The 72089-nt window shown below is 40.0% G+C and overlaps 1 protein-coding gene across 1 annotated transcript; it reads left to right on the top strand.

Annotated features, from left to right (window-relative positions):
- Positions 1-22279: 22279 nt before the first annotated feature.
- Positions 22280-61342, top strand: slc30a5 (solute carrier family 30 member 5). Its single transcript, XM_063049342.1, has 16 exons — positions 22280-22719; positions 31102-31224; positions 32531-32597; positions 39690-39775; positions 40866-40953; positions 44521-44608; positions 44736-44812; positions 45836-46006; positions 49513-49801; positions 52009-52217; positions 53470-53627; positions 54827-54956; positions 55227-55458; positions 56915-57141; positions 57926-58054; positions 59813-61342. The coding sequence occupies exons 1-16, from the start codon at positions 22649-22651 to the stop codon at positions 59981-59983; spliced, it is 2316 nt and encodes a 771-aa protein (XP_062905412.1). The 5' UTR covers positions 22280-22648; the 3' UTR covers positions 59984-61342.
- The last annotated feature ends 10747 nt before the right edge of the window (positions 61343-72089 follow it).

The following is a 72089-nucleotide window of genomic DNA, read 5'->3' as shown; positions in this document are numbered from 1 at the left end:
ACTTCCACTCACTGGGTCCCAAATTCCCATTCTCTCCTCTGACTCACTGGTACTACAGTTCCCACACTCCGTTCCCACACTCCGTTCCCACTTCCAAAGACCCTAGTTCCTGCAAACCCTTCCATCACTGGGGCGCCAGCTCCCATATTCCCTTCAACCCACTGAGGCCCTGTTTCCCACACTCCCTTTAATTTTGCCACTATCAAATCATAATCAGAGCCAGGTTTACTATCAGTAACACGTGGTGAAATTTGTTGTTTTATGGCAGCAGTACAGTGCAATACCTGAAATGTACTATAAGTTATATTATGAATGTATTCAGAATAAAAGATGAATAAGTAGTGCGAAAAGAGAGTAAAAATAGTGAGATAGTGTTCATGAGTTCATTGTCCATTCAGAAATCTGGTAGCAGAGGGGAAGAGTGCAGGTCCTCAGGTTCCTGTACCTCCTCCCTGATGGTAGTAATGAGAAGAGGACATATCCTAGGTGGTTAGGGTTCCTTATGCTGTTGGGTCTACAATAAACAATTCATGATTCCACTGCAAACAACAGGAATTCTGCAGATGCTGGAAATTCAAGCAACACACATCAAAGTTGCTGGTGAACGCAGCAGGCCAGGCAGCATCTATAGGAAGAGGCGCAGTCGACGTTTCAGGCCGAGACCCTTCGTCAGGAGGAAACGTCGACTGCGCCTCTTCCTATAGATGCTGCCTGGCCTGCTGCGTTCACCAGCAACTTTGATGTGTGTTTCATGATTCCACTGCCTGGATCGCTAAATAAAATTGTATGAAAGCATCAATACAACAACCTCCAGTAATCCCATAAATCTGCTCGCCCAGTACCACAAACTTTTGCCGGCTGAATTCATTTTTACTTTACTAAACACAAGATACAGCTGTTTACATGGATTGACTTCAGTCACTGAAATCTGACTAATGAAGTTGATACACTTCAGAATGATTTTGGGAATAAATTGATGAACTGATTGTACTTCCTAGATGTCTTTGACTCTGCGACTCCAAACATGTAACTTCAAAGAAGCTGGCAAAGCCATATCACTGCAAAATATGCATTCTTATCTGAATAAAACTGTCTAATAATAAAATAATTATAAGAGGCTCTTTCAATATACCAAGGAAACTGTAGAGAGATATGCACATTTGTCAGGAGATGATGTAATGGAAAAATGTCACGACATACTCATTGCAGCTTAGTAACCTTAAAGTATTTGATTCTATTTTACTGATTATGCTGCAAGCACATATGTATCATTGTCCATTAATGAACTCAGTGTGTACTTCTTCTGTCACTTTAACATTGCACCAAAACTAAGGTTATTATTTCAAGATAATATTAAGAACTTGATATAATTTTGTCAGTATAATAAACCTTAGCTTTGCAGATGCAGTTACAAGTTTGTGATATTTTAAAACTTACTGTCATTATAGATTAATGGGGTGTAATGACTTGCCCTACTTTACATAGTACTTATAAATTTGAAATTTGCTTTGCATTTTCACATTTTGTACATTAAAGAGCAGATTTCTAATGTAGTTCAGAAGGTGATAAACCCCTAGAAAGAACTGGATATGTGACATCAAAATAGTGGAATTAAAACAAAAAAAAAATCTGGAAGAACTCAGCTGGGCAGACAGCATCTGTGGAAGGAGGAACAGAGGTAACATGGAGCAGATGGAATTTAATGCAGACAAGCCTATGATGTTGCACTTAAAGAGGGCAAACCAGGGTAGGGTGAACAGTGAATGGTAGGCCACTGAGGAGTGCAATAGAACAAAGAGATCTGAGAGTACAGATCCATAATTCCTTGAAAATGGTGTAGAAAGCTTTTAGTGCATTGCCCTTCATAAGCATTGAGTACAGGTGTTGGGATGTTCTGTTGAAGTTGTATAAGATGTTGGTGAGGTCAAATTTGGAGTATTGTGTGCAGTTCTGGTCACCTTCCTATGGGAAGGATGTAAATAAGATAGAAAGAGTACAGAGAAAATTTAAAGGATGTTGCTCGGATTGGAGTTATGAGGAAAGGTTGAATAAATTGGGGACCTTATTCTCTGGAACATAGGAGAACGAAGGGAGATTTGACAGAGACATACAAAACTTTGAGTGGTAATAGACAGGGTAAATGCATGCAGGCAGGTTCTACTGAGGCTGGGTGAGACTAGAACTAAAGGTCATAGGATGAGGGTGAAAGGTGCTAGATTGCAGGGTAACCTGAGGGCGAACTTCTCAGGTTCCCTTTAAGTACTGAAGGGGATACTGCAAGAATGGAGTGAACTGCCAGTGGCACGGTGGATGTGGATTCAATGGCAATGTTTTAGCGAGGCTTGGATGGGAGGGGTATGCATGGCTATGGGACAAAGCAGACTAGTAGCTCGGCACAGACTAGGTACGCCAAAGGGTCCGTTCCTGTGCTGTGGTCCTCTGTGATGCTGGTTGAAAATGTTTTATTAGAATGTGGATAAAAGATTGTCTGTCTAACAGGAAATGGAGAGTAGATACACATGTATCTTTTCTCTGGTTGGCAAGAGGGAGCAAATGGTGTGCTGTAGGGATCGGTGCTGGGGCCTCAGTGTTTTACAACTTACATAAATGACGGATGACGTCTTCAACGTTATGAATGCTAAATTCGCTGATGACAAAGAGATAGGTAGGAAAGTGAAGAAGACATAAATAGATAGCAAGCAAATTTAGATAGGTTGATGCATGAGCAAATACCTGGAAAATAGACTGTAATGTGGGAAAAATTGAAATTCTCCATAGATAAAGGAACACAAAAGAAAAACAAATTATTTAAATGATGAAAGAGTTCTGTGGTGTAGAGGGATCTATATAGAATTTGCAAAAGGGTTGCGTGTAAATGCATAAAGTAATTAAGAAAACTAACAGAATATTATTGTTTAATGGAACATAAGAGTAGGGAGTATATGCTTCAGTTATGGTGCATTGGTGAGATGACATCGGGAATTCTGTGCACACTATTGAAAGAAGAATGTGTGAGAGGCAGTTCGAAGAAGATTTACTAGATTATATGCAGGGATGGATTGGCTTATAAGGAAAGGTTAGACATGCTTGGCCTTTATTCCTGAAGTTTAGAACAATGAGAGGGACTTGATGAATTGAAAAAAAAGGGTAATCCACGAAAAAAAGATGAGTATCTTTTTTTCTTTGTGGGACTGTGGATCATTTAGACCATGTGACCAATTAATCTACTAATCTACTACAGGAATGTGGGAGGAAACCAGAGCACTTGGAGGAAACTACCTGCTCATGGGGAGAATGTACAAATTCCTTACAGACAGACCTTTGACCTCACAATCTACCTCATTATGACCTCACAGCTTATTGCTTGTCTGCATTGCACTTTCTCTGCAGCTATCACAGCACCCTGCGTTACTATTGATTTCCCTTGTGCTTCCTCACTGCACTGTGACATGAATTGATCCGTATAAACAGTGTGCAAGACAAGCTTTTCATCTATCTCAGTACGTGTGACAATAATAAAACAGTTCCAATTCTAGGGGAAATTAGTTTTGAACCCTGAGAGCTGTAGTGGGTACAGACAGATAAGGAGCTGCTCCTCAAGCTTACAGTGGACTTTTCTGGAAGAGTGTTGCCACAAATATCCAGCGGATCAGGCAGCCTCTGTGCAATAAAAAAGGCCAGCAATTCTGCAGGTTTATGCTGTGTTTATGATATTGATGTGCAGCGCCCTCTGCTGGTGAGCAGTGTAACTTCCAAGTACAAATAACAATTAGAAATGCAGTCTCATGTTAAATTTATAGTGGTATGATTCATTGACACTGTAAATATTACAAAGCTATAAACACATACTCTAAGTTAAAAATAAATATGAAATATATTTGAGGTCTTTTGGTACTGCTAATATTTACTTATAATTCTGGAATTTATAGCATGAGTTATTAAATTTGACTTACCAACTTTATCATAAGAACATAAGTACAATGTTCTTGAGTAGGGTCAATCAGCCCCAGAAGATTCTTCCATTCAATAAAATCACAGTTAGTCCGACTTTGGCCAGAACAGGGATTTCCCATTCTCAACCCATAATCTTCCGTTTCCTTGTCACTGAAATATCTGCCAAAGCCTTATTTTTATTAGAGTCAATGACTCTTCCTTCACAGCACTCTGGAATAGAGAACTGCAAAGGTTCACAACCCTGTGGGAGAAGAAATTCCTCCTCAGCTCCTTTGTTATGAAACTATGTTCCTAATTCCAGATGGCTTGTTGAGGGGAAACATTTTATCAGTAACTATCAGGTCATTCTCCTTCAGAGTCTTAGGTGTTTCAATAAGATCACATGATCATGTCTTATGATTCTATAATTCAATGAGATCAGATCCAATTTGTCCATCCTCTCTTCATTTACCCCTTTAGCTCAAGAATCCTAGTGAATCTTTTTTGAATGGCTGTGGTTGGCATCTGTCTTATGATCATCATCATAAGCCCGGGCAGAAGGTCTTCAAGATCCCCCTCTCGGCCTCGCCAGTATAGTCCAAAGGAAAGCTTAAGAAGCAAAATGTTTGACACCAGCTTGGCTGCAGAAGCTGCCAGAAGGATGTTCCATGATATCCAGCAGCCTTACGGGATCCACTCTGGATTTGCTGTCTGGGTTCACTCCCGTAGCCTTTGTCTCTCCTGAGGCTGCACACAAGGCAGTGGGGCTATTTGCCCATAGCTGGGGATCTGGTTCACAAGCACCAGGCCTGCCCACACGCCGGTGGCCTGCGTGCTACGTGTGCAGGGGCCAGACCTCCTCCCCGTCCTCTGTAGTTCAGCCTGAGTCTGTCACCGTGTGTCCCCAGTGAGGAGGCACTACATGTGGCTTGCTGTTGGAGGGGCTATGTACTGGCAGGGAGAGACTTACACATTCAGCTCTCCTTTTCGTGAGGCCACTAGCCAGCAGTGGAAGCTGAAAGTGAGAGTGACAAGCACTACCCACTTCACTACCACACCAGAGGCATCACGACAACCATTTTGACACCATTTTTTGAATTGCCTCTTCAATTTAAGCATATCCTTCTTTAAATAAGATTAAAACTCTACTTTGTCCACACTTGCAATTAGAAAGAATCAGGCAACATTCAGGCATGTGCTAAGTGGTAACTTGTGTGAAATGACTACCTCCAACAAGAAAGAGTTTAACCACCTACACTTGACATTTGTGAAGCTAATATTGCAGATGCTGAAAATCTGAAATAAGAACAGAAAGTTTTGACAAGTCACACAACATCTGCTGAAGAAATTGAGTTGATGGTTCAGACACTGACCTTTCATTGGACCTTGTGTTTATATTAGTATTTAACGAACTACTGTCATTTACTACCAATATTCACCAGAATGTCAACTGGACTTATGACATAAATGCTGTGGCAGAGCAATAGTTGGGTATCCTGCATCTCATTCTGATGCCCATAGCCCTTCCACCATCTACAAGGCACAAGTCAAAAGTATGGTGGAATCCTCTTTTTTGCCACGTAAATGAAGCTCCCACAACACTTAAGAACACCAGCAAGGGCAAGGAGAAGGTAGGCTGCTTGATTTTCACCCCCATCCACCACCCTAAACATTCAGTCCATTCACCAACATCAAGCCTTGCCTGGTGTGCCTATCTTCTCAGTAACACACTGCATTACTCATCTAGGCATCTCCCCAACAACTAACCTCTACCAACAAGAAGAGCCAAGGCAGGTGGCAGATGGGAGCACCATCACCAACAACGCCCTTATATCCAAGTTGCATACCTTCCCAACTTGGTTCCTTCATCGCTACTGGGTTGAAGCTCTGCATCTTCCTCCATAACATCCTTGAGAAAATCCCTTCGCCAGAAGTAATGCAATTTCTCGTGTGGATAGGCAATAAATGCCAGCCCTGCCTCCGTAATCCAACTCCTAAAAAGTAAATTATAAAAAGCAATAACGGTGCAGCTGACAGCAGGAAAATTTGGAGCCTTGATTTTAATTTCTAATTGCATGACTCATTGACATTGTAAATAGCACAGAGATATGAATAACTTATTCATAAATATTTAATGAATTTTGGGGCGGCAATTTTAACCCATCCTTTTTGACAGGAGGAGATCAAGTTTGGGTTTAATGCACATTTTACACTTGTCCAATTTTACTCTTCATTGAAATTAATGGAGAGCAATTGTGACAGGATGTAAAATGGATGCCTGGACTAAATTTTCTCTGATTCCCGCTGAGTCTAGCTAAAATTGCAGCTCGTGAAAGCTTTTTAATGCCAGGGAAGATGTAACAGCAGAGCTTTAAGGGAAAATTTGAAGGCATGAGCAAAATGATTAAATGTTCTGTCATTTACAGCGAGGCAAAGGATGGAGGAGGTTCAAACACAAACAAGAGAAAATCTGCGGATGCTGGAAATCCAAGCAACACACACAAAATGCTGGAGGAACTCAGCGGGCCAGGCAGCACCTATGGAAAAGAGTCAACAGTCCATGTTTCGGGCTGAGACCCTTCAGCAGGGCTGGAGAAAAGAGAGATTAGGAGTCAGAGTAAGAAGTGGGAGGAGGGGAGAAAGAAATACAAGGTAGTAGGTGATAGGTGAAACGAGGGGGTGAAGTAAAGAGCTGGGAAGTTGATTGATGAAAGAGATGCAGGGCTGGAGAAGGGGGAATCTGATAGGAGAGGACAGAAGGCCATGGAAGAAAGAAAAGGGGGGAGGAGCACCAGAGGGAGGCGCTGGGCAGGTAAGAGATAGATAGGATGGAGGAGGTAGTATCTAGGAATGAACAATGGGAGATTAGAACAGGGAGAGACAGAAAAAAAGTAGGAAGTGAGAGGAATGGAGGAAAATTAAGAAAGAGATGGAGATATGGAGAAAGAAGCCCAAGAAGGTGGAAAGGCAGCAAAGGTTTACATTTGTATGCCTCTTTTCTGATCTCAATGTCCGATTGTACATTAGAAACAGTTCAGTAATGTTTTAAAGACTGATTGGTGTTGTAGGGTGGTACAAGTAGCATTGTGGTTAGCGTGATCCTTTAGAGCACCAGTGACCTGGGTTCAATTCCCGCTGCTGTCACATGGGGGTTGTACATTCTCCCCGTTACCACAAACAAGAGAAAATCTGCAGATGCTGGAAATCAAGTAACACACAACAAAAGGCTGGAGCAACTCAGCTGGCCAAGCAGCATCTATAGAAAAAAGTACACAGTCGACATTTTGGACCGAGACACTTCGGGCTGAGACTTGCTGAAGGTTTCTCAGGCCAAAATGTCGACTGTTTGCTCTTTTGCATAGATGCTGCCTGGCCTGCTGAGTTGCCCCAGCATTGTGTGTGAATGACTCCCTGTGACCCTGTGGGTTTCCTCCAGGTGCTCCTGTTTCCTCCCACATTCCGAAGTGGTATGGATTATGCTGTGAATGTGCTATCTTCATGCCAGAGGTGTGGCAACACTTGCAGGCTGTCGCCAGCATGACTGTGTTGGTCGTTGATGCAAAACAATGCACTTCACTGTAGGTATGATTTGATGTTTCAATGTGCATGTGCCAAATAAAACTAACGTTAGCAATGCGAGAAAAATGTGCTAAATTATTGGGGAAACATTGCTGCTGTTAGTGGACATTTCTAGGTACTTGATCTTCCTTCTTTCCTTGAAATGAAACTGCTGAGCAGTGACCTGATGTTTATGACTGATATCAAGAAATCCTGACTCTCATAAGAACTGTTCAAGAGAGGAAATGTGCCTTTGGACAGACTTGAGATTTTTTTAAAATGTGATTTTTAAACCAAGCATTTTTAAATTCCCCGCAGAGGGGAATTTTACATTTGCTAGAAAAATAACAAAGATAAGGTCAATGCATTTCTTCATCCATTTCAGCAATGTTTGTGCAGGATTAGGTCCAATATTCACACATAGAAATTTGCATTGGATATCAATCAGGTTTTCCCTCACTTACTCAGAACACAGAACATAAAACAGCACAGTACAGGCCCTTTGGCCCATGATATTGTACTGAACTAATTAGCTAATGATGTCTAATTAAACTATTCCCTTCTTCCTGCACACAGTCCATATCCCTCCGTTCTCTCTACATTCGAGGGCCTATCCGAGAGACTCTTAAACAACTCTATCAAATTTGCCTCCACCCTTGGCAGTGCATTCCAGACACCCACCAATCTCTGTGTAAAATAATTGCCCATATATCTCCTTTGAACTTACTCCTCTCACCTTAAATGTTTGTCCTCAGTGGACTGGGCCGTAATCAAGGACTCATCAGAGGACCTGAATGAATACACCACGGTTGTCACAGACTTTATAAAGCTGAGTGTGTCCCACAAAACGATTCTGAGTCTTCCCCAACCAGATACTCTGGTTGAGACAAAAGACTGGAAACCTGCAGAGGGCTAGATCGGTGGCATTCCGGGCAGATGATTCAGGAAAGTACAAGAGGTCCAGACCTGACCTCCAGACAATTATAATGCATCTAAAGTGAATTTTTAGAATATTTAACACAATGGTTGATGTAGAAAAACTTTACCCACATTAGACTGCATTAGGGTAGAAGGAATGCAATTGCAAATGTTAGGTTAATAGTCAGCTTCCAATGATTTAGTATTAGTGGATGGTCTAGCATCAAAAATTAAAATAAATCTGTAGACCCAAAACAACACACACAAAATACTGAAGGAACTCAGCAGGTCAGGCAGCATCTATGGAAATGAATAAAAAGGTGACATTTCAAGTCAAGTTTATTGTCATTTAACTACTTACACGTATATAATGCATACAGGAACAAGGCAACGTTTCTTTAAACCAGGCTGCAAACACATATCACACAATAACATGAAGGTAAGGATAAAATCTGCAGATAAATCACACATAAATAACAAACTAAAGGGCATTAATATTAAATAGAACAGATTAACCAGGGACACATTAACTGTGATGCAATGGGGCCGACTATTAACTAATGGCATGCAGGAAGAAACTGCTTCTCATCCTGACTGTTTCTGGTTTTATGCATCGTAGTCTCCTGCCTGATGGTAGAAAGTCAAAGAGGATGCTGGATGGATGGGTGGGATCCTTGATAATACCAAGAGCCCTGCGAACACAGCGCTCCTGATAAATGTCCCCGCTGGATGGTAGGGAGACCCCTATGATCCTCCCGGCTGTTCTCACAGTCCTTTGTGGGGCTTCAGGTCCCACACTGGATTGCTCCCATTCCAGATGGAGATGCAACTTGTCAGGATGTTCTCAATGCTGCTCCTGTAAAACACAGTTAAGAGGGGGGTGGGAGCCTTGCTTGCCTCAAACTTTTTAGGAAGTGGAGGCGTTGCTGTGCCTTCTTGTTCAGGGAGATGTTATTATGGGACCAGGTGAGGTCACCTGTGACGTGAAGGCCAAGACCTTTCATCAGGACTGGAACGGAAGGGGGAGGATGCCAGAATAAAAAGGTGGAAGGAGGGGAAGGAGGACAAGCTAGAAGGTGATAGGTTAAGGCAGGTGGAGGGGAAAGGTCAAGGGCTGGAGAAGAAAGAATCTGATAGGAGGGGAGAATGGACCATAGGAGAAAGGGAAGGAAGAGGGCACCCAGGGAGAAGTGATAGGTAGGTGAGAAGAGATGAAAGTTCAGAGTGGGAAATAGAGGAAGGGGGGATTTTTTTTTAACAGGAAGGAGATATCAGATTGAAGGCTACCCAAATGGATTATAAGGACCAACATGTCAGAACGGGGGCACAAGAGGAGGCCAGACCCTTATGTGTCTATTTGGCTCAATTAACTGGCCCTACTTCTGACCTGCTACTAATTCAATTACAGTTTCACTAAGGGTAAAGATTTGAAAAGGAGAAGGGAGTACATGTGCTAAAACCACATATGAGTGAAACTCAATGGGCCTGACTAAAAGCATGACATTTAGCGTGAGCAAATTTCCTCTTACGTCATGAAAGTGTGGTACCATTTGTTCATGCCTCAATGCTATTTGACAAGAAGATAGATAATATTTCAGGGATGATCTGAGAAAGTCCAGCAGAATTTCTTTGGGAACTTGAGAGGATTGTTCTGACGATCCAGTATCTCTTCCACTGATGTTATGATGGACATAATGGAAAGTCCCTGGAGGAGCCCACACTGGAAAGCATGTCAGTCAGCCCACGGTGGTAAGCAGTGATCCAGAACTTGTTTGGAAATGAGCTAGCAGGATATCTTGGCGTAAGTGACGTTAGGTTCAGGATATCTATAGAAACATGGAAGACGCAGACTCAGCCAACTACCTACACCTACATTTCCCATCGAGAAGGACTGACAAACTTCCCTCTACACCCAAGAGACACCCACAACAACAGAGATCCCTTCCCAAACCTCCAGCTGACCTCTACTTTCAAAAGATTTATTAAACGGATTTCAAAGTTGTTGATAGTTCAAGCATATTGGTACAATTAAAAAGCTCTTGAAAGTATTTTAACAACTCATAAAATGTTAAAAAAAAAATGAAAACATTAAAATGAAGTAAATTAAAATAAGCAGTCATCCATCCACTTTTTTTTTTACTTTTCAACAAGTTTCTTGCCACATTCAAGATATTCTGTGGCTTTTAGAATTAACCCAGAACCTGAAATACAATCAAAATGCTGGAAATACCTGTTCATTTTGTCAGTAGGTAGAAATGCTGGTAGAGAGAGTTTTAATTAAATATGCTGTTCTACATGGACATTATGGCATATTCCCATGCCACATTCTATATGGTCTTATCAGTCTTCTGTGCTTTTGATGCAAATCGTTCCAATACCATGAGGTCTAGTTGGCAAATTTGTTCATTTTCTGACATAAAGAGAGAATTGAACTATGGACTTCTGTAAAAATGGAACCTGTTCATTATTCAAGGATTTAAAATACCAGCAACTGCTGTTTTGTGCATCTCACAGTCCCGACACCCTTTTCTTCGCCCCGATCCCCAACCCTCTCCCCGTCTACATCTCCTCCAATCGAACCAGCTGCAGATTACAAGCCTTCGCTCTCTTCTGCCTGCTGACATCACTGTCTCTTACAGCTTTCAGTCTCTCTTGGTCACCTGATCGCAGACATTCCCTATGTTCTCTCCATCTTCTGCCTTCCCTGCCACATTAACATGCTTGCTTCCTGGAACCTTGAGTCCCTTGGTTTCTCCTGAGATCACCTGACCTCAATATTGCCAACACTTCCTGTTTTTTATGCCCGGTTTCCAGCACCGGTAATTTCATTGTTAATTTTCCTGTTTGGAACCTGCAATAAAGATAAGGGCCTAAAGACTACAGTTGAGTTATTTATTTTCTTCATTTCCTATAAGGGTGATGCCAAGTACCAAGATGCTAACTCACCTGTCATGATTAAAACAAAACAAATGGAAATCCAATTCCATTTTTTGCATTTTTGCCAAATTTAGGAAACAGTGAATATGTGATGTATGAATTTTACCATGAATCATGTTATATTAAAATTTTCCTGTGCATTGAAATAACAAAATGGAATCTAACTTGACTCTCATGGTGATATATGAAACTCCATGAATATTTCTGCATACTTATCAGTGGAATAGTGCTCATCACTAATCCTCCTTCTGCCACAAGTTCAGGAGTGGGGATATTTGCCAATAATTTACCCACAACCCTGTGTACTCTTACCTTACCAAGACAGGTTTATATTTCTGAAGCTGCCTGGTGTACACCTTCAAAATTCAAAGTAAATTTAATATCCATGTACATCTATGTCACCCTGGGATTCAATTTCTTGCAGGCATTCACAAAGAAATACAACAGAATCAATGAAAACTTGCACATGAAGACTGACAAATAACCTATGTGCATAAGAAGACAATCTGTGCAGATACAAAAGAAATAAATAAGTAATACTGTAAACATGAGATGTAGAGTCCTTGAAAGTGAGTCCATAGGTTGTGGAATCTGTTCAGTGTTGAGGTGAGTGAAGTTATCCACGCTGGTTCAGAAGCCTGATGGCTAAAGGGTTATAACCCGCAAGTGATGCTATTCCTTTGAGCTTGTTGCCCTTATTCTCCTTTATGTTGGCATTGCAGGTGCAGGAAGCTGTCTGAGTAGTTACAGAGGGCAGTACATTTTGTAGATAGTACATACCGACCCCACCGTGCGCTATTTGAATGGTTGGGGTGGTGGATAGATAAGTCTACTAATGTGGCACATCCTGGGAACTCCCAAGGTAGACTCAGCGTATCCCCAGAACCAAGAAGGTTATTGTGGAGGCCAGAGGGCAGAAGTAGAAGTCGACTCTGCTCCTCCCCATACTCCCAGAGCCACAAGTCCAACTAGATGCCAGTCCAGAGGGAGGGGGAGTGGGGGTGAAGCCAAGGCAAAAATGAGGCTGGGACCAAAGAACAGACCTGAAATTGATTGCAATTTCATGGTGCTCTTTGATCATAAGTGAGGCAGGAAGCAGCCACTTGGCTCTTTATGCCTCCTCCCCCATTTTTCAAGATCATATACTGTTCATTATATTTATATAATGTACTGTAGCATATCTTTCCTTTATCCCTCAGTATCGAAAAATCAATTGAAGTCTGCCCTGAATATACTTGCAATTGAGAGTTCACAGCCCTCTTTGTTAGAGAATGCCAGGGGCTGACTACCCTCTAGCTGAAACAATTTATTCTCTTCTTTGTCCTGAATGGCTAATCCTTTAGATTGGGACTGTAATCCATGGCTGGGGGAAATATCAACCCAGCATTCACTCTGTCAAACCCCTTAGGAAAATTACATGTATCACCTCTCACTTTCCCAAACTCGGAAGAATATCAACCTCTCTCCTCAGAGGACAATGTTGTCATCCTAGCAAAGAGTTGGTAAAAGCATAAAGAGCAGTAACCTCTCTACAGTGGCCTCCCTCCCATGGAGACATATACAAACTTGATGTTGGATGGAGGGTGGGGGTTATTGACATGGGATTGAAGAAACATGTTTAACTTATTTATCTAGGGAAGTAGGAACAGAGAGCTTTTTAAAGAAAAGTCCCCTATTTTTTTCCATTTTCTGAATGGTTTGTAAAAATAAAATGTGTTTCCTATGAGTGGCCCTTAGATGTGGTTTGGATTATAGATCTGACTGTCCCTACAAAAATGTTGCACACCATTGTTCAAATCAAGACTATTTTCAAATGTACGCTCCAAGGTTGGCCTGTGGATGGCTACTCTTTTAAATCATCTGTGCTACGCTCACTATATTCCACAAATATTTACAGTTACATCCAAAAACATATGCTTGATTCAGAAGCAGATGGGAAGGTGAAGACCCGGTTCGAGCTCTTGGCAGACAGGTTGTAAATCTGTAACTGGTAATGGTTTTGTGTGATGGACTGCTGGTTTCAGGATAAAATCGCTGACCAGCCGAACTCCCTGAGCAAAGCTGCAGTATCGCATGCTCCCCGCAGATTAGTCCATAACGTCAATGGGAAAGAGAGTTGAGCTGATGTCCAATACTTTCTGACTGGCTACAGCTCATCTTGTTCTACAACCCATGGCAAAATCTAAATCCTCGTCAGCACAAATTCACCCAGGTAACCCAAAGGAGATCAATTGATAGCATCATACACAAAGTGCTGGAGGATCTGAGCAGGTCGGGCAGCATTTGTGGAAAAGGGTAGACAGTCGATGTTTCTGGCCAAGGCCCTTCTTTAGGCCTGACATTTCATTTCATTACTTTACTAAGTTCATTCTTCAAACAGCCTTGAAGAGGAGTGCGAAAATCTAACAATGACACATCCTTTTCAAATCTTCTGTGGTATTTATAAACCCTATTTTGCTTATTCTAATGTTGTATTAGAGTGTAGAATTGTTATTTTTCTTGTATTTTCCTTGTGGTTTGACTTTTCTGTGCTTGCTTGTATTTTTACATAATCACCTACAGTATATACACATTCAGTGAATTTTCCAGCAATTGTGGTACAGTTACTTCTGTATTTTTCTAGAAGCTTCTTAGTTTTCGCAGCAGGTGTCACACCACTTGAATCTAGCTACTTTGTCACTTGAATTTTGTTTCCTCTGAGTATGAGACGACCACAATTACTTTTTCCTTTGGTTCTTGTGCTTTATTCACTCAGCTCCTCTTTCTTGTTCATTTTCTGCTCTTTTAGCACTTAACAAAATGGCTGTAAGCAACAAGTTTTATGCCTCATTCTTGACTTCCAAAGCACCTTTGGATCACAAAAGTATCAGGGTCCAAACTCTTTGGAAGTAAGAGAGGTGATCTCTTTGAAATGTTTAAAATTCTTACAGGGCCTTGACAAGGTAGATTTAGGAATAATGTCTGAGCTGAACTGTATGTTTAGAAACAAAGGGTAACAAATTCTGTAGCAAGCAGTAGTAGTAATGTAATCACCTGCATTGAGTTTGATGTCCTCCCAAGGGCTTACTCCCTTAATGGAGAATGACTGTGCGTGACTTTGTTTAACGTAGGGAAACTGATGCAGACACCACATCATCCTTGACAGATTGGGGTCAGGTCCCAGTGGAATTGCACCCAAGATGACAGGGGATCCTTCACGGCTGCAGCCCTCACCGCCATTATGATGCATCATCATCCTCCACCCGCTCCACCACTGAGTCCCTGGTTGGATCTCTCTTGTCTGGAGACTCCCCCTTGACCTCACGGCCACCCTACCAGGAGCGAAGCTCCGGGCGGCCATTGCTCTTAGGTTCTCGGCAACTCGCGTGCCTCTCCACCGTGACAAAGTAACCAGCCTCGGAGAGGTCTGTAGCAAGTAGGACAGAGATGAGAGACCATCCCTTTTCCTCCAAAGATGCTGCCTGGCCCAATGAATTCCACCAGCTCCAGCTTTCCACCGTCGGTGGTCTTCTATATCTCTAGCTTGCGGAAATGGGAGGAAATTTTCTTCACCCACCGAGTTCAGAGTCTTTGGAATTCCCTACTCATGAGGACTGCGGAAGCGTGGATGTTGAGTATATCTAAGAGATAAGTTTATAGTTTTGAATATTAAGGGAATCAGGGGATATGGAGTTAGTGCAAGAACATGCTGCTGAGTTAAAGATCAACCAGCATACTATTGAACAGCAGTGCCAAATGATATGCTCTTGTTTCCCTTTCCTAGGTTATGTCTGTAAATGTACATTTTTATCTGCCATGACAACATAATGCCTTGGTTAAGATTTCTACTGCTATGCTGTGAGGTATTTTATTTTAGCAGTTTGCTGTAAAAGCAGTGTGACCTGCTGGAAAGAGTGTTTTGGCTTCGGCTAAAGATAAGGAGCCAAGTTGTCCGAGTTAGGAATGTTGCGTTAGCCAATCAGGATTGTGGGATGTGAGAGAAGGTTCTAGAGAGCTTCTAGGAGGGAAGAGTTTTCTGAAGGAAAGTAGTCTTGTTTGGGGTCTTTCTGGCAGGAGGTGCGGAGAGAAGAGCACCGGGTCCCATCCGAAAGGGGGACCCTATTGCAAGGAGTGCTTCGTGAAGCAGAGGGTTCCAAGAAGGGAAGTTCTGCCGGTGGTTGGTGATGAGAATTCAGTGCCCCGAGTAAAACAATACACCCAGCTAACACAGAAATGAGCTCCAACGTTTATGTGCACTGGTTTAACTGTAATGGGCCCTTTTATCTTTCTTCTTTTTTTCTTTCTCTTTTAATTGTTCGATAAAGTTGAAAATTGGTAAATATATTTTCTTTATAATTTTATGCTAGTGTACGATCTGTCATTTCTGGGCTACCGATAACTGTGTATGGACAGTGTTAATACAGCCTTTGTTCAAATCGGGATTCCTTTAATTGGAACATCCTGACATTCCTATTTGGGTGAACCCCAGATCATACCAACCCTGGATATATATTGCTTATCAAAGGCAACCTTCTCATCGTTGAGTCACATGGCTGTCAGCCGAATTAGCTCACGAGCAACGTTGGTGTACGAGCCCCAGTGAGAGGGCAGAAACAATTTAATTTCCCATTTGTCAGTATGGTTGACCTAAGTCCATTCCAAATGATTATGGCTTCGTTAAAATGACGGAATCATAACAGTGTTATGTCACACGAGAAGCCCATTTGGGCTGTCAGGTCAATGTCAGCCCCATTCCGTCACTCTTTTGCTATAGACTTAGAAATCATTTTCTTCCGGGTGAATTAAATTGAATAAAATTGAATTTGCTTTCAGAGATTAGAAAAGCACCATGTATTTCTCAAACACTCATTCCCTTTGACATTTACTTTAACTGACACTTCCTCACAAGTACTCTCTCCTCTTCAACGTTCTTAAACACTTGTCGTACATTCACGTCTTCAGCATAACATTCTCTTCCTTGTGATTATGTCTCTTCCTGGTTTCTCCTACTCTTTGTAGATAACACTCAATAGACATACGTTGTTTTTCTATTAACTCACCATTCCTCAACTCTAACACTTTGTATTTACCCTTCCATTGGGTTACTGTTTGCAACCATTCTTTCATCCAGCCAGGTCCCACTTAACAGACCTATCTCACTCAAACCCACACATCCCCTCTTTTAATTAGAATCCACCAGATTACCCCCTTCCCCCCAACCTACCGCACCATGCGTTGCCTCCCCCCACCCCATCTCACTCTTCCATTAAATCGTTCACAATCATTTTGTCCGATTAAAGATGTATAAAACATAAGTTGCCTTCTACATAAGTGCAAGTAGCCGTTATTGATATTTCACACCACAGCCTTTGGCCTTGCTGCAGCATTTTCCAAGCTGCACAAATCCTGCCAGGGATTCTGGGATGTAGGACAAAGGGGATAGAAAGCCACGTTGTTGAAATATGTCTCCTGGCAGACTCCTGGCCTGAATAACAACAAATTACCACAGAGCAGACAAAATGAGTTCATCATTAATCATACTGGCACCTTTATTTCCAACAACACTTGTCTATCAAATTCGAAGTAATAAATGCTCAGGTGTCACGGCTCCTGGACAACCCACTTTTATCTCCTCCAGCTTCCCTGCTCAACTTTTCTTTTGGCCAGATATTGTAAAAGCTCCTTAGAAATTCTTCCTTCAGAGATTTAATTGAATTTGTACTTAAAGCAGAAGTACAAGGTTGTCCTCAGGGCCGATAGGCATGTGCTTATTTTTCTAGCCCAACTGATCAAAATCCGACACAATCCAGCATTCTCGTTGCTTGTGCGTGGAACGAAAATATTCAGTCCATAATGAGGCCACCCTCAGGGTGGAGGAGCAATGCCTCATATTCCACCTGGGTAGCCTCCAACCTAATGGCATGAATATCGATTTTTCCTTCTGGTAAAAAAAATTCCCTCCCCCTCTCCTCTTCTATTCCTCATTCTGGCCTCTTACCTCTTCCCATCTACCCATCACGTCCCCCTTCCCTTTTTCTTATGGTCCACTCTCCTGTCCTATCAGATCTCTTCCCCTCCAGCCCTTGACCTTTCCCACCCACCAGACTTCACCTGTCACCTTCCAGCTCTCCTCCTTCCCCTCCCCCCAACCTTTTGATTCTGCTGTCTTCCCCACACCTTTCCAGTCCTGAAGAAGGGTCTTGCCCCAAACCATCTACCATTTATTCATTTCCAGAGATGCTGCCTGACCTGCTGAGTTCCTCCAGTATTTTGCTCGTGTTCCTCTGGATTTCCAGCATCTCTCGTGTCTATTTGTCAGCCCTTGTTTTATATTAAACTGTCCAATGGGTGGACTCACAGGTTGTGAAAGATTGTAAGAGCTACAGATTAGTCTGAAAAGTGAGTCTCCAATTTCCAAATGCCTGACGTGCTATCAAGTAATTAAGCGGACGCACACACACACACACATATGATGCAGAATATGAGGCTGAAATGTTATTCTGTGTGTGTGCTTTGTCTCAGTTTGCACACCTTCAGTTCTACCCAGTGGGTTACAGGATCACACTGACTTCAGAGTTGAGTACGCAAATCTATGCAATTAACTGCCTCTGAGGGAATGCTGTAACTGCTGAGGTTGTTTTTCAGCTGAGGTTTTAGATCGAGGCTCTAAATGTGCTCTAATATAAATATAAAATGAATTTTGCTTTGTTTTTTTGAAAATTCCATTTCCTTTTGACCGACAAAATGGCACGGTTACCAAAACTGCTTCCTCGGACTCCAGTGACGTGTATTCTGCCATTGTCTCTGTAGAGTTTGCACATTCACCCTGTGAATGCAGGGATTTTCTCCAGTTGCAGCACCTTCCTCCCACATTCAGTGAGTTAATTGGCCAGTCTGCAGACGAACGGTAGAATCTGGGAGGGTCAGATGGAAGTGTGTGGGGTTAAATCACAGGGAGCACTGGATAAGGTCAGGGTACATTATTATCAAAGTATGAATGGACTACCTTGAGGTCCATTTCCTTGCAGGCATTCACAGGAACATAAAGAAATACAAGAGAATTTATGAAAAACCATTCGTGAACAAAGATCATCAAACAACCAATGTGCCAAAGAGGACAAGTAGTTCAAATAACTGAGAACATGGAGTGGAAAAGTCCTTGGAAGTTAATCTGTGGGTTTGGAATCAGTGGTGGGTTGAGAGCTGACACACTCAATGAGTCAAATGGCCTTCACCTAAGTCAAAAAGACATGCAGAGATATATACAGTAGCTAGAAATTATGTACAGCCTAGCACAAATGTTAATTTTACCAAAAAGATCATCTAAATTTCTATTTTTTGTCATCTTCAGTATTATGACTGGGAATGCCAAGAAATGGAGTACTGATTTGGGGTTGTGGCCAAAACCACTCTCTGGTGATAGCAATCCTGTCAATTTTCTCACTGGCAGAATAGATCACAGATCAGGTTCAATATCAATTAACTCATGATATTTGACTGATACTTTGATAATAGGCCAGCTCAAGAAGAAGACTTGAACCTCTTTTGACAATCTACATCATGGGCTACTTTTCTAGTAGTCCGGGGCATGAGAAATTCACTACTTAAAGGTTCCCGGCCAGTTTTATGTCCCTCCTCCCTTTTTGTCCCATATATACAATTATTTGGCGAGTCCGAAACACCATTGAACAGCAAGCAAACTCAAGCCAAGTGAAGCTGCCCCGAGCTGCGAGGTTATTACAATAAAAGTGAGCCCGGTAAATCACGAGTAACACTGAACGGTGTGGTGACCCTATGACAGCTCCTAGAGCTGCTACCGTACAGCTCCGTCAGTCTGCGCTCAATCTGACCTCTGGTGTTGGCTGTGTGGAGCTGGCACATTCTCCCTCTTACCACCTGGGATTCCTCAGGTTTTCACCCTCATCCCACCATGGGTTGGTAGGTCAGCTACTCACACTACGTTGCCCCCAGTCTGCACATATCTGGTAGAACCTGATGTTTGGGAGACCAGGAGTTGACGGAAATGTGGAGAGAATAAAAATGGGATCTGGTAGAATCAAAACAAAATGTACCTGATGGTCAGGCAGATTTGTGGAAGGTAAAGGCCCTTTACCTGTGTTTATCTCTCTTTTACTCTGTGGTGCTATTGAATTGGGGATTGTCGGTCATGGCGCAGTGTTTCCCAGCCCAGAGACTTCCTTATAGGGTAGTTACTGGCGCATTACGCAACACAGGGAGGGAAAGGCAGCAGAAAGCAAAAGGTCGTAGCTGATACTGGAATCGAGATCAAATTCCAGAACTCTGAGAGAACTCAACGGGTCAGGCAACAACTTGAATGAAAAACAGAAAACTCTGGGGAAAAAAAAGCAGATCAGGCAGCAGCTGAAACAAAAAAAAAAGCCCGAAGAATGCAGTCTGTCGGGTAGTACCTAGAACAACCAGGACACTGGAAGAACTCGGTTCGTTGGGCATTGTCTGTGGAGTTATTTGTTCCTCTTCAACAAAAAAAAACAGAGAATGCTGGAAGTTTTTTTGCCCCCATAGATGCTGCCTGGCCCACTGAGTTCTTCCAGAGTTCCGGTTGGTTTCTGCAAAGGGAAAGGCTGGCGATGAAGAGAGGAAGCCGAGGCCTATGTAGTCTGTCAGTACCCATAGGAGTCACGCTGTCCCCTATTCTAGATGCTACCTGATCCACTGCGTTCCCTCAGCATTCTGTTTTCAGCACTGCTGTCTCTTTTGTTTTCTCAAAGACAAAGGAAATTTATTATCTAAGTATGCATATGTTACCTTGAGATTCATTCTCTTGCAGGAAAATAAAAACACAATAGAATATATGAAAAACTATACATAAACAAAGACTGACAAGCAGTCAATGTGCAAAAAAAAACAACTGTGCAAATAAAAAAATCATAATGATACTGAGAACACAAGTTGACAGTGAGTTTGTAAGTTGTGGAATCATAAACACACGATATTCTACAGATGCTGGAAGCAGTCACGATGGAATAGGCCAAAAGGTCTAACTCTGCCCCTTTGTCTTGTGGTCAAAATACATCAGGGATATGTCGAGTAGGTGTGAAAGAGATCATAAAATTCAGAACATTGAGTTCCCATTTCGATCATGGTGGTCCTGATTAGTGAGATGCCTCCGAGAGAGTGTTTGGGTAAATGAGTGGCTTAAAACTGCAATTTATTACCCGTCTTCCACGTCCTACCCTCCCTACCCACGGGGCTTTCCATTGTCGCGGGTGCAAAGAAACACATTTTCCAAAAGTTAGTATGAATCAATGTATTAACTAATTGTATGTAACTCCAGTGTTCAACTGGAATCATTAATTACTTTACTCTCCAAAGTTACTGCCTGGTTTTCAACACTTCTTGTTTGCATTCCATGTTTCCAGAATCCCCATTATTTTGCCTTGACTCACTATTGTCATGATCCCGATCTTTCTCCTAATTTCCTTTGACTGTGCCACGGTTCTGACCATTAATTTCCCATTTGCTTCTATTTCTCTTTGATGACAGCACACCTGGTTTCCATCAAGACCTGCAGCATAAGAACCCTGGCGTTACAACCACTAGTCGCCAGATCGTTGGTTTTGCCTGTGTGGTAATTAACATTTCCGGACCACTTAGGACCGTGTATTCTAAGTTTTGCTCCAGTTTCACCTATGAAACTCCGTCTCTCCGTGTCAAGGCTCTGTGTCAAGATCCCTCCTGTTTCATAGTCATAGTCATAGTCATACTTTATTGATCCCGGGGGAAATTGGTTTTCGTTACAGTTGCACCATAAATAATAAAATAGTAATAAAACCATAAATTGTTAAGTAGTAGTATGTAAATTATGCCAGGAAATAAGTCCAGGACCAGCCTATTGGCTCAGGGTGTCTGACCCTCCAAGGGAGGAGTTGTAAAGTTTGATGGCCACAGGCAGGAATGACTTCCTATGACGCTCTGTGCTGCATCTCGGTGGAATGAGTCTCTGGCTGAATGTACTCCTGCGCCCCACCAGTCCATTATGTAGTGGATGGGAGACATTGTCCAAGACAATGTCTGTTTGCTGTTTGCTGTTCAACGTTCATGTCCGTGTAAGCATCCTAACTCAATCTCCGTGCCTGTGTCCTGCACCTGGGTTTGCTTCATTTGCTCACTGCAACAACAATAGGGGAAGAATTCTGCATCAGTCTGGGTGAAGATCTCAGCCCAAAGGTAGACTGCCCATCTCTCTCCACTGCTGTTCCCTGAGCTCCCCCAGCAGTTCACTCTCTGCTCCACGTTACAGCTTCAGCAATCTCTTTATTACAATCCAAAATAATCTCACTAGTCCAGGTGACAAGAGGATTCATTGGTTGGAGTCAGAAGCAAAATAAGGACTTTTGTTTTGAATTGCATATGCTGTAAATCTGAAATAAAAAGAGAAAATGCTGGAACCAGCAGCATCTGTGGAAAGCAAAACAGATTTAATGTTTAGTTTAAAGAATACAGATACTGGCTGATCTGCTGAGTGTTTCCAACATTTTTTTTAACAATCAAGTAAATGGATTTTATAAATTTCTTTCCATCAGATAGGTCAAAATTTAAGAGGTAAGAGAGAGTTGCTGCTACAGGTAAATTTTTTTAAATTGCATCTGTACCTCTCTGTATTTGTATGCACATGACAATAAACTCGACTTGACTTGGGGAGATGAGAACGCCAAGCTTCGGAATATGCGGCTGCTGCAGAACTCTGGGATGTAGAGGGCGGAATGCGGGAGGTAGTGAGAGGATGACCGAGAGGGGCAAAATAGCGTAAGTAAGAGGACGACCGGGAGGGGGCGAAATATCGGGAGGTCGGGAGAAGATAGCCGGGAGGAAGCAAAATACTGTACAGGGTACTAAGAGTTCAGGAGACGACAGAGGGCGGAATACCGGGAGGTCAGGAGACGGCAGAGGGCGGAATACCGGGAGGTCAGGAGACGGCAGAGGGCGGAATACGGGAGCTGGAGAGAGGATGGCCGGGAGGGGGCGAAATAGCAGGAGAACGGCGGAGACGATCGTCAAAGCTGCTGGCTGGGTCGGTTGCTAGGTGGCGCCGAAATCGGCCTTCGTGGTGGTTGTGAAAAGCTCCCACTCACATTCTGGAGTTTCCCGGGGCCATTGGATGACGTGGCCGCCGGCCTGGCTGGGAATCCGGGGCAGTGCGGCCCGCTCTGACACTCGAGCCGCAGGCTTGGGCCTTTGAGGCGCTTGGCCTGAGACGGTGACGCTGTATGTCAAAATCATGTTGTGAGGAGTACCCCGAGAAAGCCACAGGCAGCCTCCCTTCCCCGGGCTGAGAGCAAGGATGGAGGAGAAGTACAGTAGCAACATCATCTCCAACGCCCGCTTGGGCCCTGTGGATGTGCCTGACTCCAGGTAAAGTGAAAGGGAAACTGGCACGGTCAGTGCTTTAGCGCTCAAATTCATAGAGTTGGGATGAAAAGCGGTACAGCATCAGGTTATAAGCAGTCCTCTTATTCTCTATATTGTCTGATCTACGGAGCAGTGAATGCGTAAGAATATAGAAACATTGAGGAGCGCTTCCATTCTACCTGCTGTGTTATAGTATATGATATGTGTCACGTTACAGTCATACTGTAGTACTTCCCTTCCCAGCCAGAGGAGGTATAATCACTAATCTTCTGGATCACCCTACCAAGAGAAACCATTTTTGAAAGTTTTATTAAGTCTGAGGTCATCTTTCATTGCCCGCCTCCTTCAGTCAAGTTTATATGTTCTGTCAAAGTGTCTGATTTCCATGACACCTGTGTTTTCATTTTAATATTTTGCACCCACACTCTGTTTCGAATTCCCCCCCCCCCGTAAATTATTTCTTGGCGATCATTGCAAGCATATTGGTTATCTTAACCTCTTAAACTCCAAATAAATACAGATCACATTCTTGGAGTCAGTTTCATAACATAATCACCACATCAATCTGCTGAATCCTTCTTCTAAGTTCATTGTGCCAAATCATATCTACCTTTGATACAGCTTCACAGATAACTGCCAAGTCTCTTTCCAGGTCAGCTCATGTGTCAACTGCACAGTTGCTCTCCATATCTGCCCCCTAAGTATGCCAGGTTTTGAGTATTGTGTGCAGTCCTGGTTGCCAAATTATACGAAAGATGCAGCAGCTTTGGAGAGGTTTAACAGGACTTTGCCTGGATTGGATGTATTAGCTACAAGCAGAGGTTGGACGAACTTGGAGGCAGAAGAAACTGCAGAGGCAGGTGGATTATTTTTAGAGTGTCAGAGGTGAATGGGGTGACCTATAGAGAGACAGTATGTAAAATTATGGGAGGCATAGATAAGCGTCCTTTTCCCAAGGAGGAAGTGTCAACTACTAGAGAGAATTGGTTTAGGGCGTGAGGGGGAAAGTTTAAAGGAGACTTACATGGCAGTTTTATCTTGCGCAGAGCGGTGGGTGACTGGAATATACTCCCAGGGGATGGGGTTGAAACAAATACCATAGCAATGCTTAAGAGACATTTTATAGGCATCCGTTAGTCTCGTGAAACCATGGATTTGCCCCTTGGAAGGTTTCCAGGGCGCAGGCCTGGGTAAGGTATGGAAGACCGGCAGTTGCCCATGCTGCAAGTCTCCCCTCTCCATACCTCCACTAGGGCCGATGCAGAGCAATGTGTGGTTAAGTGCCTTGCTCAGCTGAGGCTCGAACTAGCGACCTTCAGATCACTAAACCGACACCTTGACCACTTGGCCATGCGCCAAGAGGCATTTAAACAGCACATAAATATACAGGGAATAAAGGGATGAGGGCTGTCCACAGGCAGGGAGTGATGCTTTAGATTATCATCATGGTGGGCAGACAAGCCTGTTGCTACCCTCTGTTACACTGTTTTGTGTAACATGTTGCTTGTCGTTTGATTAGGATCAGTGACTTTGAGTAAGAGTGGGTGCTTCTTTATATTTCTTTAGTTTACTCAATGTGTTAATTCATATGTAATGCTGTAAGGAGGTTTTTGTTATATTTTTATTTCATTTTATTTTATATACGATTATTTGAACTGTTTGGTTCTTATCAGAGGCAGTTAAAATGAGTTTTAAAAATATTTGACTGTACTGGGTCGTCAAAAGGATATTGCAAAGCTGTGTTTTGAGATTCACTATCTGTGCCCCAGTCACTGTTCCTGGCCCACTCCACACCATGGGAGGGCTGTCAGATACAGATTCTCGGCTTAGCTGGCCCTCCATATCCAGAGCAGGTCACACAGACAGGTGAGCCTGGGAGTTGAGCTGGATCTGTGTGATCTGCCCCAGTAATTCCTCCAAGATCCAATAAACAGGATTCGACAGATTACTCAGCAGCCTGAGAAGGACTGTATACTACTTAAATGTCATTTAGTCTTAAAACAAACTCAATGTGATGACAACATTCCAATAACATTTTTGATTGTATTCATACCTGAGTATTTGTGTACTTGCTCTTCTGTAGCTGTTTGTAACGGTTTCCAGTCTCTCAGAAAACACCCAGATTTGTGATGTGGTTTGGTGGAAGACCTGGTACTTTTCACTAAAGTAAAACTTGCTGACTCGCATTATTCTGTTTCTTCATTTCCTATTTCCAGTCTGTCTAGATCACTGTACTTCCTTTATCATGCTTCCTAACCTGCATTTATCCCTTCGATCAAATTACTAAATATTGAAAAGCTGAAACGTCGGGACAGAATGTCATATGAGAGCCATGGTAGTCAGAAAGCGTCATCTCTTTCCTTTAGTTTCATGCTTTTACTTTTGTTAATAATCTCTGGTGTGCAGCTTTACTCTTTTTATTATTTTATTTTTATTTAGAAACTCAGCACGATGACAGGCTCTTTCAATCCAATGAGCCCACATCAGCCAATCACACCCATTGACAACTAACCTGCTAACCCATGCCCCTTTGGAATGTGGGAGGAAGTCACACCGCCCTGGGGAGAACATACAAACACCTTATTGACAACGGCAAAATTGGACCTAGGTCACTCTTGTTGTAATTGCGTTATTTAACAGCTACAGTACTTGGTTGCCCAGACACCTTCTGGACGTCCATTCAGTGGCATACATCCCTGTCCACCATGCCTTACGCAAATAGAGTCAAATACTAAGGACTTGACTTTTCCTTCACAAATATATGCATGTCCTCTTTAATCAGCTCAATCATTGTGTCCCATTTGGTTGAATCCAGTTACCTCTTCAAGGCTGATGCCAATTTGACAGATCTGTAGATACAGGTTTCCCCCGCCATCCGAAGGTAGAGCGTTCCTATGAAACAGTTCGTAAGCCGGAATGTCGTAAAGTGAAGAAGCAATTACCATTTATTTATATGGGAAAAATTTGTGAGCGTTCGCAGACCCAAAAAAATAACCTACCAAATCATGCCAAATAACACATAAAACCTAAAATAACAGTAACATATAGTAAAAGCAGGAATGATATGATAAATACACAGCCTATATAAAGTAGAAATAATGTATGTACTGTGTAGTATCACTTACCGGAATCGGGAAGACAGCACCGAGCACACTGATGATGGTGTGTTAGGCTGAGTCGTCGGAGGTTGGGGTGGTGCAGTGGACCCCAACCTCCAGGCTGCGGACCGATACCAATCCGCGAAGCATGCAGGGGTGTAGCGGTGGCCGGGACGCACCCAACACATCTTTAAGAAAAAAGCCGAAATAAACAAGTTAATTAATTAGGTGTCGCCCAGCACGTAAATGTCGGCCCAGATCAGAGGCAATGCAATCGGCAATTGCCTCTGATCTGGGCCAACATTTACGTGCCAGGCAACACCTAATTAATTAGCTTGTTTATTTCGGCTTTTTTCTTAAAGATGGGCTGGGTGCACCCCGGCTACCGCTGCACCACTGCATTCTTCACAGCAAAGTATCAGTCCGCGGCCCGGAAGTTGTGGTGGTGGGACACTGAGGTATCATCTCATCGTCATCTGTTTCCATCAGGTCAGGCAGGTCATCTTCTATGTCTGCCTGCCTTGATGTCGAAGGTCGAGGTTTGTCGTCTTCTGTGGCTGATGTGGAAGGACTGCTTAGCCTCGCACATTTTTCTATCATACAGTTCTTTGTAAGCACTCAAACCATCCTGCAAGTATGCCCTAAACCTACGTACCCTTTCAAAATTAAAGTTGTACTTTTCTGCAATCACTGCAGCGAAAATCTCACGCAGTTGCTTCACGTTCAGTCCTGGACGACTTCACTTAATGGTTAGTTCGCTACTGCGTTTGGTTTCGATTGTTATCCTTTCCTCTTCCAATTGCATCAGCTCTTCATTTATCAGTTCTTGGTCATAGGATGCCAAACCTCTTCAACATCATCTTCATCAACTTCCACAAGCCAAACTCACTTTTTCCTTACTTCGTTCACCACGATCGAAATGCTTAATTATGTTTAGTTTTACGCTAAGTGTAACACCCTTATGAGCTCTTTTAGGCTTTTCTGATACCTTAGAACTCATCTTGCTAACGAATGCTCAAAATAAATCGACATAAAGCACAGATGCTCACAGGCACGTGTTTAAGCAATACCGGCTAGAATGCAGTTCCGGGGGAGGAGCTTGGCTGCTTTTTCCGCGCGCTGCCTTTTATCGTAACAGTGAAAACACCTTCTGTTAGTGAAAACAGGTAACTGATATAGGTCTTTCGTAACAATGAGGTTTCATACAGCGATGCCTTCGTTAGCAAGATGAGTTCTAAGGTATCAGAAAAGCCTAAAAGAGCTCATAAGGGTGTTACACTTAGCGTAAAACTAAACATAGTTTAGCATAATGATGCCTTAACTACTTGGAATTTATTCTTAATATTTGAATGTCCAAGTTCATACTTGAACATTTTAGATCAAATTAAAGCAACATATTGACTGAAGAAGCAGCATGAGCGCAATGCTTTATCACTCTATGTTTTTGATAAGCATTTGTATTATGTAGTGTATGAATTAGCACCACAGTTCACATCTAACCACCTTAATTCTAGCTTTGTGATCAAAATTAAGAATGTGATTGGAAACAAAGGCTCTTCCCCTGGGTGGCCAGGGTGTATTCCAGAATAAGCTGATGGTCAAAGAATCCAGGTATTTCCTCTTCTGGCAAAAGAATTTATGGCAAGAGAGCAAGGAAAACTTTTTTACCACTTCAGATCGCGTCCAAGATATCCTGCAGTGGGAGGGAGAACAGCCAGAGGTCGTGGTACATATTGGTACCAATGACGTAGGTAGGAAAAGGGAACAGGTCCTGAAAAAAGGCTACAGGGAGTTAGGAAGGAAGTTGAGAAGCAGGACTGCAAAGTTAGTAATCTCGAGATTACTGCCTGTGCCACGCGACAGTGAGTATAGGAATAGATTGAGGTGAAGGATAAATGCAAGGCAAGGGGCAGGGATTCAGATTCCTGGATCATTGGGACCTCTTTTGGGCAGGTGTGACCTGTACAAAAAGGACGGGTTGCACTTGAATCCCAGGGGGACCAATATCCTGGCGGGGAGGTTTGCTAAGGCTACTGGGGAGAGTTTAAACTAGAATTGTTGGGGAGGTGGGAACTGAACTGAAGAGACTGGGGAAGAGGTAGTTGACTCACAAATAGAGAAAGCTTGGAGACAGTGTGTGAGGGAGGATAGGCAGGTGATAGAGAAGGGACGCACTCAAATGGACGGCTTGGGATGTGTCTATTTTAACACAAGGAGTATTGTGAACAAAGCAGATGAGCTTAGAGCGTGGATCAGTACTTGGAACTATGATGTGCTGGCCATTACAGAGACTTGGATGGCTCAGGGGCAGGGATGGTTACTTCAAGTGCCAGGCTTTAGATGTTTCAGAAAGGACAGGGAGGGAGGCAAAAGAGGTGGGGGCGTGGCACTGTTGATCAGAGATAGTGTCACGGCTGCAGAAAAGGTGGAAGTCATGGAGGGACTGTCTACGGAGTCTCTGTGGGTGGAGGTTAGGAACAGGAAGGGGTCAATAACTCTACTGGGTGTTTTTTATAGGCCGCCCAATAGTAACAGGGATATTGAGGAGCAGATAGGGAAACAGATCCTGGAAAGGTGTAATAATAACAGAGTTGTCGTGATGGGAGATTTTAATTTCCCAAATATCGATTGGCATCTCCCTAGAGCAAGGGGTTTAGATGGGGTGGAGTTTGTTAGGTGTGTTCAGGAAGGTTTCTTTACACAATATATAGATAAGCCAACAAGAGGAGAGGCTGTACTTGATTTAGTGTTGGGAAATGAACCTGGTCAGGTGTCAGATCTCTCAGTGGGAGAGCATTTTGGAGATAGTGATCATAATTCTATCTCCTTTACAATAGCATTGGAGAGAGACAGGAACAGACAAGTTAGAGAAGTGTTTAATTGGAGTAAGGGGAATTATGAGACTATCAGGCAGGAAATTGGAAGCTTCAATTTGGAACGGATGTTCTCAGGGAGAAGTACGGAAGAAATGTGGCAAATTTTCAGGGGATATTTGTGTGGAGTTCTGCACTGGTACGTTCCAATGAAACAGGGAAGTTATGGTAGGGTACAGGAACTGTGGTGTGCAAAGGCTATAATAAATCTAGTCAAGAAGAAAAGAAAAGCTTATAAAAGGTTCAGAGAGTTAGGTAATGTTAGAGATCTAGAAGATTATAAGGCTAACAGGAAGGAGCTTAAGAAGGAAATTAGAAGAGCCAGAAGGGGCCATGAGAAGGCCTTGGCAGGCAGGATTAAGGAAAACCCCAAGGCATTCTACAAGTATGTGAAGAGCAAGAGGATAAGACGTGAAAGAATAGGACCTATCAAGTGTGATAGTGGGAAAGTGTGTATGGAACCCGGGGAAATAGCAGAGGAACTTAATGAATACTTTACTTCAATGTTCACTATGGAAAAGGATCTTAGTGATTGTAGTGCTGACTTGCAGCAGACTGAAAAGCTTGAGCATGTAGATCTTAAGAAAGAGGATGTGCTGGATCTTTTGGAAAGCATCAAGTTGGATCAGTTGCCGGGACCGGATGAGATGTACCCCAGGCTACTGTGGGAGGCTGAGCCTCTGGTGATGATCTTTGCATCATCAATGGGGATGGGACAGCTTCCAGAGGATTGGAGGGTTGCGGATCTTGTTCCTTTATTCAAGAAAAGGAGTAGAGATAGCCCAGAAAATTATAAACCAGTGAGTCTTACTTCAATGGTAAGTTGATGGAGAAGATCCTGAGAGGCAGGATTTGTGAACATTTAGAGAGGTATAGTAAGATTAGGGATAGTCAGCATGGCTTTGTCAAGGGCAGGTCGTGCCTTACGAGTCTGATTGAATTTTTTGAGGATGTGTTTAAGCACATTGATGAAGAAAGAGCAGAAGATATAGTGTATATGAATTTCAGCAAGGCATTTGACAAGGTACCCCATGCAAGGCTTATTGAGAAAGTAAGGAGGCATGGGATCCAATGGGAAAGAGAAGGCAAAGAGTGGTTGTAGACAGGTCATATTCTGCATGGAGGTCGGTGACCAGTGGTGTGCCTCAGGTATCTGTTCTGGGACCCTTACTCTTTGTGATTTTTATAAGTGACCTGGATGAGGAAGTGGAGGATGGTTTAGTAAGTTGTCAGAAATTACAGTGGGACATTGATAGGATGCAAAACTGGGCTGAGAAGTAGCAGATGGAGTTCAACCCAGATAAGTGTGAAGTCGTTCATTTTGGTAGGTCAAATATGATGGCAGAATATAGTATTAATGGTAAGACTTGGCAGTGTGAAGGATCAGAGGTATCTTGGGGTCCGAGTCCATAGGACACTCAAAGCAGCTGCTCAGGTTGACTCTGTGGTTAAGAAGGCATATGGTGTATTGGCCTTCATTAATCGTGGAATCGAATTTAGAAGCCGAAAGGTAATGTTGCAGCTATATAGGACTGTGGTCAGACCCCACTTGAAGTACTGTGCTCAGTTCTGGTTGCCTCACTACAGGAAGGATGTGGAAGCCATAGAAAGGGTGCAGAGGAGATTTACAAGGACGTTGCCTGGATTGGGGAACATTCCTTATGAAAACAGGTTGAGTGAACTCAGCCTTTTTTCCTTGGAGCGACAGAGACTGAGAGGTGACCTGATAGAGGTGTATAAGATGATGGGAGGCATTGATTGTGTGGATAGGCAGAGGCTTTTTCCTAGGGCTGAAATGGTTGCCACAAGAGGGCATAGGTTTAAGGTGCTGGGGCATAGGTACAGAGGTGATGTCAGGGGTAAGTTTTTACGCAGACAGTGGTGAGTGCGTGGAATGGGCTGCCGGCAACGGTGGTGGAGGCGGATACAATAGAATCTTTTAAGAGACTTTTGGATAGGTACATGGAGCTTAGAAAAAGAGGGCTATTGGGAAGTCTAGTAATTTCTAAGGTAGGGACATGTTCGGCACAACTTTGTGGGCCGAAGAGCCTGTATTGTGCTGTAGGTTTTCTGTATTCTATGCTAATTTATGATTGGTAATGTACTGTCTGAAAGTAGTTAAATCAATATCTTTCAAGTGGATTGAATACATATAATGAAGGGGAATACTTTGTCGAGCTGGGAATTAATGTGTTTCAGGTAAACTAGGGCTACAATAAATTTATTACCACTCTGTAAAATTGAGATGGAGATAATAAAACGTAACAATGAGGAGATAATTCAGTACTAGATAATCTATAAATCTACATACATGCTTTATCTACAGTCTAAAAGTTATGAGTATTATACTGTGATTTAGAATTTGTCGTATTAATTCATGAGTATCTCATCCATGTTTGACATTTTTACTTCAGGTTAACTCGGTATATAACACTGCTGTGCCTGGCTAAGTTCCTGAAGGTTGTTGGAATTTTTGAATCTTATGACCTCCTTAAAGTCGTACACATTGTTCAGTTTGTCTTCATAATTCAACTAGGGTAAGTTTAAACTGAAAGTAATTCAACATCATCCTGTGTACACTACAGGTTGTTTATGTAAGACATGGGCAACGATTGATATAGCGTAATTTTGTAACAATACAGTAACTTAAAATCCGTAAATCTGTTGGCATTCATGCAGAAGTTCATGAAAAGCTAACTAAAAAAGAATGGAAAGTTTCTATCCATGTGAAAAGTTTATCATTTTCTGTTGTGTTTTTTTTTACCTGCAACAATGGAAAGCAAGGATAGAAAGGGAATGCTTAACTCGCTATATGGTAATTCATTAGGCAGAGGGGAGCTTAGTTGATCTTAGGAGTTCCTTTCTAAATTCAATTAATTATCCTGCATGAAGTTCCATTTGAAAATGAGGTGTAGTCTCACTTTTGCCTTGTATCAGCAGCAGTGATGAGTAGAATCCCATATTTATTCTAGGAATTGTTATACTTTGTCTCATCTGGTATAGGAGGGTTTTCATAAATATGGGTGTATGAAGTAATTATGTCTTTTTACTTATGCCATTTATGACGGAGAATCATATAATATGAGGCAATTTGATATTATTCTTGGGTTAGTAATATTTTTGTAACTAAAACCAACACTACATCTTTATTTACATTTTAGTCAGCTTTTAAAGTTCATTTAGTTTTCGTGCAAAGTAAGTTGTATTTACCTGACTTTAAGCTATCAATTATATTCATTTCTCTGCCATTAAAGTGTAACTCTTTACAAAATCTGTCAATGAGTAGTTTCTATATGACTTATAAGAAAAATGCATTCAGCAGTGTGTATAGGTTTGGTTTTTGCTTCTCTTCTACTCAGATTGCTTATATGAAATTTCCAGCCTACTGGCTGTGAGAGCCCTTAGTTAAGTTAATCTGGGATTTTGAACCAAGTAAAACTCTTAATTCAACATCAGTTAGGAATGTCTATATGATAGTTAGTGTTAATTTCTATAGGAAATAGAAAAAATAATAAATGTTAGTGTTAAATCTTTGGCTAGAATTACCAAAGGTGACTCTGTCTTGTCTTCTGGGGAAAGGTAGATGTGAATCTGCAAAAACATTTACTCAATAGAGCAGTGACAGGGCCTTGGGTTCATTCAGTTGGAAAGTAAGAGGGAATTATTTAAGGGGAAAAGAGAGTTGATGGATTTATAAAAATATTAATCTCTGTTGAATCCACTAAGCTTTATAACTGATTATGGATGAATTACTCAATACCAGCTTCTAGTTCACTTATCCAAGTTGGAAAATTAGGCTGTCCTTAAGCACTTATTCTATTCTCTCATTCTCTCTATTGTCAGATCTGCAATATTCTTGGTTTTGTTCCAAAAACCGTTTTCTTCAGGCAAGCCAATCTCAAGACGGCAGGTGAGTTAAGGAGTGTTGCTGTAAGATAACTCCTACTGTCATTGACCATATCTTGCTCTAGCGTCAGTCAAATTTCTATATGACAACTAATTGAATTTGATTTCTTTTTTTTAATCTTATTTTTATTTGGATAAGGAGTTCACAATTATCATGTACTTTTTTCACACATATAACCTTTTCCATTTTTTTATATGTATAAAACTACAATTATTTATACATTCTTAAGTACACATTGAGATGATATAAAAGCAAAATAAACATTTAAATAGATAGTTATGTACTGTGGTAAATCTAACCTATTAGGCTAAGTAATGAAATTAGTTGTTAAGAAAAATGGTAATAATAGTTTCCATACAACCCTTCTGGACCATTTCCACTGGTCCAAAATGTTGCATACAAGCCTATATACCAACCATTGTAGGTGTTTATATCCCAATTTGTTCGTGCTTGTTCCTGCCCGCAGACATAATTATCCAATCCCTATGTACTTATTTACTTAATTTTTTCATTTTTTTTTTATCCCTTTCCCAAATCTTTCCCTTTACTTGTGTTAATTCTCTATTTTCCAAAAAAAACAACAAACATTTAGACTAGGGGTGCTTACGTCAGCAATATTACTGTGTTGATGAGAAGAGCAATATAAATCATTAGGAGAGTCATCTAAAGTCTGCTCGCATTGGGGTTATATATTCAATCCATTTATTCCAGATTTGATAAAATGTTTCTTTTTGAGTTCTCAGGTCAACTTTTCCATTTTAAATATTTCCAAGATAATTTCGTACCAATCTTCTAATGTAGGTGGTATTGGATTTAACCATTTTCTAGTGATTGATTTCTTACTTGCCGCTAAGAGGGCCTGCAGCAACTTTATATCTTCCTTCTGTTCAAGGAACAATACATGCCCCAAATAGAGCATCTCAAAGTTCAGAGGTATCTGGGACCTAAGTACCTTAACTAATGTTCTATGAATACCTTCCCAAAATAGACTTAATTTAGGGCAATCCCAGAAAATATGAAAATGATTTGCCTCCTTGGAGCCGCACCTTCTCCAACACATCACATTTGTATCTTTATATTTTTCCTGATATGGGGTCTTGAAGTATCTTATAATGTTTTTCCAACAATGTTCTCTCCAAGTCAAAGAATTAGTCGAGGACCATTGAAAGCTGCAGATTTTCCCCCAAGCCTCCTCTGAAAGTACCAACCCCGCTTCTTTCTCCCACTTCTCTTTAATATACAGTGTATTTACATTTTTAGCATGGGAGAGTGCATTATATAGGCGAGAAACTGATTTACTAGGTATTGAACTGCAAGCCGAATTCAGAATCTTGAAAAATTCTAATTCTACTGTTGATAGGTCTGTATATCTACAACTCTGGTTAACATAGTTTCGTATTTGAAGGTACCTAAAAAAGTCATTATGTTCTAGGCCATGTTTGTCCTGCAGGATTTGGAAACTTTGTAATACTCTTTTATCTATAAATGAGAGGTAGGTTGTAAGACCTTTCTTTATCCATAGCTCAAATCTTTTATCTCCTCTGTTGGGAAGGAATTCGGTATCATATGCACACCATCTAAAGAGTTTTAGCATGTTATTAATTCCACATGAATTAACCACCTTCTGCCATACTTTTAATGTAAGATTTATCCAAGCATTATTAAATTTTTCCAACTGGGCCATCAATCCTTTGTCAGCTATTGAGGCCTGAAGAGGAAAACTGTCAACTAATCCAAATTCTATTTCCTTCCATCTAGCCTTATATTCCCTATTACACCAATATAACAGAGGGGTTATCTGTGAGGCATAAAAATAATTTCTCAGGCAAGGAAGAACCATACCTCCTCTTTCCTTCCCTAACTGTAAGGTGTTATATCGAATTCTAGGTTTCCTTCCTTGCCAAATGAAGCGGGAAATCCATTTGTCCCATTCCCTGAATTGATTATCATCCACCTCCACTGGTAAAGTACGGAAAAGATATAATAACCGAGGAAGAATATTCATTTTTATAGTATTTATCCTTGAATTTAAACTTAAAAAGGGGATAAGATTCCATCTATGCATATCTGCTTTTATCTCTGAGATTAATGGCCCATAATTTACCTGTGACAGTGTTGAAAGATCCTTCGGCAGGGTTATTCCTAAATATTTTAATGATTTAGCTTCCCACTTAAGATCGTATGTATCCTGCAATTTTTTGGATGGTGTATAGTTTAGGGACATAACCTCTGTTTTCTTTACATTTATTTTATAACCTGATATTTTCCCAAAGTCATCCAACAGTGTAAACAATCCTATAAATGATTTTTCTGGTTCACTCAGATAGACCAAAACATCATCTGCGAATAACGCCACTTTCTGTTCAATCCCTGCCACCTTGATACCTTTTACGATTTCGCTCTGTCTTATTAGTTGGGCAAGTGGTTCAATATATAGCGCAAAAAGGAGAGGAGAAATTGGGCATCCCTGTCTAGTGCCTCTCTCTAAAATGAAGGAGTCAGAGAGGTTCCCATTTATCTTAATTCGGGCTGTTGGGCTGTCATACAGAGTCTGAATTACTTTAATAAACCTTTCTTGAAAGCCGAATCTTCCTAACACTCTGTATAGGAATGCCCAACTAACCGAATCAAAAGCTTTCTCAGCGTCCAATCCTACTACCATTGTCTCTGTCTCGTTCTTATTAACCTGTTCTAATATGTGCAGAGTTCTCCTTATGTTGTCCTGTGTTTGTCTTTGTTGAATAAATCCAGTCTGGTCTAAATGGATTAGGCCAGGTTAAAGCTTTTCCAATCTGCGCGCTAATATAGATGTAAATAGTTTGTAATCTAAATTAAGAACACTAATTGGCCGATAATTGCCACATTCTAGTTTATCTTTACCCTCTTTAGGAATAACTGAAATAATCGCTTCTCTCCAGGAAGGTGGAGTTTCTCCTCTCTGCAAGATCCAATTAAAGGTGTTAAGTAGTAATGGGGCTAACTGTGTCTTCAGGGACTTGTACCACTCTGAGGTAAACCCATCAGAACCAGGGGACTTTCCAGCCTTTAACCTAGAGATGGCCACGTTCAGTTCTTTGACAGTTACTGGTTCTAATAAACTTTCATTTTGTAAATCTGTAAGTTTAGGTAGATCTAAAAAATTCAATACACTGTCTATATAGGGCTCATTGGGGGCCCAGGGTTGGGAGTACAGCTCTCGATAATACGTTTCAAAACTCTCCTGAATTTTCCCTATTGTACTCTCCACAAGCTTTGTCTTTGGATTCTTTATTTTATGAATTGTATTGTCTGCTTGTTGTTTTCGTAATTTATATGCTAATAATCTAGCTGATTTACCTCCTACTTCATAATTCTTTTGTCTCAGGTAAAGAAAATTTCTTTGAGTTTACAACGTATAAATATCATCAATTTCACTTTGCAATTTCCTAATTTCCTGTTTTCAATTTGAATTACTTTTGTTGCTATCTCCAATTTGAAGTTGTTTTAATTTTCCTTGAAGGTCTGCTAATTTTTGTGCATTGATTTTTTTTCATGTGAGTAGTAATGGAAATAATTTTCCCTCTCAGTACAGCTTTCAATGTATCCCATAAAATCACCGGTGATGTTTCTCCCGTGTCATTAAGGTCTAGATATTCTTTGATTTCTCCCCTTAATCTCTCCATTACTTTTGGGTTATTAAGTATATGTGAGTTTAGCCGAATTTGATTTCTTACATCCTTCACATACATGAGGAGTAAAAATCTTTACGTTATGTCTCCGTCTATATGTGTATATGTAATCATAGTAATTTATTATATATAGTCAATGTACATAGAAATACACTCAGATCAGCGTTAGTTAATCAGTCTGATGGCCTGGTGGAAGAAGCTGCGCCGGAGCCTGTTGGTCCTGGCTTTTATGCTGTTGTACCGTTTCCCGGATGGTAGCATCTGGAATAAACTGTGGTTAGGGTGACTCGGGTCCCCAGTGATCCTTCGGGCCCTTTTTCACACCTCTCTTTGTAAATATCCTGACTCATGGGAAGTTCACAACTACAGATGCGCTGGGCTGACCGTACCACTCTCTGCAGAATCCTGCGATTAAGGGAGGTACAGTTCCCATACCAGCCAGTGATGCAGCCAGTCAGGATGCTCTCAATTGTGCCTCTGTAGCAAGTTCTTAGGATTTGGGGGCCCATACCAAACTTCCTCAACCGTCTGAGGTGAGAGAGGTGCTGTTGTGCTTTTTTCACCACACAGCTGGTGTGTACAGACCCCGTGAAGTCCTCAGTGATGTGAATGCCAAGGAACTTAAAGCTGCTTAGGCTCTCAACCCCAGATCCATTGATGTCAATAAGGGTTAGCCCATCTCCATTCTTCCTGTAATCCACAACCAGCTCCTTTGTTTTTGCAACATTGAGGGAGAGGTTGTTTTCTTGACACCACTGTGGCCAAATGACTTTCATTCTGTTTTGTGAATCCTCTATAGATGTACACAAGACAACACTGACTTTGTATAATGAATATTTCTTAGTTTCAGGTGTGATTCTTTGAGGCAATGCACTTTTTCTGTTCAGCGTGATTTTATGCAATGATTTCATGTGATTCTGGTTCATTTCCTAGTCAATATTACTTAATATAACATATCTTGGCATTAATCATAGAAGAAAAGTATGGTAAAATACAATGCTAAATAAAACTTCACTCCTTCCAAATCTGCAGTTAAATGGAAGTCAATTGGATATCACTAGGGTGAAGTGAACATTGCAAGAAAAGCCATTCTGCACTGCAATAACTAAAATTCAGAGTATATTGGACTGTACTAAAGAATGTCACAATCCATGCACAGAATACACATGTGTCTAGGAACATTTAGGTTCTTATTACAAATATATAGGTGAGAGGTTTCTTCATCCTTGTGTATGAGTAAACATCCAATAGTTTTGCAGAAGATTTGTAATGGCCAATAGTAGGTGTATGAATGATTTTACAACTTGGTGCTCCCGTGTCTAAATGTCTTAAGTGTGCCACGAAATAAATACCGCAGCATTTATTTTTTTTTGTTCCTTGTGGAACACCGTCAGACACCATAAGACAAATCAGACTTGCTCACAGGATAAGCTATTTCATAATGGCATGATTCCCATAATCAGTTGGGGCATTGAGTGTAAGAGTTAGTAAGTCCTGTTGCAGCTGTATAAACCTGATAAGGCTGCATTTGGATTATTGTACTCATTCCTGTTCACTCCGTTACAGGAAGGATACGGAGGCTTTGGAATGGTTACAGAGGAGGTTCACCAAGATACTGCCTAGATTAGAAAAGATTATCTACAAAGAGTTTGAACGAATTTGGATTGTTTTCCTGGAGTGTCAGGGTGTGGGGGGTGGGGTGGGGAGAGACCAGGTAGAAGTTGATAGAATTGCAAGGCATAAATAGAGTGAAGAGACAGAGTCTTTTTCTCAGAGTAGAAATATCAAATACTAGAGGACATAACTAAGGTGAAAGCGGGAGGGGGGGGGGAGGGACGGAATTTAAAGATTTGTAAGTTATGTTTTTTTTTTAAACACCAAGCATGAAAGGTGCCTGGAAAGAAAGTGCTTCCAGGAGTGGAAGTTAAAAAGCATTTAACTTGCACCTGAACATGAACATGCAAGGAATGGGTGGATCTGCATCAGTTTAATTTGGCATCATGGTTGGTAACTTGATAGTTAATTTGTATAGAGCAATGTCATATAACTAGCAATATAGCTAACTTGTTAACTTGTATGAGTAATTCATTTTATTTATTGAGTAACAAGTCTTCTAAGAGGTCATATGTTGGAAGTCATGTAGAATACTTAAGTACTGAGTGACTTTATTTTTGAAAATCATATTTGTTCTTTGTTGGTGTTGCAATAAGTGTAACCTTTTTATTTCCAGAGTCTCATTTGAACAGTTAACTTATCAGACATGACATGTGCATCAAACAAAAACCCTCTGTATGTGTCTGTATAGTGTTACAATGATTCAGTAGATAACTTTCTAGGAATGCAGACGTATCAAGGAAGGATGCTGATAAAGGAACTACTGAGGAAGAACAGCATGGGAAAATAATGAGCTTTAATTGATAGTTTATTTATTTACCTTCATAAAGTTTTATCTCAGGATAATGGTTATGGATACGTGTGTGGTTGGTAGCAATGGTGCCTTTGAGTAAGCAAAGGGCTATCTAGGCACTAAGGGTTCTATGAATGTCGAATATTTTTCTGAAAGAGTGCACAAAATTCCCTTTACCAAGTAGTTTCTGCTTCTATCTGCTCTGACATGTACAGTATAATCTGAACTGATCTGGCATGCATAAAATAAATCTGACAAAGAAAGAAGCCCTTCTGGTTTTCTTAACAATAACCACATTAATTATTTTTTAAATAATTCATGGTATCATCAGAAACAATTTCAAAGTAAGGTTATTCTTTTTACATATTTATCTCCAAGAATTGTATTTACTACAATAAGCTGTTATCCTTATAAAATCCTGTAATTTTTTGAAATGTTTCTCACTGTTTATTCTTCAAATAATTTTCCTAACTTGCTATCCCATCAAATTTGTACCTTCCTTAATCTATGGATGTGTATGGAAATCAAACATCTGTATAAAATAATATGTTGGTTGTAGAATCTTTGTTTATAGGTTCATCCAGTATCTTGCAATCCTTATGTTATTACTTTAAAAATTGACGTTTCCTTGAGAAAACTTGTCTTTTTGGAGAACTGCACTTGGAGAATTAATGCAAAGTTCTAATATATTTTTGGTAGCAGCAGTAGTCTAAAGGTGTCAAAATTGTTTTCCATCAGATGCAAGCTTCAAAACCTTGATTTAGCTTGAGTTAAATTCCACTCTCTGGAGAATTTTAAAATGCTTTCCACCTGAGGCCAACATGCTACTTTGACCTTAAATTCTGCCAGCCTGCCAAGTTCTAATTCTAAACTTAATCCATTGTGACCTCCTGTCAGAAAGGTCTCCATTGTAGAAACATTATAGACTGCAGTGATGTATTTAAAAATAATCTTTGTCACAGATTGAACAAAATAGTGATACATGACAAGCTGAACTACATACTTTTAATTATTTTTCAGTGGATCAAGATTAGCAAACATGCATTTGGTGGCTGCATTATTTTGCTGTTGTGGTTCTTTGGGCTCACACTTTGTGGACCATTGAGGTAAGTACAAAAACAAAATGCGGATTATTTTTGTTGCTTATTCGTACCACAATCTGGTTTGTTCTGGTCTCAGTCATACAATGAGGAAAAAATACAGTGCATGCCAGGTTTTCTCGACATGAACTGGCTATATTGAGTGTATTTTGGTAGCTTATGCAGAGCAAGATTGAGATGAGTCAGAGCAAAAGAAAAGATCAAAATTAAAGCTAGTAATCTTTAATGGCAATTTTTGTATAATTAAAGTGGCTGTTCTGAAATATGTTAATTTCAAAGCTATGCCAGGTTTGAATTATTTCTCGTTAAATCCCGTGAATGAGAAAACATTTATGATGAGATCAATTAGACCTAGTTCGAGTTGGTCACAGCTCTGAGTTTCTCTACTATAGCACAAATCCACTGAATTTACCTATCCTCCTTTGCACTTTGAGCTCAACTTACTTTTTGAAATATTGTGGTACACTCTGTGTTGTGTGACTTTTGGAAGATATGTTTTAGAGACAGTTTACCACCTTGCTTTTAGCAATTGTGATCTATTAAGTTTTTAATTTGTAATCACTATTAAAGTTTGAAAATTTCCCCCTTGCATGCTTACCATTCTACAGTTTTTGCCTCCGTTCATTTTAGTGAACAAAATTGTCAATGAATCAGTGGGAAATTCGTCCCTGCAGTAATTCAGTAGGTTGGTTGCAAGGTTATTAACTTGTTATAGTTTTAAGACACTTTCTTCTTTTCTACCTCTTGCTTCTTCAGCCTTGGTTTTTAGGTTCTTTTATGCCATACATCTATGCCTGCCCTAGGAAAATAAGACACTTTTACAAATGCCTCGTCTTTAGCAGGGAATATGCAAATGCCTTAGTTTTTAAAGGTTACATTGACTCTCTTTTCCTCTGTAAACCCTTGTATTAATCAATAAATTCCTCATAATCCAGCTAAAATCACATTCTGATTCTGTTGGAAAATGATATAACCCTTTCCGTTACTTTATGGTACAGTGTGTTAGTGCACCCTTGTGCTATGGCACTGCTGATCTTTGATGGTATTAATGGGAAACTTGGAGTATTAAAAATATGCCTGTGTTCTCTCTCTGTAGAACAATACTTCTGTTTGAGCACAGTGATATTGTGGTCATTTCCCTACTTGGTGTGCTGTTTACAAGCTCTGATGGAACCCCAGCAAAGGTATTGTGCATCATTGATAAACTCAGCGTTTTTACCCAACCAAAGACCTGGAGCTTAAGGAATAACGTGTAACTTTTTAGATACATTTGTAAAATATGTAGATGCATGTTGGTAAGCAATTTCATAACCACATTAAGTTTTGCATAGCAAATTGTCTCTGAATTGAGGTAAAAGCTTTTTCAGTTGACCAAAGTGTATAAAAGGAACAGATTTGTGGTATGGGGAATTTTATTTTAATGACATAATTGCATCTGAGATTGTGAAATGTTTTTGAAAAGATCTGTCTATAGGTCAGTGGGAGTAGGCAGTTAAATGGTTTTAGCATGGACTAGATGGGCTGAATAGCCAGTTTGTGCTTTTTTTATGATTCTATAAATATTAATGTTGAATTATATAGTTTATTTGAAATATTTAAATTTACAAAAAAGGGTGTTTAATTTTTTTTTAATTGCCAATAGCATAATGGGATTGGGATAAATAATTAACAAATTAGGAGCAGGAATAGGTTGCTCTGTCATTCAATAAGATCATAGCTGATCTGATTGTACAACCAGAGGAGAGAGGATTCTGGATTTGATGTACGCTAACGTTAAGGATGCACACAGCTCCTCTCCCCTCCCCCCACTGGGAAGGTCAGATCACAACCTGGTGCATCTAAAACCCTGCTACGTGCTTCTGGTGAAGAGTAAACCTGCAACCTCGAGGACAGTGAGAAAATGGTCGGAGGAGGCTTATGAGGCGCTCCAGGGTTGTCTTGAGGTGACAGACTGGCAGGCACTCTGTAAGCCACATGGAGAGGGTATTGATGGGCTCACAGAGTGCATCACTGATTACATCAACTTCTGTGTGGACTGCAATGTTCCGACAAGAACTGTCCTTTGTTATTCAAATAACAAGCCATGGGTAACAAAGGACATTAAAGACATCCTGAACGCTAAAAAGAGGGTGTTTAGAGATGGAAATAGGGAGGAGCTGAGGGCAATACAGAGGAACCTGAAAGCCAGGATCAGGGAGGCTAAAGACAGGTACAGGAGGAAGCTTGAGTGGAAACTCCAGCAGAACAACATGACAGAGGTCTGGAGGGGGATGAGGACCATCACTGGGTTCTGGCAAACTAGTAACAGAGGAGCTGAAGGCAGTGTGGACAGGGCCAACGAACTTAACCTGTTCTTTAACAGATTTGACATTGTGGCCCCTGCCCATCCCCCACATGAGTCATCTGTTGTCGGCCCCCAACCAACACGTATTCCACTCTCCCCTCCTACCCCTTCTCACAGTCCCCCACCCTGCTCTCATGACTATACCCCTTCCCCACACGAAACCACCACGGTGGGCTTCACAGCTGAACAGGTGAGAAGACAGCTGAAAAGTCTCAACCCAAGCAAAGCTGCAGGACCGGATGGTGTCAGTACCAGGGTGCTCAAAGCCTGTGCCCCTCAGCTATGTGGAGTACCATGTAATCAACCATGTAATGTAATCAACCTGAGCCTTAGGCTCCGGAGGGTTCCTGTACTGTGGAAGATGTCCTGCCTCGTCCCTGTGCCGAAGACGCCGCGCCCTAGCGGCCTCAATGACTACAGATCGGTGGCATTGACCTCCCACATCATGAAGACCCTGGAGAGACTTGTTCTGGAGCTGCTCCGGCCTATGGTCAGGCCACACTTAGATCCCCTCCAGTTCGCCTACCAGTCCCGACTAGGAGTTGAGGATGCCATCGTCTACCTGCTGAACCGTGTCTACGCCCACCTGGACAAGCCAGCAAGCACTGTGAGGGTCATGTTTTTTGACTTCTCCAGTGCGTTCAACACCATCCGCCCTGCTCTGCTGGGGGAGAAGCTGACAGCGATGCAGGTGGATGCTTTCCTGGTGTCATGGATTCTTGATTACCTGACTGGCAGACCACAGTACGTGTGCTTGCAACACTGTGTGTCCGACAGAGTGATCAGCAGCACTGGGGCTTCACAGGGGACTGTCTTGTCTCCCTTTCTCTTCACCATTTACACTTCGGACTTCAACTACTGCACAGAGTCTTGTCATCTTCAGAAGTTTTCTGATGACTCTGCCATAGTTGGATGCATCAGCAAGGGAGATGATGCTGAGTACAGGGCTATGGTAGGAAACTTTGTCACATGGTGTGAGCAGAATTATCTGCAGCTTAATGTGAAAAAGACTAAGGAGCTGGTGGTAGACCTGAGGAGAGCTAAGGTACCGGTGACCCCTGTTTCCATCCAGGGGGTCAGTGTGGACATGGTGGAGGATTACAAATACCTGGGGATACGAATTGACAATAAACTGGACTGGTCAAAGAACGCTGAGGCTGTCTACAAGAAGGTTCAGAGCCGTCTCTATTTCCTGAGGGGCCTGAGGTCCTTTAACATCTGCCGGACGATGCTGAGGATGTTCTACGAGTCTGTGGTGGCCAGTGCAATCATGTTTGCTGCTGTGTGCTGGGGCAGCAGGCTGAGGGTAGCAGACACCAACAGAATCAACAAACTCATTCATAAGGCCAGTGATGTTGTGGGCATGGAACTGGACTCTCTGATGGTGGTGTCTGAAAAGAGGATGCTGTCCAAGTTGCATGCCATCTTGGACAATGTCTCCCATCCACTACATAATGTACTGGGTGGGCACAGGAGTACATTCAGCCAGAGACTCATTCCACTGAGATGCGACACAGAGCGTCACAGGAAGCCATTCCTGCCTGTGGCCATCAAACTTTATAACTCCTCCCTTGAAGGGTCAGACAACCTGAGCCAATAGGCTGGTCCTGGACTTATTTCCTGGCGTAACTTACATATTACTATTTAACTTTTTATGGTTTTATTACTATTTATTATTTATGGAGCAACTGTAACGAAAACCAATTTCCCCCGGGATCAATAAAGTATAACTATGACTATGATTGTTTGCATGCCTAGAAACCATTCATATCCTTGTTTATCAAGAATCCATCTACCTCTGCCTTAAAAAATATTAAGACTGTTTTCACTACACCCTGGAGAAGTTGAAAAGACATATTATGCCTGTAGTTAACAAAAGTTTTCATTTATGTACTGCAATTGCTTTGAGAGAGGTAGCTGATGTTGCACAAAGTTAACGAACCTGGAATAGATCTAGTCTGTAACTGATCGGTACTCAGTTAGTAACGTGTTATATTTATTCAGCCTTGTGGCAGATTTCTAAAACCAGTAGCTTAAGTTCCTGGATTCTGAGAAATAAGTATTTTTATTTCTCGGAATCCAGGAACGTAAGGCTCTATAAACAATCCAAAGATTAAACTACTCAATGACGTTACTGATTATTTTGTGATATTGTAGATTGCTGGCATATTATTTGAATATATGAACACTTAAAGCTCTTGATTTTCTTTTTGCCGTTGACTATGTTCTGGAAGCTTTGAAGAAAAGGGATCCCTAGGAAATGTATCAGTGTGTGTCTGAGATCTGAAGAATTTGAAAACCACTAGTTTAAAGTTTTGCCTTAAGTAAAGATAAGTTGCTGATTTTCCATTTCATTAATCAAACTGTGTAATCTTTCTCTCTCCACCTTCCCCCACCACAATCACAGACAAGAGGAACTGCATTCTTCATAATTGCTGTTATTTGTTTGTTATTATTTGACAATGATGACTTAATGGCCAAGATGGCTGAACACCGTATCCTCTTTGTCTTGTGTGTAAGAATTTTTTGTTAATTAATGGTAAACAATATATCTTGCTATTAGACATACTAATTTTAAATCCATGATATATTTATTGTTCCTTAACATTATTTACTGTGTAGCTGAGGGACATCATGACAGTGCTTTAACCCATGCACTACATACAGCTATCTCTCTTCTTGGAGTTGCAGACCACAAGGTAATTTTCATTATAATAGCAAACATGGCGCTAACTGGCAGTTCATTCAAATTCATGCACTAATTTTATGCTGGCAACTCTTGAGTCATCTTTAACTAGCATTTTTCACATTATTAATTTTTAAGTTTTCAAAAATTATTAAATGATACCTAAAACTACTTGATTTTCAACTTCTGATTTCCAACCCTATCAAGGAACTGTATCATACAGTATTTGAACATAATGGAAAGTAGCAAAACATTATGTACTTAATGTAGCATATTCATTTATCCATATGTATAGGTAGGATTAGGTAGGCAATGTTATTTTTTTAACTGTTTTAAATTATTTGTTTCCTTTGTTCGTCCCTGGCACTGTTACAAATTTAGAGAAACTTCTTTACTAATGGTGTCAAAAGTTGCATTCACTAATCTCAAATTTAATAAACTGCAGAAGCAAATGAGAGTAGCAATTTCATTTTCAGTAGAACGAATAAGCTCTTATCAATTCAATCTTTAGAAAAGCTATTTTGAGATGGTTAGAACTTGCATGGTGTTGGCTGCAGCAGGCCAGCTCTAATGAGTTTTATAAATACAGTGATTTATTTGTAACTGTTTACATGGCTCTTTCCAGAGCAAAAATTAAAATAGTTGACTAGCAGAATTACATAATTGATTTTTCCCATATGAGGAGTTGGCATTTTTGGTCAATGCATTCAAGTGAAACACTGAATGCACCCTGATGTATACTCAAAAATACTGATTTGCTTTGTTCTCCTCTAAATAGCTAGCTAAGAATGACATGGTTAAAAGTTAGAACTGTCTAGGTGGTCACCTTCATGATCTGAGGCAAAGATCGATGCAATAGGTATCCAATCAAAATAGATGGCAAAAATATTAATTTTGAAAGATGGAAACAGGATCATTTGTTTCTGAAAAGTACATAAAGCAATTCAGGTTTAGATTATAGAACTTGAATTTACATTTTACATTTCTTTTCATGTCTTTAAAAATTCACCATCTCGTTCACTTTTGTCTGCTTTAGGGCGGGGTTTTACTGCTTGTGATATCGTTATGTTTCAAAGTTGGCTTTCATACAGCCTCCAGGAAACTCTCCGTGGATGTTGGTGGAGCAAAGCGTCTCCATACATTGTCTACTCTAATGTCGGCCCTGTTACTGTTTCCATGGGTGGTCATATTGACTGCAACCACAGAGGTAATTCTGCATCGAATATATTCATCAGATGTTAAAGCAAAGTAAACAAATTAAGTGTTGATGACGAAGCAATTTATCATTCTCATAAATTGCAGTTTTACCTTTTTTGTGTATGAAATCATCTCTTCTTTCCCTTGATCTGTAATTTTAAACACTTCTAATGAATCAGCCCTCTGCCTTTTATTGCCATTGGTGCAGGGGCTTTTGATGTTATGTCAAATCTACTGGAGCTCAGTACACAAAGCAATGCAATTCTATCTCCGCCATTAATTCACTCCCTGTAACTGTCTGTACATTGTTGACTTTCCCTTTGATGTGGTGTCTTTTCCTATCCACACTGCTAAGAGCATCTGAAAATTTTTTCTACATCTTAAAAATTCACAAACTCACATTATTTTAGAGCCAAATATGTATGTAGCAAACGTGTATTTTTAGGAGTGGCTGATTTACTAAATTATGCGTTCGACATCGGCCTGATGCCCTGTACATTCAACATTCCCATGGTGTACAGGAATTCAGTTTTAATTTTAAAAACCTCATTATGTCCACTAAGCATCGCATCCAAGAACATCTAATAGGATTTTTATGCCCTTCAGTTCTATTACGAAATGTATATTTTGGCAAGCGCTGACTATTTTCCTGCACCTATTTTCTATGTTTCTATAAACGTTTGGGGTAATTTATGTTTGCATTATTATTAGGGATATATCTTCTCTCAAGCTGCGATTTTTCATCTAGATTTGATTCCTTTTCCTTGAGGGGGCATAATGGTACCTTAGGTAAATAGTCCAATCATAGGTTAAAGTATTTTTCATATATCACATTTGGATGTGGTACCATTTCTTTCTTTCTCAATCTTTTTAATTAAGTTTTGAATTGATAAACATAATAATACAAAGAGATCGGGATTACATTAATAACGGTTAACTTGTACAGACTCAGACTCTGAGTAACATATGTAATTAAAGCCTCCCAATCTCTTAATAACTGAACGTGAAAAAGATTCAAAAAGTTTTATACAAAGAAAAAGTCCCCCTACACTAAAAAAAACAAAACGAAGACTGGGCTGCCATGTTTCATCAGTTAAAATCATTATTTGTCATTGACTCCGCTCCTCTATACACAAAAAAGTTATTGAAAAGGATTCAGAAAAGGTCAGCTTACATCTGATGAAAATGTTGAATAAATGGCCTCCAAGTTTCCTCAAATTTAACCGAAGGATCGATAGTACCACTCCTAATTTTTTCCAAGTTTAAACATGTTATAGTTTGGGAAAACCATTGAAATGTAGTAGGGGGATTAGAATCTTTCCATTTAAATAAAATGGATCTTCTGGCTATTAATGTAACAAATGCAATCAAACCGCAAGCTGAAAGGGATAAATGATTAGAGTCCCATCACTGGTAATCCAAAAATTGCAGTAATAGGATGAGGTTGTAAATCAATACGCAAAACTACTGAAATAATATTAAAAATGCCTTTCCAATATTCTTCCAAAAGAGGGCAAGACCAGAACGAACGTATGTGTTAGGGAAGCTACCTCAGAATTACATTCGTCACAGACAGGATTTATATGACAATAAGAACGAGCTAACTTATCCTTGGACATATGGGCCCGATGAACCACCTTAAATTGTATCAAAGCATGTCTAGCACACATAGAAGAAGTGTTAACTAGTTGGAGAATTTTCTCCCATTTCTCTAGGGGGAAAGATACCTGAAGTTCTCTTTCCCATTCATTCTTAATTTTATCAGATGTACCTAGACGTATTTTCGTAATTAAATCATAAGTAATTGCTATTAAACTCTTCTGATAGGGATTTAAACCTAAAATTTTTTCGTAATTTCAGTTTGATGTGGTATCGGAAAAGTAGGTAAAACAACATTCAAAAAGTTTCTAATCTGTAATTATCTGAAAAAATGTGATCTAGGCAAATTATATTTATTGGACAACTGTTCAAAAGACATGAGATAGTTATCCATGAATAAATCACGGAAACATGTTATTCCCTTCGCTTTCCATAAAAGAAAAGCTTGATCAGTTCCGGATGGTTGGAAGAAAAAATTGGGTATAATAGGACTTGATAGGATAAATCTATTCAATCCAAAAAATTGACGAAATTGAAACCACTGTGTTTAGTTTAGTTGTATGTATGTTTAGTTATTGGATGAATCGTTTGTTTATTCAGTTTAGTAAAAATAGAAGCCAATGAGAACCCCTGTACAGACTCGCACTCGAGGTTTACCCATCGTGGACTTTGAATTTCATCCAATTCTTGTGTCCAAAACATTAGATATCGAATATTAATTGCCCAATAATAGAATCTAAAGTTCGGCAATGCAAAACCGCCATCCTTTTTTGATTTCTGTAAATATTTCTTACTTAACCTAGGATTTTTATTCTGCCATATATATGAAGAAATTTTAGAATCAATAATATCAAAAAAGGATTTAGAGATGAAGATTGGTACCGCCTGAAATAGATACAGAAATTTAGGTAAAATAATCATCTTAATAGCATTAATTCAGCCAGTCAATGATAAGGACAATGGGGACCATTTAGTAAGCTGTTGTTTAACATGATCAATTAAGGGTAAAAAAATTAACTTTAAATAGATCCTTATGCTGCTTAGTAATTTTAACACCCAAATAAGTAAAATAATCAGTAACCAGGCTAAATGGTGATTGTCTATAGATTGGAACTTGCATATTTAATGAGACAAGCTCACTCTAATTAAGATTCAATTTGGAACCAGAAAAACTACTAACCTGAGCAAGTATTGATATTACTATAGGGATGGACTTCTCTGGGTTAGAGATATATAGTAACGGGTCATCTGCATATAGTGATACCTTATGCGTCCCAATCCCATGAATAATGCCAAATATATTGGGTGAATCACGAAAAGCGGTTGCCAAGGGCTCCAAGGCAATATCAAATAGTAAAGGGCTTAAAGGTCAGCCCTGTCTAGTACCTCGAAAAAGCCTAAAAAAGGTGGGGGGGGGGGTTACCATTTGTAAATATAAATGGAAAATATAATATGATTTTTAAAAAAACAAAAAAAAAGCATTTATGTTAGAGTAAGTACCATTTGTCGACTGTTGAAGCAAGCAATATTTTCAGAACTCAAAAGTTTATTATTAAAGTTCATATATGTTACCATGTACAACCCTGAGATTCATTTTTTACAGGCATTCTCAGTAAATAGAAAGAAACAAAGAAAAAATACTGGATATCACAATACATAACTTCTTTCAAGTGAAAATCCATAAAATTATTTTCTAATGCAATACGTCTGTAAATTCCTGAGAACTTCCTCAGCACTTTTTTTTGCAAAACAGTTAGCTTCACAGTGGTAAACAGAAGTTTAGTTATATTTTTACTATCTTTTCTTTAAGTTATCTTTATGCAAGGTTTTGACTAATATTCAGATGTTTAAATTGTTCCAAATATCACCTTTAGCAAGGGTAAACACCTTATTTGTTATTTTATCTTTTTTTTAAAGAATAAAGTGGAATCCTGGTCTTCCCTTATCATGCCATTCGGGACAATCATCTTCTGTGTTCGAATATTGGACTTCTATGTGGAATCTATATGTTCAGCTAAAATCGAAGTTTCAAAGTGTGCACAATATGGTTCATTTCCAGTCATTTTTGGGGCCCTACTTCTTGCTAATTTCTGGACACATCCAATAACCGATCAGCTGCGTGTGATCAACAAACAAACCCTGCAGCATAGTACTGAACACGTATTGTCAGGTGGAGTTTTGGTTAGTGCTATTTTCTTCATACTAGGTGAGTAATTTTATGTTTAAATATTTAAAATAATGTAAAGTTCTGCAGAGGATGTGTCTATTCAGCTTACTAGCATGCTTTTTGCCAAAGCCATTCATTGTAATTACGTTTCCTTCCCCACATCAAATTTTGTTTTTTTTGGTATTGGTCCCTTAACATTTAAATTATGGTATATTCTCTGCTGCAGAAGGAAAGCTTCATAAGTACATCTAGGACCAAAGGGCACAGCCTCAGAGAACATCCTTTTAGAAAAGAGATGAGGAATTTATTTAGCCAGAGTGTGGTGTGGAGGTCAAATTATTGGGTATATTTAAAGTGGGGATTGATAGGTTCTTGATTAATGAGGGCATCGAAGGTTATGGGGAGAAAAGGCAGGAGAATAGGTTGGAGAGGGATATTAAATCAGCCATGATGGAATGACAGAGCAGGCTCAGTGGGGCAAATTGCCTAATTCCGCTCCATGTCTTACGGTTTTATCATTTGTGTGTGAAAGCATTTCTCCTCTAGTGTATATCTTTAGCCTGTTTCATCATTACATTGAGTGGAAATGATGAGTCACTATTTACCTGTTAAAACTCTTCTAAGTTCAGAGTGAAATTATTAAATCTCAGCCCTACAGAATGATAACAGCGTGGAAGAAGGCCATTCAGCCCACTGAGTCCATATCAGTTTCATTTAATCTCCACTTGATCCTCCAGACTGTTTCCTTTCAGATGCTTATTGCACCCCTGAATCTGTCAATTATGGGAAGATCATAGGGAGATTCTCCATATTTCCTTTTACCTTCATCAACATCTGAGGATGAGACACATCTGGACCAGATTTATCCAATTTAAACACAGCTAGTAAATCTACTTCATCTATCAATAATCCAAAATGTTAATGATGCCTTTGTTTTAAGGCTCCAGTAGTATCCTTTTAGGTAAAGACAACTATAAAGTATTTATTAAGTACCTCAAACATGCTCTTTGCCCCCAAGAGTAATTTATTTTTGTTTTGTCTCTTCAATTAAAGCCCTTTTCTTACATGCATTTTCCAGTGCTCATGTATACATAATATTCTTGGATTCTCTTTGACAGACTCTTCTCATACTCTTTCTTTACCCCTCCTATTTGCTTTTTCACTTCCCTTCTGTACTTTCTGTAATCAACCTGATCTCACTTGTGTTAACAACGGGGCATCTCTTTGTTCTATTTTACTTTGGTTAGTCATTCAGGGAGCTCAGGCTTTAATTTCCCTACAGATCTATTCTTATCCTTTCGAAATTGGATCTCCTATAATGGATTATTTTTATCCTAGTATAGCTGAAAATTTTTTCCATTACTGTTCTGAAGTGTATATTTTTATGCTCACTTCCCCCCATTAGTCTTAAAGTTGAAACAGTAAATTAGACGGGTGTACTATTTCTCACATATTTTAATTAAGTACAATATTTGCCTTTGCAGTGAATGATAAATTGAGCTTCACTCCTGTGCGACTCCACCAAGGAAGTTTATCTCCAGAGTATAATTTGTGTATAGTTATAGCTTATTAAAATGATTCTGGTAAACAGTTTTTATTTTCCTTTGCAGATTATACATCAACATTCAAATTCAAGTATAGCCATAAAATTCTTGCCAAATATTCCTCCTTCAAACACATCACTTACACCATTTGCTCATTACAGCTTCAGTATATTCCATGTATTAATCACAATCTGTACTAAGAATAATGTGCTGTGTATTTTTGTAAAAAAGAAGCAGAAGCTTTTGATTCCTTTGCTTAAGTGGTATTTGATAGTAAAGTTGGTGTAGACTTTTGTCTTGCTCTAATAAAATTTTGTGTCAAATTGTTAAATTCTGTTTGAAGGGTTTTAATCACAAACAAGAGAAAATCTGCAGTTGCTAGAAATTGAAGCAACACACACAAAATGCTGGAGGAGCTCAGCAGGCCAGGCAACATCTATGGAAAAAAAGTACAGTCAACATTTTGGACCCTCCAGTCCTACTGAAGGATCTGGGCCCAAAACATCAACCGTACTCTTTTCCATAGATACTGCCTGGCCTGCTGAGTTCCTCCAGCATTTTGTGTGTTTTGCTTGAAGGGTTTTAATCTTGTTTTTCTACTATTTTCTGTTGACAGAAACAAAGAAATTTAAAAAGAGTAAAAACCTCAAAGATTGGATGCAACAGGGATTTATTTAACTTGCTTATCCTTTCTTTCCCAAGCTGCTAACATATTATCCTCACCTTCCAAGAAAGGTCAGAAGGGCACTCTGGTTGGTTACTCACCTGAAGGTACCCCACTGTATAATTTCATGGGTGATGCCTTACAGCATACTTCTCAGTCTTTGCCCAAGTTTATCAAAGAATCCTTAAAACAAATTCTGGAAGAGTATGATTCTAGACAAATCTTCTACTTTCTCTGCCTTAACCTTGTGAGTATTATGTTTTTTTTCAAATATATGTTGTTATGAGCAAAGATCTGTCTATTAGCAAGGAAATTAGTGCAATGTGCCAAGCTCTCACTTGGGTTTCGGAATTGCAGTTGAAATTTTTACCTTAGATTGCTTTGTTGTGAAATGAAATTGGTACTCCTTATCTATATTGGACCAGATTATCCTTGCCTTACCTAAAAATTAATTATGGGAAACTCATGGTGCACAATTCTTCTAGTGGCCATTTGTGTCTCAGTGACTGGTTTCACCACTACAGCCATTGCTTGAGATAAAGAAGGCTGTAAGCAACAAGAATGGCATTGAGCCATACTCCATAAGACCCCATCCAGAGATAGCCTTCCTTATTGTCTTTCTGTTAGGATCTGATCAGATGCATTTGGAAATGGTGTAAACATTTAAATAATTAATTATTTAGTGGCAATAAATTCAAATGAACATTCAACCTGAATAATATAATGGAAAATAATAACTAAAATTTAGAGGTCTTTTGAATAAAAGCTGATGAGCCTGTCCAAATCAATGGGGCAAAGCCACATGTGCCAGTGACAGCTTACATAAAGTTGAGATGCCAGAAAGAGAGTAGTGGTGGGTCCAGAGATGGAGCAGGAGGTAATCTAACCTTTCTTGCATTCTTTACTTCTGTGTAATAGTAGGGCACAGAAACTAAATATGCAGATATGTATGCTGCAGAAACAGGCATTTCTCTACATGTTAAAGACTGAAAGGAGGCCAGAATTTGAGAATTTACAGAGGGAGTAGTATGTGGGTTAAAAAGTTTGCAGAGAAAGATGTGAAGGGAATTAACCATAACAATGAGAGCTTCAAATTTGTATTGTTGGTACTTGTAAATCAGCGACGGCAGGGATAATTAATTGGTATGGCACTGGAGAGGAGTTTCGGATTAACTGATATTGATAGGCAATTGAAAGTCAAGGCTGCACTGCAATAAAAAAAACAAGGTGACAAAGGGAAGCTTAAAGGTTTCAGCAGAAGCAAGCTAATGTATGGATACAGTAAAGATAGAAAAATTGTGCAGTAAACCAACCTTTTGCAATTCTTCCCAAAATCATTGCTTTTTGCCCATTTGCTTCAAGCCTATTTATTTATTCTAGGTGTGTTTAGCCATATCCTTGATATTGGTAAGAAAATCCAAAGATTGATTAAACTTCTTCAATGTTAACCTGGACATGAGCAAACAATCCAATGCAGAGTCATGCTGTTTTTGTTTTAGACCTTCACGTTTGTCGAATTATTCTATGGTGTGTGGACGAACAGCCTTGGCCTCATTTCTGATGGTTTCCACATGCTGTTTGACTGTTCGGCACTAGTCTTGGGTCTCTTTGCAGCCCTAATGACCAGATGGAAGGCAACTCGAATTTACTCATATGGGTTAGTTTTTCTGATGTTCATCTTTTTATCCCTTAATATTCATTTAGAGAAGTCAATCAGTTATGAAATCAAATTTCTTCTCTCAGACCAAATTTCAACTCTCCTTATACAATAGCAACTTGCAATGCAATTTCTGTTATTTGCAGGTAATAGCAAAGGGACAAATAACCATTAACTACTGATTAATTGTGAAAGAATATGTCAGTTGGAGCAGCTCCGCTCCATCAGCCACAGTGAGACTTTCCCGGTGGCCAAACATCGTAGTTCCAATTTCAATTCCCGTTCTGACATGCCAGTCCATGGACCCCTCCAGTGCCAAGTTGAGGCTATCCTCAGAGTGGAGGTGCAACACCTTTATGTTCTATCTGGGTAGCCTCCAACCTGATGGCATGAATATCAATTTCTCCTTCCAGTAAAAAAATTCTCCCCTCCCCCCATTCCTCACCCTGACCTTTCACCTCCACCTACCTATCACTTCCCCCTTGGTCCCCTTCCCCTTCTCTTTCTGTTATGGTCCACTCTCCTCACTATCAGACTCCTTTGGCTCCTGCCCTTGACCTTTCCTACCCATCTGGCTTCAGCTATCACCTTCCTTCCCCTCGCCCACCTTTTTGTTCTGGTGTCTTCACCCTTCCTTCTGAGTTCTGAAGGAAGATCTTGGCCTGAAACATCAACTGTTTATTCATTTCCATAGATGCTGCCTGATCTGCTGAGTTCCTCCAGCATTTCATCGGTATAAAAGTTGCAGTATTCTGCCCAAGTTAAGCTGGTTGTACTAGAAAGTCATATGGTAGTATGGTACAGCTACTTTGTGAAATACAGTAAAACTCTGATAATCACACTCATGAGAGACTTTGATTGCAACTGGTAGATGTTCCAGATTGCTGAATATTAATACCCAAAGTGCTATTTTTTTTAGCTGTTACACAGTGTAGTAATAAGCTTTCTAGTGAATCTGTTGAGTTGAAATAGAGCATTGGAACTCAGGCCTTAAAAGTATATGGTACTCAGTGCCCCAGTGAGTTGGAAAAAGAGGAAGACAAGGATCTGATGAGACAATACCAAACCATTGAGATTTTCAATTAATCAGAGGCAGATTATCGCAGTCTTGCTGTAGTTTCTTTGATTTTATCATTACTTGTTGATCTTAATAGTGATTCAGTAAACAAAATAAAATTGCAACTATTTTTCTTTTTCAGATATGGCCGCCTTGAAATTTTGTCTGGATTTATTAATGGCCTTTTCTTAATGGTTATAGCATTTTTTGTTTTCATTGAGTCAGTGGCAAGAGTTTTTGATCCTCCAGACATAGACACAGAAATGTTAACGGTGGGTGTTTCTTAATGCTTCTTGAGTGTATGTACAATATTTTAAGTGTTTGTGTGCAACTAGCCTGGAAAAGTTATGGTTTTTCAATTTCACTGTATAAATATAGTCAGAGGTATTTTTTCTCTTTTCAATATTATATATAGTAAATGTTTTGATCATATCAGTATCAATGTAAAACATGTTGAAGTCTTTCAGTGTAAATTTAAATAAATGAATTCCAGTATTGCACTTGTATACTCATCCTGTTGTACCTCTTTTAATCTTGCACAGCCAGTTTCCATTGGGGGTTTAATAGTGAACCTGATTGGTATCTGTGCCTTTAGCCACGCACATTCCCATGGGGGTTCTCATAGCAGCTGTTCTTCACATGAACATGGCCACGGACATGGACATGGACATTCGCATAGTGACCATGGGCATGGAGGTCATGGCCACAGTCACAGCCACAACCATGGCCATTCCCATGGATCTTCGACAGGAGGAATGAATGCTAATATGAGAGGTAAAATATTAGTATAATTGAGTAATTTTATGCTGAACACAACCTCGTAAATAATAATTTGGACATTAATGTTTTATTTTAAGTATAATTTTATAGTAAAAAATGTCTTTCATATGAAATTGTTAATTGTGTAAGGGTATTTCTGTCAAACTTAAATCCATGAGTTACAGAATGATACAGTATAAATAACAAATACTGGTGTTTTCCCCCTATATTTGAGCTAATCTGTCTCTCTCGCCCCAACCTCAGTGTGTCTTCCATCACTCAATACTTAATGTTAAGTGAAATGCAAAGTTATCCATTCTTTCACCTTGTATTTAAAGACTATTTGACATTTTTTTCCAAAAAAAACTCAACATTATGTGCAATTAAGATGTTGCAGCAGAACATCCAACGGAATATGTGCAAGATTTTACTGTAGTGAAAATGTTTGATAAATTAATTGCCTAGTTTTAAGCCTTGAACTTGCCTAGAAATTTTGGCCTCAAAAAACGGTTACTTACTATTTGCATACTTCAATGCTTTTCTATTCGTATTTGTTTCATCAGTAAATAAATAAAATTAAATATCCCAGTCCAGAAGAAGCCTACAATGATTTTTTTCCTTTTTCTCATCCAAGGGTATTGACTTTTTCTCACGTACCCATAAAGTTCAATAGATTAATCCACAAAATTTCAGTATTACTTGGCCAAATGTATTTGATCGACGATTTTATTGTTAGTGATATTTTTGATAAAATATAATATTGAATTTTATGATACCATCTTTGAGCCAGACAAATGTGTGTTCAAATTTTACTTGGCTTGAGCACAATGCTCAGGCTGATGTGGCATAGTGACACAGTCAGAAAACCTTCGTTTGGATAAGATGTTAATCAAACACCATGTTTGCATTACTTCATACTGTAGACATTTCAAAGAAAAGCAGGAAATCTTGGCAGTGCTGTTGCCGCCAACACTGTTTCATCAGGCTACACCACCGAACAAGTCCTGCGGTCATCAACAAATTGCTGTTTATGGGACATAGATTAGCTGTCAGATTACAACAGTGGCTATGTTTGAAAAGTGTTATTGGTTGTAAAAGCATTTGTTTTATGTCTTTACTGAAAACAATCTGTTTAATAGTCGTACATTTTAAAAATAAAAGGACATGTATGAACTTAAAAGTATGAGTGATCAAATTAAGTTTTGGTTAATGCTGACAGCAAAGAATGTTTGGAATGAGCCTGTACTTCATGTCTAATCCAGCTTGTGTACAATCAATCTGTACATAGCAAAATTCCTACAACAGCATTGAGGAATAGCAATGGTGGCTCCATCAGTTGATTGCTAAGAGCTAAATGAATTGATTGGAGGATAGATGTTTACCATGGGATGTATTCCAAGATATTGGACTCACAAAATAGACTTAAAACATTTGTGTACATTCCTTTTGTAATAATGCGTTTCTGTTACAGGAGTATTTCTACATGTGCTGGCAGATACACTAGGCAGTGTTGGAGTGATAATCTCTTCTCTTCTGATACGTCAATTTGGATGGCTAATTGCAGATCCTATTTGCTCTCTCTTCATTGCTGTGTTAATTTTTTTAAGTGTCATCCCACTCATGAAAGATGCTTGTCAGTTGTTGCTGCTACGGACACCACCAGAGTATGAGAAACAACTCAGTAGTGCCCTTAATAAGGTCAGAATCTGTACATTTCCTAACATCTACTCATTTCTTTCCCCATAAAATGTCATATTTGCTGAAAGGATTGAAGTGATTTAAAGAGGTAGATGCCACTGTCTACTCAAGAGCAGTTAGGGATGAATAATATACTGACTTTGCCAACAATGCCTGTAGTACTTCCCAAAATGTGAATTGAAGAATTCCAACTGCTGTCTCTTCCTCGTCTCTGCAACTTAAAATATGTTCATTTTCTAACTTCATGATTCTGATAATCAACTTGTAACATTAATACTTTCCGGATGCTGTCAAACTACTGAGTATTTACGGTGTTTTCTGCTTTGTTATTACACAGCTCCTCTAATGTATAGTCTTCTCAAAAGCATTATCAAACAAAATTTTGTACCACATGATATCAGGAAAAAATCAATTTCGGTCAAAGAGGTAGCATCCATAGTTAGTACAGAGGGATATAAAACTTTGTGGATGGAATTCCAGAGCATAAGTCTGTGGCAAATAATACCACATCCACCAGTGGTCAGCTGAGATCAGAAATACATGAGGTTAGAATTTGAAGAGCTGAGAAATCTGAAAGTTGTAGCAATGGAGGAAAATGCAGAAGGAGAAGAAAAAGTTATTTGTATTAACTTAAAATACAGTTCAATACCTAAAACTCTGCTGATATTCAGTATCTCTATGGAGTTACTCACTAGCCAAACAGCAGCTTGATTCTTTGTTGTTTTAAATATTATAATTGTCTTTGAATGTACTTAAAGTTTATTACATTAACTCAATTTTTCAGATTCAGAAAATTGAAGGTATTATATCTTATCGAGATCCTCATTTCTGGCGCCATTCTGCTAGTGTAATAGGAGGAACCATCCATGTGCAAGTCATGCCAGATGTTGTGGAGCAGAGAATCATACAGCAGGTTACTATCGCTTACATTTATTTGGTGTACTTCTAGTTTCATGATATTTAGGGAAGCACTAATGTAAACTCATTAACTATTCAGGTTTTTCTTTATTTGATTTGCTGCTAAATGGTTATCTAATTATATATCCAATTAGTTGTATCTTTGAATGGAATTCAGTGCTTAAAAATATGAACTTTCAATACACCTTAAAAAAAATTAAATGGCACATCATTTGGTTGGCACCAACAATAAATACTAATATAATTTTTAAAAATTAGATTTAACCTTCTCATCTGTGCCTGAGTCTAAGGCTTAGATCCAAGAATGTTTGTTTGAAGTGTGTTCACAGTTTTAATGTAAGAACAGATAAGCTCTTAAGTAATGTTGATAAAGGGATAAATATTTGTCTTGTCACTGGGGCAAAACTACAAAATAGTACCATGGAAGGTCAGTTTAACATCCAGTCATATAACAGTCTCTCTGTTCTGTACTAGAGTGGCAGCTTAGATTTTGTATGTTCTATTCTCTAGAGTAAGGTGTAGAGACTGGAATGCAAACGTTTGAGTCCCTGATGATTTGACAGTTCCTTGGATATTTGGCAATTCATTTCAAATATTCAGTATTATCTGCATTTTGCAAACAAAAACAATTTTATATGTAGTGTAGCTGCAGTATTTTATAAACTTACATTGTTAAAAATGCAATGACAAATTGAAGTTTTTGATCCAGAATCTGTAAAATTTTCTGTTACCTGCAAGAATGTGTTAATCCCCAATAGTTTCATCGGAGATGGGAAGATATGCTGTGAATTATCTATCCGATCATGTGATGCATTTAAAACCTGGTGCAATGCCTATTTAAGAACCAGGTTATCCCTTAATATAACTGCAAGACAAAATCCTCCTCCCCCACCCCCCATATAACAACCACCACAAGTAAAATAATTCACTTAGGTTGCGGCCACAAATATTTCTATCCTCCTCCCTATCTCTCTCCTCTTAGTCTCCCTTATAGCTTTCTACTTTCTTCCCCGTCTCCCATCCACCTCACCAGCACACTGATTCCTCTTTTCCCCCACCCTAAACCTGATCATTTCCTTGTTCCTTCCCTTTTGCTCCCTTTCCTGCATTGAAAACAACATTTGAGTCAGTTGTTCACTCAAACATTTATCATTGCAATCGGTTTATTAGTGTGACATGTACAGTGAAGTTTGTCTCACACTCTCTTTGTTCCTATCTATTTATTCCAAAGTTCATTGAGGTAGTACATGGTAAAACAATAACAATGCGGAATAAAGTGCAACAGCTACAGAGAAAGTGCAGTGCAGGCAGACAACAAGGGTACAAGGTCATAACGAGGTGAATTTTGAGGTATAAGAGTCTTTCCTGTCATACTAGAGAGCCATTCAATCAGGCAGAACAGGAGCTGTCCCTGAGCCTGGTGGTAAGTGTTTTCAAGTTTTTCTATCTTCTGCCTGATGAGAGAATATCCAGGCTTGGTTGTGAATTCACTACTTGCCACCATTGGTAGTGTGCATTGGGTAAAGGTGAATGTCCATCATCTCCTCATGAATTCTGTGGATTTGAGGTATCAACACAATTTAGGCCTTCGCTATCCTGAGAATAAATAAATCTCCCTAGTTCTAACAAATAATAGTGTTAGTCAACAACACAAACTTCAGTTTCAATGATTTAGAAGTATACTGTATTAGAAACTTCAAAAAATGTTTTAGAATCCACATTAATGGATATCCTTCCTATGTGTTGCAATTAGGTCACAGCTGCTTTAAAAGATGCTGGTGTGAATAACCTGTCAGTTCAGGTGGAAAAGGAGTCGTACTTTCAACATATGTCTGGACTTAGTGCTGGTTTCCAGGACATCCTTGCTCTGACTCAGCAAATGGAAGCTGTAAAATATTTGAAAGATGGTACCTACATCATGTGACAAGTCCTGAAACCTACTAAGGAGCGATGGCAATTCAATGTAACAGGGATTTATAAATAGTATTTATTTCAAGAAAAACTGAACAAAGTCATCTGCATTATATAGTTGTTTTGGAACATTGTTGATGTTTATTTTCATCCAGATTAGTGAATGGAAATTTGAATTATAGATCTAAATTGTCAGCATTAAACCCATGGAACAACCTATTCTTCATTCTTATCGCACATCCACAGCATTTTAATCATGTTTACATTTTATCTAAAAAGATCAGATATTTTCTTGTTCTGTACATTATGTCACATGATCACATGTTACCAATGGTTTTGGAAAGGTAATGAAATTTGGTTATACTGAGATTTTTGTTTCTTGTGCTGATGCTGCATCCAGTTTGTTTTGTGTGGAATTACTTGTTAATAATTGACCAACAATTTACTGTTACCAGTTTTGTGTAATTTGTTATGTTTTGCATTATGTTTGTTATATGTGTACAAATCCTGAGTAATTTCCTTCTTGATGAACCATTGGATGTAAAATATCATTCTATCCTTTACCCGCATCTTTAATAAGTAAATTTAAAAAAACAAAAAAAAAACTATATATGTGGCAAATCTGAATGGAAACTGAAAATACTCAGCAGATCAGGTAGCAGCTTTGGAGAGAGTCAGATACAAGATTTCATCGGATGTAAGATAATCAACCTGAAATGTTAATTATTTTCTCTCCACTGATGCTGGCTGTTTCTGTATTTGTTTTCGTAAGATATTTATGGAGAGGGGGAAGGGGGATTGAAGAAATAGCACATACCTACCGGAAAGAATTAAATAGGCATCATTTAATGGATTCTGCTGCCTGTTTTTAAAAAAAGTGTATTTTATTTTCCCAACCAGCTCCTGAATATTTCCATTGAGACTTCTCATTTCACTCCTTTTCATAGATGACAGCAAATCTGACAAAATTACTCCCCGCAATAATCCAAAGATGATGATGGTCTCAATGTGACTAACTTCACCTCTTAGTTAAGAATTTGATGTCAATACTCCCCATTGGGGGAATGTTCAACTTGTTTTCAAGTTGCTAGAATTTAAAGTGGCACCCACAGTATTCTAAATTCTTGTTTGTCTTCTTTGGTCATAGCTAAAATATAGCCTACTTTTTATAAGTGTCAGAAATATACTTCTGTACATATGGTACTAAACTATTGTAATAGTCACACGTGAATCTAGAAAATAATATTCTATTCCAATAATCTTAGATTGTTTAATATTTCCCTGTCTCTCACCCTAAGTCTTCATGTAAACAAAGTTATTGCAAAAATAAGACCAGGGTATGTATTTTTATTAAAATGAAACAATTTATTCGTCGGCATCAGATTTTTTTTTTCTGTGCAGCTCCTATATAAAAAGAAGATTGTGTAACTCTGCAGTTTCATATTAGCAACAGTTTGAGGATTTCAGTAATGACTTGTTAGACTTGATTATTATCTAATGAGATAATGAACTGAGGGGGAGAAAACAATATTTGCACTAGGAGATAAACAGGTGCTGCACAAGAACAGTTCAAAAGGGAATAATCATGAAGGGCTGAGGACAGTCATGCTGGTCTCATTGCTGTTCACTTGTTTCAGATTTTATATTCTTACATTTAGTTTTTACAGAAAATAAGTATATCTTGCCACCTTAGTATGAATAGCTATGTTTATAGAACATGCAAAACAGTCCAGGTCTTGAGGTCCACGACCTACTCTTAAGATCAATCTAATTATTCCCTCCCGCATAGCCCTCCATTTTTCTTTCAGCCATGTGCCTTTCTAATAATCTTCTAAATGTGCCTAATACCTCTGCCTGTACCGACAGCACATTCCATGCACCTACCACTCTGTTTAAAAAAAGTACAAGCTCTGACTTCCCCTGCCCCCATACTTTCCTCCAATCACCTTAAAATTATGCCTCTCATATTAGTTATTTCCACCCTGGGACAAAGGCTCTAGCTGCCCACTTGATCTATGCCTTTTATCATCTTGTACTCTATCAAGTCACCTCTCATCTTTCGCTCCAAGGAGAAAAGCCCTAGATCAGTGAACCTCTCCTCTTAAGACATGCTGTCCAGGCCAGGCTGCATCCTAGGTAAATCTCATCTGCACCCTCTCTAAAGCTACCATATTCTTACTATAATGACCAGAACTGAACATCATATTCCAAGTGTGGTTTAACCAGCGTTTTATAGACTTGCAACATTACAGCTGCAATAGAGCTTTGAGCAACCGCCAATTCAGACATCAGAAGTTTGGAGAGGAGGGGATTTCAATCAGGCCCACTGCCTGACAATAAAAGGCAGGAGTGGACTGCAGCAGTGTAATAGAGCTTTGACCAGCTACCAACCAGCGTTTTGGGATAGACTAGTAAATGCAAGTTAAAGGAAGACAGAGCAAGGGCAGCAGCCATCATCTGAGTGGATAGATTCGGAGGTGATCTTAAGGCTTTAGCTCTTCGAGGCTTCACTCAGAGAAAGCAAAGGAAAGAAAAGCTCAAGTTTTTCCCTTGTGTGTGCTCAGCTGGGACAGTAGGGATGACAGGCAGGATAGTGAAATGCTCCTCTTGCAGAATGTGGGAAAGCAAGGAGACCTCCAGTGTTCCCAATGACTACAACTGCGAGAAGTGCATTCTGCTGCAGTTCTAGCAAACCGTGTTAATGAATTGGTGGTGGAACTGATGAACTCCAGATCATTCGGGAGGCTGAGGGGGTGATAGGACATATAGAGAGTCAGTAACACCCAAGGTGCAGGGCATAGTAAATTGAGTGACAGGAAAGGGAAAGGGGATAAGGAGCCAGTGCAGAGTACTCCTGTGGACATCCCCCTCAACAACAGGTATATCACTTTGGATACTGTTGGGGGTAATGACCTAACAGAGGTCGGTCTCTGGCACTGCCTCAGTGACTCGGAAGGGAAGGGGAAAGAATGGGCATGCTGTGGTGATAGGGGATTTATTAGGGTAACGGACAGGAGTTTCTGAAGACAAGAACGAGATTCCTGGGTGCCAGGGTCCAGGATATCTCAGATCAAGTCCTCAGCATTCTTAAATGGGAGGGTGAACAGCCGGAAGTTGTGGTCCATGTATCTACCAATTACATGGGTAGGATGAGTGACAAGGTCCTGCAAAAGGAGTTAAAGGCAGGACCTCCAGGGTTATGGTCTCAGGATTGCTACCCATGTTATGTGCTAGTGAGGCCAGAACTAGGAAGATTATACAGTCTAATATGTGGCCAAGGAGTTGAAGTAGGAAAAAGGGCTGAAGATTTTTGGATCATTGGGCTCTCTTCCAGGGAAGGTGGGCCTGTACAGAAGGGATGGTTTCCACCTGAATTGAAAGGGGATTAATATCCTAGCAGGAAGTTCTGTCAATGCTGCACAGTGGGGTTTAAACTAGAGATGCAGCAGGATGGGATGCAGAGTGCCAAAACAGTTTGTGGAGGCAGATGTCGGTGAGACTTGAGACAAAGTTAAGAAGCAAAAGGTTGAGCATGGTGTGACTAGTGACCTCAGCTGCTTATATTTAAATGCAAGAAGCTTCATAGGAAAGGCGGATAATAGTACTGAAGAGGAGGTAGCTGGTTTGCAAATGGAGGCAATATATAGTAAGGAGAGGCTGTTGATAGGGCAATATTACAGTCAACAGGATGAATTGCAATATAAAGGGCAGACAAAATCAAAGGGTGAATACAGGACTGAGGGAGTTGTATCTGAATGCATGCAATATACTGAATAAAGTAGATGAACTTGCAGCACAGTTGCAATTGGCAGGTATGATGTAAGTGTCACTAACTCATGGCTGAAAGATTGTAGCTGGAATCTTAATGTACAAGGATACATATTGATCAAAAGGATAGGCATGAAGGCAGAGGGGGTGTCATTGCTCTGTTGGTTTAAAAAAAAGAAATCAAATCATTAGAAAGTGACATAGGGTAGGGAGGTGTTGAATCATTGTGGATAGAGCTAAGGAACTGCAAGGGTAAAAAGACCCTGATGGGAGTGATATACAGATCCCCAAACAGTAGTAAGGATATGGCCTACAAGTTACAACGGGAGATAGAAAATGCATGCCAAAGGGCAATGTTACAATAGTCATGGGGGATTTCAATATGCAGCTAGATTGGGAAAATCAGGTTGGTGCTAGATTATTGGGGGGGGGGTGGAATTTCTAGAGTGCCTGCGAGATGGCTTTGTAGAGCAGCTCATGCTTGAGCCCACTGGAGGATCAGCTGTTCTCCATTGGGTGTTGTGCAATGAATCAGAATTGATTGGAGATCTTAAGGTAAAAGAACCCTTAGTGTCAAGTCATCATAGTATGATCAAATTCACTCTGAAATCTGAGAAAGAGAAGCTAAAGTCAGATGTATCAGTGTTACAGTGGAGTAAACGGAATTACAAAACCATGAGAGAGGAGTTGGCTAGAACTGATTGGAAAAGAACACTGGTAGGATAACGGCGGAACAGCAATGACTCGGATTTCTGGAAGCAATTTGGAAGGTACAGGATATGTACATCCCAAAGAGGAAGAAGTATTCTAAAGGAAAGATGACACAGCTATGGCTATCAAGAAGTCTAAGCCAACATAAAAGCCAAAGAGAGGGCTATAATAGAGCAAAAATTTGTGGAAAGTTAGAGGATTGAGAAGCTTTTAAAAACCAACAGGAGGTAACTAAAATGTCATTAAGAAGGTAAAGATGGAATACGAAAGTAAGCTAGCTAATAATATTAAAGGGGATACTAGAAGTTTCTTCAGATATATAATGTGTAAAAGAGAGGCGAAAGTGGATATCTGACCACTGGAAAGCAATGCTGGAAAGGTATTAATAGGGGACAATGAAATAATGGACAAACTGAACGAATATTTTGCACTGGTCTTCACTGTAGCAGTATGGTGGAAGTTGCAGGTGTTAGGGGGCATGAAGTTACCATAACTGGAGAGAAGGTTCTTGGGAAGCTGAAAGCTTCGTAGGTGGATAAGTCACCTGGACCAGATGATGCACACCCCAGAGTTCTTAAAGATATGTCTGAAGAGATCGTGGAGGTAGTAGTAATGATCTTTCAAGAATCACTGGATTCTGGAATGGTTCTGGAAGACTGGAAAATTGCAGATGTCATTCCACTCTTCAAGAAGGGAGAGAGGCAGAAGTAAGGAAACTATAGGTCAGTTAGTCTGACCTCAGATTTTGGGAATATGTTGGAGTCGATTATTAAGGATGAGGTCTCAGGGTACTTAGAAGCACATGATAAAATAGGCTTCCTCAAGGGAAAGTCTTGCCTGACAAATCTGTTGGAATTCTTTGAAGAAGTAACAACCAGGATAGACAAAGGAGAATCAGTTGATCTTGTATACTTGGATTTTCAGAAGGCCTTAACAAGCTACGAACCCTTATTATTACAGGAAAGTATTACATGAATAAAGCAGTGGTTGATTGGCAGGAGGAAAAGAGTAGAAACAAAGGAGCCTTTTCTGACTGGCTGCTGGTGACCAGTGGTGTTGGGACTGATTCTTTTTACGTTATATGTCGATGATGGAATTGATAGCTTTGTTGTAAAGTTTGCAGAGGATATGAAGATAGGTCGAGGGGCAGGTAGTTTTGTGGAAGTAGAAAGGCAGCAAAGAAATGGCAGATGGAATACAGCATTGGGAAGAGTATGGTCATGCAGTTTAGTAGAAGAAATGAAAGGGTTGACTATTTTCTAAATGGAGAGAAAATACAAAAAAACTGAGGTGCAATGGGACTTGGGAGTCCTTGTGCAGGATTTCCTAAAGGTTAATTTGCAGGTTGAGTCTGTGGTGAGGAAGGCAAATACAATGTTAGCATTCATTTTAAAAGGACTAGAATATAAAGCGAGGATGTAATGTTGAAACTTTATAGAACACTGGTGACACCTCACTTGGAGTATTGTGAGCAGGTTTGGGCCCCTTTATCTTAGAAAGGATGTGCTGAAACTGGAAAGATTCAAAAGAGGTTCATGAAAATGATTCCAGGATTGAATGGCTTGTCGTATGAAGAGCGTTTGATGGCTCTGGAATTCAGAAGAATGAGGGGTGAAAGGCCCTGATAGAGTGGAGGTGGAGAGGATATTTCCTATGGTGGGAGAGTCTAAGACCAGCGGACACAGTCTCAGAATAAAGGGGCGTCCTTTTAGAACAGAAATGAGGGGGAATTTCTTTAGCCAGGGAGTAGTGAATTTGTGGAATTATTTGCTATAGGCAGCTGTGGAGGCAGAGGTTGAGAGATTCTTGATTGGTCAAGGGTATGAAGGGAGGAGATTGGGGCTGTGAGGAAAATTGTATCCTGCCATGATGAAATGGCGGAGCGGACTCAATGGGCCAAATGGCCTGATTCTGGTCCTATATCTAATGGTCTTACAACATTACCTCTTGGCTCTTGAATTTAATCCTTTGAGTAATGGAGGCAATAAATGCCTTCTAAACCACCCTATCGACTTTTGCGGAAATTTTGAGGGATCTATGGACATGGACTCCAAGAGCCCTCTATTCCTCCACACTGCTAGGATCCTGTCATTAATCCTGTACTCTGCCTTCCAAAGTGTATCACTTCACACTTTTCTAGATTGAACTCCATCTGCCACCTCTCAGCCAAGTTCTGCATCCTACTGATGTCAACCTTCCACAGCACCACATATCTTCGTGCCAACTGCAAACTTCCACTTCCCCATCCAAGTCATTCCTAAAAATCACAACGAGCAGGGGCCTAAGGCTACTAGGTGGAGGTTTAACTCCACTCTTCTAAAAATGATGAATTTTTAACAAAACTGACGGAATTTATAAATTTAAATAAAAATAGTGTCTCAGATGTGACAGTGATTTAGACCTCCATCAAGGGTTTCTTACAAAATAACGCCATACGGTTCAGTTCCCACCTACATAAAAGCCGGATTTCTAACCTAGAAGAAGAATGTAAGGTTTTGGAGAATGATCTCAAAAGGAGATACACCATAACAAAAGAAAACAAGCTCAAAACAAAACAAGCAGAATTAAGTGATTTATTAAGAAGCAGGGCAGAATATATGATCCATATAACCGAACATAAGTATTATGCAGGAGGCAGCAGACCGAGCCACCTTTTGGCACTAAGCTCGAAACAACAGGAAGCTAAAAGGTCTATACCAGCGATTAGATGTGCTAAACGTGGAGTAGTATCTTCAACAGAGGAAATAAATGAGACATTCAAGAATTACTTTAAAGAACTGTATAAAAGTGGCTCAGTTCCTTCTGAGAATGACTTCACTGATTTTTTTAGTAGATTAGACCTTCATCCATTGTCATTAGAGGACACCAAAACTCTAGACTCTCCTATTACACTGGATGAGCTACTCAAAGCAGTCAAAGCTACAAATAAGGGCTGTACGCCAGATATAGACGGCATACCTGTGGAACTTTACCTAGTGCTTTGGGATATTCTTGGACCAGTATGGTTAGAAACATTAAATTATGCTTTTAGAAATGGCGCTTTCCATAGAGAACTAAACACAGCCCTGATCACAGTTATACCTAAGCCCGGGAAGGACCCCTTTGAGTGTGCCAATTACCGTCCAATCTCCTTGATAAATGCCGAACTCAAGGTATTTTCCAAAGTCTTAGCCAGTAGTTGGGAAAATAATTAGCCCAGATCAAATGGGCTTTATCAGGGGACGTCTCGGATCTGATAATATTCGCCGGATCTTACACATACTGAGTGCAACACATAAAATCCTGCCTGCCTGTGGCCTGCTACTTCTAGATGCCGAAAAAACATTCGATCACCTTGAATGGCCATATCTTTGGGGAGTTCTAAAAGAATTTAAGTTCGGCAATAAATTTATCAATATGATTCAAACACTGTAGCTAATCCTTCAGCACGGGTATGTGTGGGAGGAGGTTTCTCAGAGTTATTTGACATAGGACGGGGCACACAACAAGGGCACCCTTTGTCTCCTTTAATTTTTACTATATCTATTGAACCACTTGCACATTTAATTAGAAACTCTCCTCAGATCTCCCCTATTACAATGGTGCAACATCACATTCGATATCACTTTACACGGACGACGTATTAGTTTATATGGCAAATGTTCAACAAACTCTCCCCTATGTTTTAAAAACACCGGAACAATTTGGATTTCTTTCAAGATACAAAGTTAATTTGTCAAAATCGGCACCGATGCTGATCATACAGATAAAAGTAAGGTGTCTCTCCCTCCCCAGATTAATGTTACAAATGAGGTTCTCTACTTGGGTATTAAACTTAATACTTCCCTGTTGTCTGTGGCTCAGAGAGTGGTGAGTGCGTGGAATGGGCTGCCGGCAGTGGCAGTGGAGGTGGATACGATCGGATCTTTTAAGAGACTTTTGGATAGGTACATGGAGCTTAGTAGAATAGAGGGCTATAGGTAAGCCTAGTAATTTCTAAGGTTGGGACATGTTTGGCACAACTTTATGGGCCGAAGGGCCTGTATTGTGCTGTAGGTTTTCTATGTTTCTATGTTTCTAATGATCCCACTTGTGCCTCCAGCAGGATATTGGCAAAAACTGGACTCCTTACTACAATGCTACATTTGGAATGGTAAACAACCCAATATAAAGTGGTCAGCTCTACAATTCAAAAAGCTGGATGGGGGATTGGCATGTCCAAATTTTAAATTGTATCACTGGGCATTTGTATTAAAAAGTCTTAGCTATTGGATGGAGGAGGATAAAGTTTCATCATGGAAAAATATAGAACAAGAGCTAATAGCACCAATAAGGTTGAAGGACTTTCTCCTTATAGGTATGTCTACCAAAAAATGTGATTTGTATTACGGTCCAATTTTAACGCATACGCTACAAGTGTAGCAGAAAAACTCCTAAAATTTAAAAGCGTATGGTGCAAATCATCTCCATTATGGAACAATAATCATTTTCTATCTGGGGGGAAACCATTCACTAACAGAACTTGGGAGGATAAAGGTATTACTACTCTTCAAGATATTACGGGGCAAGTACTATCCTTAGCTTTCCAGAACTGATGTCTTGATATAATATCGATAAACACTCTCTTTTCTTCTATTTTCGAGTAAGATCAGCTTGTAAAGCCTACGGTGTTCCCTGGGGGTCAGACTTAAAGGACCATCCCATTTTAAGTTGGATACAGAGTGCTCCAGGACAGATAGTGTCATATATCTATGATAAATTAAACTCCCAAAATTATATGCCCACATCGGGAATGAAAGCCTGGGGTAGGGACATATCTGAATTGGGACAAGACTTGGACTGGGATGTGATTTGGGATAATGCTGCCGGTGCTTCGAAAAACCCAAATCATCGGTATATACACTTGAAATTTTGTCATAGAGCATATTTAACACCGAGAATTAGACATCAAATGGGACTGGATCCTGACCCTCATGGCTCATTTTGCCCCCACGGAACCGTTGGCTCTTTTATACATGTTGTATGGGAATATCCAAGGGATTTTGGTTTGTGGGGGAAGGTTATCAGTGCTCTTACAGAACTAACGGGGGTACAATTACCAATGGACCCCGCTGTAATCTTCTAAATGATGACTCCCACCTTTCCCTTACGGAAAAAACACGCAAAATCTTGCTGGCAGGTCTGACTGCAGCTAAAAAGATTGTAGTCCAGCGTTGGAAACCTCCCCATGATATTTCAAATACTCACTGGCTTCGGAGATTTTTGGACATTTCTTACCTGGAACTTTCATCAGCAAGGGTAAATGATGCACGACCAAATGCAATCTTAATGTGGACAAATTTCATATCTAACTTCAAAGATCTGTTAAAATAGGAATGCTCTGTCTGCGTTTGTACTACTATTCAGTTGGTTGGTGGAGGGGAGAAGGATGGGGGGAGAGAGGGATGGAGAGGGTGGAGGGGTGGAGAGGGGGTGGGGATGAGGATGAGGAGGAGGGGTGGAGGGTGGATGGCGATGAGGGTTGGGGGGTGGTTGGGTTAAACAGTTAAAACGTAATCGGCAACTGGTTGTATTGAATGTAATTTGTCGGTGTTGCAATAAAAAGTTAGTGATGAAAAAAAGAGCAGAGGCCTTAGAACAGATCCCTGTGAAACACCAGTGGTCACCTACCTCGAGGCAGAATACACTCCATCTACTACCAGACTCTGCCTACTGTGGGCAAGCCAACCGTGGATCCCATGCCTCCTGACTTTCTGAATGAGCCTACCATGAGGATCCTTGTCAAGCGCCTTACTAAAATCCATATATACCACATCCACAGTTCTACCTTCATTAATTTGTTTTGTCACTTCATCAAATATTTCAATCTGGCTTGTGAGACATGACCTGTTCCTCACAAAGCCATGCAGAATATCCCTAATCAGACCATGATTCTCCAAATGCTTGTAAGTCCTGTCTCTAAGAATGATCTCCAATAACTAGACCACCACTCGCATGAGGCTCACTGCTCTCTAATTCCCAGGGTTATCCTTATTCCCCTTCTTGCATAAAGGAATAACTTGCCACCCTTCATCATTCTGGTACTGTTCCTTGGCTAGTGACAATGCAAAGGTCATCGCCAAAGTCACAGCAATCTCTTCCCTTGCTTCCTTTAGTAACCTGGGGTATAAAGTAAGACTGCTGAATGGATCCTGACCCGGATCTGGGCCGTACCCTCCAAATATCTGGACCTGCCTCTCGGTTTTTTTGCACTACCTTACTTTCCATTTTTCTATTTTCTATTTATGATCTATAATTTAAATTTTTAATACTTACTATTGATTTGTAATACAGGGAGCGGGAAGCGCAGAATCAAATATCGTTGTGATGATTGTATGTTCTAGTATCAATTGTTTGGCGACAATAAAGTATAAAGTATCCCGTCCAGCCCTAGGGAATTATCCTAATGTTTCTCAAAAGTTTCTCTTTCTTAATGTTGACATGTTCCAGCATATCAGCTGTTTTACGCGGTTCTCACATTCATTAAGGTCCTTTTCGGTGGTGAATACTGAAGCAAAGTATTCATTAAGAAGGTCCTCCCCATCTCCTCGGACTCCAGCCACTAGTCATATGTCATTGAATGATTAATTTTCCTAAGCTGCTTGATTGTCTCATGGTTAAGAAAAGTAATTCTGATAAGGACTGCACTATACATATACACACATACACCATGACTGAGCTGAATGCAATAGATATCACTTAAAATTTTAATTTTGGGAGACATTTTTAAAGAGAAAAATTAGATAAAGCAAAACAAAAGCAGTGGAAGATGTTCAATTTAATGAGAATATGAAATGAGAATATGAACCCAAAGAGGTAAAATACCTTTTTAGCAAAGAGAAAATCACACGGAGATGGCCGTTATTTATTATGTATTTATTCAGAGATACAATTCAGAACAGGCCCTTCTGGCCCAATGAGTCCACTGCCCAGTGACCCACCTATTTAACACTAGCCTAATCACAGAACAGTTCACAATGACCAATTAACCTACTAACTGGTCCGTCTTCAGAATGTGGGAGGAAACCCATGTGGTCATGGGGAGAACATACAAACTCCTTAAGGATGGCACTGGAATTGAACTCAGAATTCCCACACCCTGAGCTGTAATAGTGTCACGCTATCAGCTACACCACTGTGGTGTCAACACATATCAGATAACAAATAGTACAAAATAAAGGAAATACATACAAAAGACTAAAAACTACCGCAGATCCTGCTACCCAAGAATGATGCAAAGACAAAATGTACAACACACAATAAAATGGGTATATAAAGAGCAACACACACAAAATGCTGGAGGAACTCAGCAGGCCAGGCAGCATCAATGGAAAAAAGTACAGTCGACTCAGGGTCTTGCTGAAGGGTTTCTGCCTGAAACAACGACTGTACTTTTTTCCATAGATGCTGCCTGGCCTGCTGAGTTCCTCCAGCATTTTATGTGTATTGCTCGGATTTCCAGCATATGCAGATTTTCTTTTGTATGGGTATAAAAAGAAACTTGCAAGGGATATCAAAATCAATTTTTTTAAATGGTTTGGGGAAAGGGGTTGGGAATACTGAAGGCTCTCTAAAAGCATTGTTGAAATTGTGAATAAATTATGATTAATTATTTGCAATTA

This window comes from Mobula hypostoma, chromosome 5 (genome assembly GCF_963921235.1).
Source record: "Mobula hypostoma chromosome 5, sMobHyp1.1, whole genome shotgun sequence".
Lineage (NCBI taxonomy): Eukaryota > Metazoa > Chordata > Chondrichthyes > Myliobatiformes > Myliobatidae > Mobula > Mobula hypostoma.
Note: the sequence above shows the minus strand (reverse complement) of the source record. Positions and strands in the feature narration are given on the sequence as shown.

Excerpts from the sequence above, each read along its gene's own strand:
- slc30a5 (XM_063049342.1), top strand. The coding sequence starts at position 22,649 with ATGGAGGAGAAGTACAGTAGCAACATCATCTCCAACGCCCGCTTGGGC. Across the intron at positions 22,720-31,101 it reads GTGGATGTGCCTGACTCCAG|GTTAACTCGGTATATAACAC; the intron begins GTAAAGTGAAAG and ends TTTTTACTTCAG. Across the intron at positions 44,609-44,735 it reads GGCCAAGATGGCTGAACACC|CTGAGGGACATCATGACAGT; the intron begins GTATCCTCTTTG and ends TTTACTGTGTAG.